The sequence below is a fragment of the Bufo gargarizans genome, chromosome 4, assembly GCF_014858855.1.
Source record: "Bufo gargarizans isolate SCDJY-AF-19 chromosome 4, ASM1485885v1, whole genome shotgun sequence".
Classification (NCBI taxonomy): domain Eukaryota; kingdom Metazoa; phylum Chordata; class Amphibia; order Anura; family Bufonidae; genus Bufo; species Bufo gargarizans.
In genome coordinates, this window is record NC_058083.1 from 28042229 (window position 1) to 28114317 (window position 72089).

At 45.9% G+C, this 72089-nt stretch overlaps 2 protein-coding genes across 2 annotated transcripts; one reads left to right on the forward strand and one right to left on the reverse strand.

Annotated features, from left to right (window-relative positions):
• Positions 1–16225: 16225 nt before the first annotated feature.
• LOC122934661 lies at positions 16226–32314 on the reverse strand. Its single transcript, XM_044290283.1, has 3 exons — positions 32275–32314; positions 19839–19992; positions 16226–16952 (listed from the first exon to the last, which is right to left on the reverse strand). The coding sequence occupies exons 2-3, from the start codon at positions 19850–19852 to the stop codon at positions 16277–16279; spliced, it is 690 nt and encodes a 229-aa protein (XP_044146218.1). The 5' UTR covers positions 19853–19992; positions 32275–32314; the 3' UTR covers positions 16226–16276.
• LOC122935138 (vomeronasal type-2 receptor 26-like) lies at positions 28029–44407 on the forward strand. Its single transcript, XM_044290902.1, has 4 exons — positions 28029–28038; positions 32518–32540; positions 33340–33463; positions 43224–44407. The coding sequence occupies exons 1-4, from the start codon at positions 28029–28031 to the stop codon at positions 44141–44143; spliced, it is 1077 nt and encodes a 358-aa protein (XP_044146837.1). The 3' UTR covers positions 44144–44407.
• The last annotated feature ends 27682 nt before the right edge of the window (positions 44408–72089 follow it).

Below are 72089 nucleotides of genomic sequence, written 5' to 3' on the forward strand. Positions count from 1 at the left end.
CTTTCAGATTTCACAGGCCATTTTTTACACATTTTGATTTCAAACTACTTACCACACATTAGGGCCCCTAGAATGCCAGGGCAGTATAACTACCCCACAAGTGACGCCATTTTGGAAAGAAGACACCCCAAGGTATTCCGTGAGGGGCATGGCGAGTTCCTAGAATTTTTTATTTTTGTCACAAGTTAGTGGAATATGAGACTTTGTAAGAAAAAAAAAAAAAAAATCATAATTTTCCGCTAACTTGTGACAAAAAATAAAAATCCTAGGAACTCGCCATGCCCCTCACGGAACACCTTGGGGTGTCTTCTTTCCAAAATGGGGTTACTTGTGGTGTAGTTATACTGCCCTGGCATTCTAGGGGCCCTTATGTGTGGTAAGTAGTTTAAAATAAAAATGTGTAAAAAATGGCCTGTGAAATCCGAAAGGTGCTCTTTGGAATGGGTGCCCCTTTGCCCACCTAGGCAGCAAAAAAGTGTCACACATCTGGTATCGCCGTACTCAGGAGAAGTTGGGGAATGTGTTTTAGGGTGTCATTTTACATATACCCATACTGGGTGAGAGAAATTTCTTGGCAAAAGACAACATTTCCCATTTTTTTATACAAAGTTGGCATTTGACCAAGATATTTATCTCACCCAGCATGGGTATATGTAAAATGACACCCAAAAACACATTCCCCAACTTCTCCTGAGTACGGCGATACCACATGTGTGACACTTTTTTGCACCCTAGATGCGCAAAGCGGCCCAAATTCCTTTTAGGAGGGCATTTTTAGACATTTGTATCCCAGACTTCTTCTCACGCTTTAGGGCCCCTAAAAAGCCAGGGCAGTATAAATACCCCACATGTGACCCCATTTTGGAAAGAAGACACCCCAAGGTATTCAATGAGGGGCACAAGTTAGCGGAAATTGATTTTATTTATTTTTTCTCACAAAGACTCCCTTTCCTCTAACTTGGGACAAAAATTTTAAACTTTCATGGACTCAATATGCCCCTCAGCGAATACCTTGGGGTGTCTTCTTTCCGAAATGGGGTCACATGTGGGGTATTTATACTGCCCTGGCATTTTAGGGGCCCTAAAGCGTGAGAAGAAGTCTGGAATATAAATGTCTAAAAAAATTTACGCATTTGGATTCCGTGAGGGTTATGCTGAGTTCATGTGAGATTTTATTTTTGGACACAAGTTAGTGGAATATGAGACTTTGTAAGAAAAAAATAAATAAAAAATTTCTGCTAACTTGGGCCAAAAAAATGTCTGAATGGAGCCTTACAGGGGGTGATCAATGACAGGGGGGTGATCAGGGAGTCTATATGGGGTGGTCATCCCCCTGTCATTGATCACCACCTGTAAGGCTCCATTCAGACGTCCATATGTGTTTTGCGGATCCGATCCATGTATCCGTGGATCCGTAAAAATCATACGGACGTCTGAATGGAGCCTTACAGGGGGGTGATCAATGACAGGGGGTGATCAATGACAGGGGGTGATCAGGGAGTCTATATGGGTGATCACCCCCCTGTCATTGATCACCCCCCTGTAAGGCTCCATTCAAACGTCCGTATGTGTTTTGCGGATCCGATCCATGTATTCGTGGATCCGTAAAAATCATACGGACGTCTGAATGGAGCCTTACAGGGGGGTGATCAATGACAGGGGGGTGATCAATGACGGGGGGGTGATCAATGATGGGGGGGGGGTGATCAGGGAGTCTATATGTAGTGATCAGGGGTTCATAAGGGGTTAAAGGGGTTAAAGGTGGTTGGTGCTACTTTACACAGCTACCTGTGTCCTCTGGTGGTCGATCCAAACAAAAGGGACCACCAGAGGACCAGGTAGCAGGTATATTAGACGCTGTTATCAAAACAGCGTCTAATATACCTGTTAGGGGTTAAAAAAATCGCATCTCCAGCCTGCCAGCGAACGATCGCCGCTGGCAGGCTGGAGATCCTGTCTCTTACCTTCCGATCCTGTGAACGCGCGTGCCTGTGTGCACGCGTTCACAGGAAGTCACGCATCTTGCGAGATGACGCGTAGATGCGTGACTCTGCGCAGGGCTGCCGCCTCCGGACCGCGATCCTGCGTTAGGCGGTCCGGAGGCGGTTAAAGGCCTTATGGCGGTGGCTGTCCCATAGTACGTCGTGCCCAGACGCCACTACTTTTCAAGGCGAGCCACCCCTTCCCTGCACAACCAAGTAGGGGACAAAATCAGGCGTGTACTGCGCAACTCCATCTGTGGCAAGGTGCAGCTGACTACGGATACGTGGACCATTAAGCACGGTCAGGGCCGTTATATCTCCATAACAGCACACTGGGTAAATGCAGTGGCGGCTGGTCTTGAGGCGGATAGCAGTTTGGTGCATGTCCTTCCACCACCGAGGATTGCAGGGCGCTTCAGTTTGCCTCCTGTTGCTTCCTCCTCCTACATCAGCTCCTCATTCGGACAGCGTAACACCTTCACCACCAACTTCAGCACAGCCAGGGGTAAACGGCAGCAGGCAGTTTTAAAACTTATCTGTTTGGGCAACAAACCCCACACCGCGCAGGAGCTGTAGACGGGCCTTGAACAACAGACCGATGAGTGGTTTGTGCCAGTCAGCCTCAAGCACGGCCTGGTGGTGTGAGATAATGGGCGAAATCTCGTAGCAGCTCTGGGACTAGCCGGTTTGACGCACATCCCTTGCCTGGCGCATGTGCTGAATTTGGTGGTGCAGAGATTCCTTAAAAATTACCCTGACATGTCAGAGCTGCTGCATTAAGTGTGGGCCGTCTGTGCGCACTTTTGGCGTTCTCACCCTGCTGCTGCTTGCCTGTCAGCGCTGCAGCGTAACTTCGGCCTTCCCGCTCACCGCCTCATATGCGACGTGCCCACAAGGTGAAGCTCCACCTTGCACATGCTGGACAGACTGTGCGAGCAGCAGCAGGCCATAGTGGAGTTTCAGCTGCAGCACGCACGGGTGAGTTGCTCGGCGGAAGAGCACCACTTCACCACCAATGACTGGGTCTCCATGTGAGACCTGTGTTCCTTGTTGTGCTGTTTCGAGTACTCCACCAACATGGCCAGTGCCGATAACGTTGTTCTCAGCGTAAGGCCTCATGCACACGACAGTATTTTTTAACGTCCCGCAAAACGTGGTTCCGTTGTACTGTGATCCTTGCCCGTTTTTTCTTCCGTTAAGCTTCCGTGTGTCCGTGTTCCCGTTTTTTTTTGCGGCCCGTCAGAAAACATGGAATGGTTAAAAAAATGTAATTTTAATATCTCCACCCAGGATACTGGTATAAATGAGGGTCACCTGAGTGTGCTTTTGTGGCCATTTTCTGTAGTCTTCACAGAGTACAGAGGTTCATTTGGCTGCTTCTCTTTCCTGTATCACCATGTCGGATTCAGAGGAAGAGGTCTTACTGCATTGGCTTGTTTCTCGGCATTGGGGATCACGCACTCCTTTGTTGAATGAGGAATCGAGTACAAGGCGACGATTTTGGGTCCATCCCACTGTTTCACAACGTTACCGGAAAGGACACTTTCATTCCCGCTACAAAGATCTGGGGCTGCATCCTGCGAAGTTCTTTTCCTTCTGTCGGATGTCAGTGCATACATTTGATCGCTTGCTGTCGTCTCTACGTACTGTCCTTACCTTCATGGACACCAATATGAGGCGCAGCATTTCTCCTGAGGAAAGGCTCATTGTCACGTTGAGGTAAGCAATATTTTACATTTTAAGTTTCACCAGTAATGTGCACTGCTTGTGTCAGGAGTAACATGTGCTTGAAAATGACAATTTTTTTTTGTGGTTGGTTTTTTATCCCGTTAATCCCTGGCACATAACATCCCAATATTGCATTTTTTTTTTATCTTTTGTGCAAGTTTCTAACTTGTGTTCAGCTAACGGCCTCCAGACACTCCATGAATCCTCAGCACTAGCCAGTAGTTTGTTAAAAATGTTGTTTTATTCAGTCAGTCAGCCATGTTACAGCAGGCTGTAACCTGCCTGTCTGAGTGAAAAATTTATTATTTTTCGTTAATTACTGGCGAGCGCAGGGGATTTTTGGAGTGTCTGGAAGAATTGGGTCCCTCTGTCAGGATCTCTATCTGCCAGCACCACCCTGTTTGAGGTCTATATACCAGTCTGTACCCTATTTCGTAGGATTGTGCTGCTGCCAACCCCTGAGATTTCCAGTTAACGTTCTCATCATGCCTAATGTTCACATAATTTTGAACTTGCACATCACTCTTTTAAAGGGGCTAAACACAGTTGATGTAACTTAGTTGTGGTAGTACTGCCCACACCCCAATAGCTGTTAGTGTTTTGCTCATATACGCGTTTTTTTTGTTTAATCAACCAAGGACATAGGGCAGTGATGGCGAGTAGAGTTGAGCGAACACCTGGATGTTCGGGTTCGAAAAGTTCGGCCGAACTTCCCGGAAATGTTCGTCCCGAACCCGAACCCCATTGAAGTCAATGGGGACCCGAACTTTTCGGTACTAAAAAGGCTGTAAAACAGCCCAGGAAAGGGCTAGAGGGCTGCAAAAGGCAGCAACATGTAGGTAAATCCCCTGCAAACAAATGTGGATAGGGAAATGAATTAAAATAAAAATTAAATAAATAAAAATTAACCAAAATCAATTGGAGAGAGGTCCCATAGCAGAGAATCTGGCTTCACGTCACCCACCACTGGAACAGTCCATTCTCAGATATTTAGGCCCCGGCACCCAGGCAGAGGAGAGATGTCCCGTAACAGAGAATCTGTCTTCATGTCAGCAGAGAATCAGTCTGCATGTCATAGCAGAGAATCAGGCTTCACGTCAGCCACCACTGCAACAGTCCATTGTCATAAATTTAGGCCCAGCACCCAGGCAGAGGAGAGAGGTCCCGTAACAGACAATCTGGCTTCATGTCAGCAGAGAATCAGTCTTCATATCATAGCAGAGAATCAGGCTTCACGTCACCCACCACTGTAAGAGTCCATTTTCATAAATTTAGGCCCAGCACCCAGGCAGAGGAGAGAGGTCCCGTAACAGACAATCTGGCTTCATGTCAGCAGAGAATCAGTCTTCATATCATAGCAGAGAATCAGGCTTCACGTCAGCCACCAATGCAACAGTCCATTGTCAGATATTTAGGCCCAGCACCCAGGCAGAGGAGAGAGGTCCCGTAACAGACAATCAGGCTTCACGTCAGCCACCAGTGCAACAGTCCATTGTCATAAATTTAGGCCCAGCACCCAGGCAGAGGAGAGAGGTCCCGTAACAGACAATCTGGCTTCATGTCAGCAGAGAATCAGTCTGCATGTCATAGCAGAGAATCAGGCTTCACGTCACCCACCACTGTAAGAGTCCATTTTCATAAATTTAGGCCCAGCACCCAGGCAGAGGAGAGAGGTCCCGTAACAGACAATCAGGCTTCACGTCAGCCACCAATGCAACAGTCCATTGTCAGATATTTAGGCCCAGCACCCAGGCAGAGGAGAGAGGTCCCGTAACAGACAATCTGGCTTCATGTCAGCAGAGTATCAGTCTGCATGTCATAGCAGAGAATCAGGCTTCACGTCAGCCACCACTGCAACAGTCCATTGTCATAAATTTAGGCCCATCACCCAGGCAGAGGAGAGAGGTCCCGTAACAGACAATCTGGCTTCATGTCAGCAGAGAATCAGTCTTCATATCATAGCAGAGAATCAGGCTTCACGTCACCCACCACTGTAAGAGTCCATTTTCATAAATTTAGGCCCAGCACCCAGGCAGAGGAGAGAGGTCCCGTAACAGACAATCAGGCTTCACGTCAGCCACCAGTGCAACAGTCCATTGGCATATATTTAGGCCCAGCACCCAGGCAGAGGAGAGAGGTCCTGTAACAGAGAATCTGGCTTCATGTCAGCAGAGAATCAGTCTGCATGTCATAGCAGAGAATCAGGCTTCACGTCAGCCACCAATGCAACAGTCCATTGTCAGATATTTAGGCCCAGCACCCAGGCAGAGGAGAGAGGTCCCGTAACAGACAATCTGGCTTCATGTCAGCAGAGAATCAGTCTGCATGTCATAGCAGAGAATCAGGCTTCACGTCAGCCACCAATGCAACAGTCCATTGTCAGATATTTAGGCCCAGCACCCAGGCAGAGGAGAAAGGTCCCGTAACAGACAATCAGGCTTCACGTCAGCCACCAGTGCAACAGTCCATTGGCATATATTTAGGCCCAGCACCCAGGCAGAGGAGAGAGGTCCCGTAACAGAGAATCTGTCTTCATGTCAGCAGAGAATCAGTCTGCATGTCATAGCAGAGAATCAGGCTTCACGTCAGCCACCACTGCAACAGTCCATTGTCATAAATTTAGGCCCAGCACCCAGGCAGAGGAGAGAGGTCCCGTAACAGACAATCTGGCTTCATGTCAGCAGAGAATCAGTCTTCATATCATAGCAGAGAATCAGGCTTCACGTCACCCACCACTGTAAGAGTCCATTTTCATAAATTTAGGCCCAGCACCCAGGCAGAGGAGAGAGGTCCCGTAACAGACAATCTGGCTTCATGTCAGCAGAGAATCAGTCTGCATGCCATAGCAGAGAATCAGGCTTCACGTCAGCCACCAATGCAACAGTCCATTGTCAGATATTTAGGCCCAGCACCCAGGCAGAGGAGAGAGGTCCCGTAACAGACAATCTGGCTTCATGTCAGCAGAGAATCAGTCTTCATATCATAGCAGAGAATCAGGCTTCACGTCAGCCACCAATGCAACAGTCCATTGTCAGATATTTAGGCCCAGCACACAGGCAGAGGAGAGAGGTCCCGTAACAGACAATCTGGCTTCATGTCAGCAGAGAATCAGTCTTCATATCATAGCAGAGAATCAGGCTTCACGTCAGCCACCAATGCAACAGTCCATTGTCAGATATTTAGGCCCAGCACCCAGGCAGAGGAGAGAGGTCCCGTAACAGACAATCAGGCTTCACGTCAGCCACCAGTGCAACAGTCCATTGGCATATATTTAGGCCCAGCACCCAGGCAGAGGAGAGAGGTCCCGTAACAGAGAATCTGTCTTCATGTCAGCAGAGAATCAGTCTGCATGTCATAGCAGAGAATCAGGCTTCACGTCAGCCACCACTGCAACAGTCCATTGTCATAAATTTAGGCCCAGCACCCAGGCAGAGGAGAGAGGTCCCGTAACAGACAATCTGGCTTCATGTCAGCAGAAAATCAGTCTTCATATCATAGCAGAGAATCAGGCTTCACGTCACCCACCACTGTAAGAGTCCATTTTCATAAATTTAGGCCCAGCACCCAGGCAGAGGAGAGAGGTCCCGTAACAGACAATCAGGCTTCACGTCAGCCACCAGTGCAACAGTCCATTGGCATATATTTAGGCCCAGCACCCAGGCAGAGGAGAGAGGTCCTGTAACAGAGAATCTGGCTTCATGTCAGCAGAGAATCAGTCTGAATGTCATAGCAGAGAATCAGGCTTCACGTCAGCCACCAATGCAACAGTCCATTGTCAGATATTTAGGCCCAGCACCCAGGCAGAGGAGAGAGGTCCCGTAACAGACAATCTGGCTTCATGTCAGCAGAGAATCAGTCTGCATGTCATAGCAGAGAATCAGGCTTCACGTCAGCCACCAATGCAACAGTCCATTGTCAGATATTTAGGCCCAGCACCCAGGCAGAGGAGAGAGGTCCCGTAACAGACAATCAGGCTTCACGTCAGCCACCAGTGCAACAGTCCATTGGGATATATTTAGGCCCAGCACCCAGGCAGAGGAGAGAGGTCCCGTAACAGAGAATCTGGCCTCATGTCAGCAGAGAATCAGTCTGCATGTCATAGCAGAGAATCAGGCTTCACGTCAGCCACCAATGCAACAGTCCATTGTCAGATATTTAGGCCCAGCACCCAGGCAGAGGAGAGAGGTCCCGTAACAGACAATCTGGCTTCATGTCAGCAGAGAATCAGTCTTCATATCATAGCAGAGAATCAGGCTTCACGTCAGCCACCAATGCAACAGTCCATTGTCAGATATTAAGGCCCAGCACCCAGGCAGAGGAGAGAGGTCCCGTAACAGACAATCTGGCTTCATATCAGCAGAGAGTCAGTGTTCATATCATAGCAGAGAATCAGGCTTCACGTCAGCCACCAATGCAACAGTCCATTGTCAGATATTTAGGCCCAGCACCCAGGCAGAGGAGAGAGGTCCCGTAACAGACAATCAGGCTTCACGTCAGCCACCAGTGCAACAGTCCATTGGCATATATTTAGGCCCAGCACCCAGGCAGAGGAGAGAGGTCCCGTAACAGAGAATCTGGCTTCATGTCAGCAGAGAATCAGTCTGCATGTCATAGCAGAGAATCAGGCTTCACGTCAGCCACCACTGCAACAGTCCATTGTCATAAATTTAGGCCCAGCACCCACGCAGAGGAAAGAGGTCCCGTAACAGACAATCTGGCTTCATGTCAGCAGATAATCAGTCTTCATATCATAGCAGAGAATCAGGCTTCACGTCACCCACCACTGTAAGAGTCCATTTTCATAAATTTAGGCCCAGCACCCAGGCAGAGGAGAGAGGTCCCTTAACAGACAATCTGGCTTCATGTCAGCAGAGAATCGGTCTTCATATCATAGCAGAGAATCAGGCTTCACGTCAGCCACCAATGCAACAGTCCATTGTCAGATATTTAGGCCCAGCACCCAGGCAGAGGAGAGAGGTCCCGTAACAGACAATCAGGCTTCACGTCAGCCACCAGTGCAACAGTCCATTGGCATATATTTAGGCCCATCACCCAGGCAGAGGAGAGAGGTCCCGTAACAGAGAATCTGGCTTCATGTCAGCAGAGAATTAGTCTGCATGTCATAGCAGAGAATCATGCTTCACGTCACCCAACATTGGAACAGTCCATTGGCATATATTTAGGCCCCGGCACCCAGACAGAGGAGAGGTTCATTCAAATTTGGGTAGCCTCGCAATATAATGGTAAAATGAAAATAAAAATAGGATTGAATGAGGAAGTGCCCTGGAGTACAATAATATATGGTTAAGGGGAGGTAGTTAATGTCTAATCTGGACAAGGGACGGACAGGTCCTGTGGGATCCATGCCTGGTTAATTTTTATGAACGTCAGCTTGTCCACATTGGCTGTAGACAGGCGGCTGCGTTTGTCTGTAATGACACCCCCTGCCGTGCTGAATACACGTTCAGACAAAACGCTGGCCGCCGGGCAGGCCAGCACCTCCAAGGCATAAAAGGCTAGCTCTGGCCACGTGGACAATTTAGAGACCCAGTAGTTGAATGGGGCCGAACCATCAGTCAGTACGTGGAGGGGTGTGCACACGTACTGTTCCACCATGTTAGTGAAATGTTGCCTCCTGCTAACACGTTGCGTATCAGGTGGTGGTGCAGTTAGCTGTGGCGTGTTGACAAAACTTTTCCACATCTCTGCCATGCTAACCCTGCCCTCAGAGGAGCTGGCCGTGACACAGCTGCCTTGGCGACCTCTTGCTCCTCCTCTGCCTTGGCCTTGGGCTTCCACTTGTTCCCCTGTGACATTTGGGAATTCTCTCAGTAGCGCGTCTACCAACGTGCGCTTGTACTCGCGCATCTTCCTATCACGCTCCAGTGCAGGAAGTAAGGTGGGCACATTGTCTTTGTAGCGTGGATCCAGCAGGGTGGCAACCCAGTAGTCCGCACACGTTAAAATGTGGGCAACTCTGCTGTCGTTGCGCAGGCACTGCAGCATGTAGTCGCTCATGTGTGCCAGGCTGCCCAGGGGTAAGGACAAGCTGTCCTCTGTGGGAGGCGTATCGTCATCGTCCTGCCTTTCCCCCCAGCCACGCACCAGTGATGGACCCGAGCTGCGTTGGGTGCCACCCCGCTGTGACCATGCTTCATCCTCATCCTCCTCCACCTCCTCCTCATCCTCGTCCTCCTCGTCCTCCAGTAGTGGGCCCTGGCTGGCCACATTTGTACCTGGCCTCTGCTGTTGCCAAAAACCTCCCTCTGAGTCACTTCGAAGAGACTGGCCTGAAAGTGCTAAAAATGACCCCTCTTCCTCCTCCTCCTCCTCCTCCTGGGCCACCTCCTCTTCCATCATCGCCCTAAGTGTTTTCTCAAGGAGACATAGAAGTGGTATTGTAACGCTGATAACGGCGTCATCGCCACTGGCCATGTTGGTGGAGTACTCGAAACAGCGCAACAGGGCACACAGGTCTCGCATGGAGGCCCAGTCATTGGTGGTGAAGTGGTGCTGTTCTGTAGTGCGACTGACCCGTGCGTGCTGCAGCTGAAACTCCACTATGGCCTGCTGCTGCTCGCACAGTCTGTCCAGCATGTGCAAGGTGGAGTTCCACCTGGTGGGCACGTCGCATATGAGGCGGTGAGCGGGAAGGCCGAAGTTACGCTGTAGCGCAGACAGGCGAGCAGCAGCAGGATGTGAACGCCGAAAGCGCGAACAGACGGCCCGCACTTTATGCAGCAGCTCTGACATGTCGGGGTAGTTGTGAATGAACTTCTGCACCACCAAATTCAGCACATGCGCCAAGCAAGGGATGTGCGTCAAACTGGCTAGTCCCAGAGCTGCAACGAGATTTCGCCCATTATCACACACCACCAGGCCGGGCTTGAGGCTCACCGGCAGCAACCACTCGTCGGTCTGTTGTTCTATACCCCGCCACAACTCCTGTGCGGTGTGGGGCCTGTCCCCCAAACATATGAGTTTCAGAATGGCCTGCTGACGTTTACCCCGGGCTGTGCTGAAGTTGGTGGTGAAGGTGTGTGGCTGACTAGATGAGCAGGTGGAAGAAGAGGAGGAGGAAGTCGAGTAGGAGGAGGTGGCAACAGGAGGCAAAGAATGTTGCCCTGTGATCCTTGGCGGCGGAAGGACGTGCGCCAAACAGCTCTCCGCCTGGGGCCCAGCTGCCACTACATTTACCCAGTGTGCAGTTAGGGAGATATAGCGTCCCTGGCCGTGCTTACTGGTCCACGTATCTGTGGTTAGGTGGACCTTGCCACAGATGGCGTTGTGCAGGGAAGGCATGGCTCTCTTGGAGAAGTAGTGCCGGCTGGGAACAACATACTGTGGGACAGCAAGCGACATGAGCTGTTTGAAGCTGTCTGTGTCCACCAGCCTAAATGACAGCATTTCATAGGCCAGTAGTTTAGCAATGCTGGCATTCAGGGCCAGGGATCGAGGGTGGCTAGGTGGGAATTTACGCTTTCTCTCAAATGTTTGTGAGATGGAGAGCTGAACGCTGCCGTGTGACATGGTTGAGATGCTTGGTGACGGAGGTGGTGGTGGTGGTACATCCCCTGTTTGCTGGGCGGCAGGTGCCAACGTTCCTCCAGAGGCGGAGGAAGAGGCCGAGGCGGCAGCAGCAGAAGAGGCCGAGGCGGCAGCAGCAGAAGAGGCCGAGGCGGCAGCAGCAGAAGAGGTAGCAGGGGGAGCCTGAGTGACTTCCTTGGTTTTAAGGTGTTTACTCCACTGCAGTTCATGCTTTGCATGCAGGTGCCTGGTCATGCAGGTTGTGCTAAGGTTCAGAACGTTAATGCCTCGCTTCAGGCTCTGATGGCACAGCGTGCAAACCACTCGGGTCTTGTCGTCAGCACATTGTTTGAAGAAGTGCCATGCCAGGGAACTCCTTGAAGCTGCCTTTGGGGTGCTCGGTCCAAGATGGCGGCGGTCAGTAGCAGGCGGAGTCTCTTGGCGGCGGGTGTTCTGCTTTTGCCCACTGCTCCCTCTTTTGCTACGCTGTTGGCTCGGTCTCACCACTGCCTCTTCCTCCGAACTGTGAAAGTCAGTGGCACGACCTTCATTCCATGTGGGGTCTAGGACCTCATCGTCCCCTGCATCGTCTTCCACCCAGTCTTGATCCCTGACCTCCTGTTCAGTCTGCACACTGCAGAAAGACGCAGCAGTTGGCACCTGTGTTTCGTCATCATCAGAGACATGCTGAGGTGGTATTCCCATGTCCTCATCATCAGGAAACATAAGTGGTTGTGCGTCAGTGCATTCTATGTCTTTCACCGCTGGGGAAGGGCTAGAGTGGATGCCCTTGGGAAACCCTGCCAGCGGAGTCTTCAAACAGCATAAGAGACTGCTGCATAACTTGAGGCTGAGACAGTTTCCCTGGTATGCATGGGGGTGATGTGACAGACTGATGGGGTTGGTTTTCAGGCGCCATCTGTGCGCTTTCTGCAGAAGACTGGGTGGGAGATAATGTGAACGTGCTGGATCCACTGTCGGCCACCCAATTGACTAATGCCTGTACCTGCTCAGGCCTTACCATCCTTAGAACGGCATTGGGCCCCACCATATATCGCTGTAAATTCTGGCGGCTACTGGGACCTGAGGTAGTTGGTACACTAGGACGTGTGGATGTGGCAGAACGGCCACGTCCTCTCCCAGCACCAGAGGGTCCACTAACACCACCACGACCATGTCCACGTCCGCGTCCCTTACTAGATGTTTTCCTCATTGTTATCGTTCACCACAACAACAAAAATATTATTTGGCCCAATGTATTGTATTAAAATTCAGCTGAATATAAATTTGAGGCCTAGTATTTAGGCGCTGGGTGACCGGTATAGATTTACTGACAGAATTAGACTTGGAAATGCACAGTAGCGTGTGTGTGAAGTTATTCTGAATGACCCTATGTGCACCTTGAATATTATATACCCTTTTAGGGATAGATTTCAAATAGCTCTGATACAGCAGAAACCACTAAATAATGAAATTGCTAAATTGTGAATTGTATTTCAACCCAGAACAAAAAATGTGCTTTGACGGACACTAAATAACTTGCCCAGCCAGAACAGTACAGCGGTAACAACAGATTTAGCGGGATATAAATTTGAGGCCTAGTATTTAGGCGCTGGGTGACCGGTATGGATTTACTGACAGAATTAAAATTGGAAATGCACTGTAGCGTGTGTGTGAAGTTATTCTGAATGACCCTATGTGCACCTTGAATATTATATACCCTTTTAGGGATAGATTTCAAATAGCTCTGATATAGCAGAAACCACTAAATTATGAAATTGCTAAATTGGGAATTGTATTTCAACCCAGAACAAAAAATGTGCTTTGACGGACACTAAATAACTTGCCCAGCCAGAACAGTACAGCGGTAACGACAGATTTTGCGGGATATAAATTTGAGGCCTAGTATTTAGGCGCTGGGTGACCAGTATGGATTTACTGACAGAATTAGACTGGGATATGGCCAAAAAATAACCACACTATTGCTGGTTAAATGCACTTGGTGTGACAGCTTGACCAACCACACTACTGAGGGTTAAATGCACTTGGTGACAGGCGCAGCTTGCCCCTGATGTAGTATATGGCCAAAAAATGAACAGACTATTGCTGGTTAAATGCACTTGGTGTGACAGCTTGACCAACCACACTACTGAGGGTTAAATGCACTTGGTGACGGGCGCAGCTTGCCCCTGATGTAGTATATGGCCAAAAAATGAACAGACTATTGCTGGTTAAATGCACTTGGTGTGACAGCTTGACCAACCACACTACTGAGGGTTAAATGCACTTGGTGACGGGCGCAGCTTGCCCCTGATGTAGTATATGGCAAAAAATGAACAGACTATTGCTGGTTAAATGCACTTGGTGTGACAGCTTGACCAACCACACTACTGAGGGTTAAATGCACTTGGTGGCGGGCGCAGCTTGCCCCTGATGTAGTATATGGCCAAAAAATGAACAGACTATTGCTGGTTAAATGCACTTGGTGTGACAGCTTGACCAACCACACTACTGAGGGTTAAATGCACTTGGTGACGGGCGCAGCTTGCCCCTGATGTAGTATATGGCCAAAAAATAAACAGACTATTGCTGGTTAAATGCACTTGGTGTGACAGCTTCACCCTGATGTAGGCTTTAGCCAAAAAACAACCACACCATTGAGGGTTAAATGCACTTGGTCGCAGCTTGTGCTGGCGCACCACAAGACACAAAATGGCCGCCGATCACCCCAGAAAAAAGTGACTGACAAACGGTCTGGGCAGCCTAAAAACAGTGAGCAATTGAGTATCAGCAGCTCAATGATGCACAGCTGCAGATCGATCAATAATCAAGTGCTTTGGAGGAGGTAATCTGCCTAATCTCGTCCTACTGTCGCAGCCGCAACCTCTCCCTACGCTGATCAGAGCAGAGTGACGGGCGGCGCTATGTGACTCCAGCTTAAATAGAGGCTGGGTCACATGGTGCTCTGACCAATCACAGCCATGCCAATAGTAGGCATGGCTGTGACGGCCTCTTGGGGCAAGTAGTATGACGCGTGTTGATTGGCTGCTTTGCAGCCTTTCAAAAAGCGCCAAGAAAGCGACGAACACCGAACCCGAACCCGGACTTTTACGAAAATGTCCGGGTTCGGGTCCGTGTCACGGACACCCCAAAATTCGGTACGAACCCGAACTATACAGTTCGAGTTCGCTCATCCCTAATGGCGAGCCGTTTTCAGACAGAGTTGCCAATGTTCAACCCAGATCGGTAGCTTTTATTGCAAAATGTCAACACGGCAATTTAGCATGAATACTGTAGTCCAATATCGTTTAGCGTCACTGCATTTTAGCATTTTTCTAATTGTCGTTTTCATAGTGTGCCCTGTGCTGATGAATGCTTTGTAAAGTCTAGGGTGTATATTTGTAAACCCTAGACTTTTCAGTGGGTGTGGGTGCCCACAGAGAGGGCCTTGAGTGCCGCCTCTGGCACCCGTCCCATACAGTAGGTTCCTCACCACTAGACATAGGGTGTTTACAATCATGTAGTGTATACAACATTATACTAGAATCATGAATCTGTTGTTCCCTTTGATTTGCTGTTTACTGATTTTTTATTTTTTTTTTCTCAACAGATTCCTTGCAACTGGGAACTCTTTTGCATCCCTGCATTTTGAGTTTCTTTTAGGAACCTCGGCGATCCCGAGAATTGTACGACACACTTGCCATGTCATCTGGCAGCAACTCCGAGAGACGGTGATGCCGCAGCCCAAGGCAGACGATTGGGTTCGGATTGCTGAGGGCTTCCTAAATTCAGCGCAGTTTCCAAACTGCATCGGGGCAATGGATGGCAAGCACATCCGTGTGAAGAAGCCGCCACACTCAGGGAGCCGTTACTTCAATTATAAACAATATTTTTCAGTAGTGCTGATGGCTGTTGCTGACAGTAACTACCGGTTTATAATGGTTGATATCGGGGCCTATGGAAGCAATGCGGATGCTCGCATCTTTAGTGCTTCTAGAATAGGTGAGCGGCTTCGTGCCAACCAGCTTGCCCTGCCCGAGTCCAGAAGACTGCCCGGATATGCAGGTCCGTCGGCTCCATTTGTCATTGTGGCGGATGAAGGGTTTGCATTGAAGGGTTTGCCATGACTCCACATGTTATGCGGCCCTTTCCAAAGCGTGGTTTGGATGTCAGGAGGCGTATATTCAACTACCGGTTGACTCGTGCCCGTCGGTATGTTGAGTGTGCTTTCGGGATACTCTCTAGCAAGTGGAGGGTGTTTTTGTCATCCATACAGATGGATCCGGACAATGCTACCCTGGTGATTAAAGCTTGTGTTGTTCTACACAACTTCACCAGGATTCACGAGGCTTCCTATACTGTTGACATGGAAGATCTTCCTACGTCTTCAGATTTGGGTTTCGAAAGGACCCTGCATAGACGACCTGGGACTGCAGGCATTGCAGTTCGGGAACTCTATGCAGACTATGTTTACAGCCCAGAGGGGTCTTTGCCATGGCAGAGGGACACTATTCGTGGCAGTTTTTGAAATTTTCTGGGCTCTTTAGTTTTTTTTTGTAGATAAATTACTAAACATTATTGTGGTAGTTGAGTGTAGGGACTCGCAAGATAATGAGGACCCTTGACGTGGGCTTGCGGGCTGAGATTTTTTGGACATCACATATTTTCATCTGCATATAAGTAAATATAAATGATGCTTTTGTCTAAATGTAAATTGACTTTAACATCTTTATATTTCTAATATCTGGTCCAAATTTTTTTCTAATACCTCATCATCACAGTATCCCAAAATAAAGATGTTGCTCATCAAAATAAAGTGTTGCTTTGTGAGCTACAGTGCGTGTGTTTTTTTTTTAAAATATTACATTTTTAAATCTAAACGTTTTGTGGAGTGTGCAAAAAATACAACAGTCAACTAGTTTTCGCCCAATCCAAATTTATGTTAAATATTGGGCTCAACTATATTAAATGTAAGCCAATGGTTGCAACATTATGAACAAAACAGATAAAGTGCTAAAAACAATTTCAAATAAAAAAAATTACAAATCAAGTAGGTCCTGAGTAAATGAACCCGGTGCAAAAGAGGACCGTGGCCTTACATGGGCCTGTTGAGGTGCCCCAGTTGGCAAACTGCCCTGGTAAAGGGGCTGACCCACATGTTGTATTGGGCCCTGGGGTAGGCCGTACTGGGGTTGTGGGGGGAAAGAAGGCCCTTGGGTGGGTTGGGGCGGAAACTGTAAGGGTCCTGGTCTTTGCTGATGGGCGGCATTCTCTAGATCTATTTTAATGGCATTTAATTTGCCCAGAATGTCGCCATAGTTTGGTATGGCAAACATTTTAATTACTACGGCTAATGAAGCCAGGCACTCGTGATGCTCGACAGGAGTGACCCGCTTCATTAGCGGCCCTAAGCCCCTTAACATCTCCTCCTCCAAGCCATCACTCCTCCTCTGGGCAAGAAAATCTATGACGCGTGCGTCAATCACCTCCCGACACTCTTGCCCAGCGGTAGAGGGAGGGACTTGGCGGCAACGTCTGGGCTGGGGCTGGACAATACGGGGTGGACTGGCCAGTGGTAGGGGGGCCTGGGCCAGTGTCAAGTCCTCTGGGTCCTCTGCCGGCATAGGTGCAGGACTGGTTGCGGGGGAGAAAACCGCAGGGGTTTCGCTCCCAGTCGTCTCCGAATCTTCGGAGGGATCCAGACTGTCCACAGTACTGTATTTGAAAGAAACTAAATAAAAAATTAGATCATTTGATTACAACATTACAAAAGTACATCATTTATATTAGGGGTAAACAGCTGTGTGTATACAATATATTTACGGAGTGACAGCATACATCAGATATTTGATTTTACACAATGAATAACAGCTTCTATGTGAATAGTGCAATTCCTAATTTATTTCCATTTTAAATTTAACGATGGGACAAGTCTTGTAAAGGCCTAATGTTACTGTAATGGGAAAACATTGTTTGCCGTTTGGAGCTGTCCAGCTTCAGAAGAGGATTCCTCATTCAAGGGCCAAAACCAGTGCTGATATTCAGGCCATCTCGTCTGTATGTGGCCTGCTTCCACCATCCAAACATACAGGATGTAATGTTATCTTAGTAGAACAATATTTACAGAGAAAGAACATGTACCAGGCCACACTTGAGCATGGTGAGAGTAGTAGTTTTAATCCTGCTGGTCAAGCGCAGTTGGAACATCATTATAATCCATTATCATAGGATTCGGTTATTGTCATTTTATATGAGCAATGTAAGGAATCCATGTTGTGGTTGGTGCTATACCATTTAAGCAATATAAACGACAATGCCAATACCTAATGGGGAACAATTTCAATAACATACAAAACTAAGATAATAGGTATCTATGGGGAAAATATTACGTCACCCTATAAAAAAAAAAAAAAATACACTATTCAGGACTCCCATAAAACCGGGAGGCTTTCGCAAAAAATTTTTAAATTCACACCTATCCTGAGGATAGGTACAAAAGAATATATTAGTGTGTGACCAACATCCGACCAACACGATGATCATCTGTATGAGGAGATAATGCGTGCAGTGCACACGTCTTGTTCCGATTGCAAATATCTATGTTCCAGGACCGTCAATAAATTGCTTCAACAGGAACAAAACAGAGAGGGGAGGCGCTATCTGCGCACTGCACGTGTCGTCTCATCATACAGCTCATCAGCGGTGGTGCCTGGTGTGACTCACCCACAGAAATGATGGAGACAACCAACACCAGGCATGTACAAACTGTTGCCCACCAGCTGATGCACAACTACAACTCCAAGCAGGACTGGTTAGCTTACAGCTATTCTGGCATGCTGGGAGTTTGAGTTTTAAAAGAGCTGGATGGAGTCAGTTATGACATGGCTAACCTTAAATAGTACAAACCGGATTCCAAAAAAGTTGGGACATTATACAAATCGTGAATAAAAACTGAATGCAATGATGTGGAGGTGCCAACTTCTAATATTTTATTCAGAATAGAACATAAATCACGGAACAAAAGTTTAAACTGAGAAAATGTACCATTTTAAGAAAAAAATATGTTGAATCAGAATTTTATGGTGTCAACAAATCCCAAAAAAGTTGGGACAAGGCCATTTTCACCACTGTGTGGAATCTCCCCTTCTTCTTACAACACTCAACAGACGTCTGGGGACCGAGGAGACCAGTTTCTCAAGTTTAGAAATAGGAATGCTCTCCCATTCTTGTCTAATACAGGCCTCTAACTGTTCAATCGTCTTGGGCCTTCTTTGTTGCACCTTCCTCTTTATGATGCGCCAAATGTTCTCTATAGGTCAAAGATCTGGACTCCAGACTGGCCATTTCAGTACCCGGATCCTTCTCCTACGCAGCCATGATGTTGTGATTGATGCAGAATTTGGTCTGGCATTATCTTGTTGAAAAATGCAGGGTCTTCCCTGAAAGAGATGACGTCTGGATGGGAGCATATGTTGTTCTAGAACCTGAATATATTTTTCTGCATTGATGGTGCCTTTCCAGACATGCAAGCTGCCCATGCCACACGCACTCATGCAACCCCATACCATCAGAGATGCAGGCTTCTGAACTGAGCGTTGATAACAACTTGGGTTGTCCTTATCCTCTTTGGTCCGGATGACATGGCGTCCCAGATTTCCAAAAAGAACTTCGAATCGTGACTCGTCTGACCACAGAACAGTTTTCCATTTTGCCACACTCCATTTTAAATGATCCCTGGCCCAGTGAAAACGCCTGAGCTTGTGGATCTTGCTTAGAAATGGCTTCTTCTTTGCACTGTAGAGTTTCAGCTGGCAACGGCGGATGGCACGGTGGATTGTGTTCACTGACAATGGTTTCTGGAAGTATTCCTGAGCCCATTCTGTGATTTCCTTTACAGTAGCATTCCTGTTTGTGGTGCAGTGTCGTTTAAGGGCCCGGAGATCACGGGCATCCAGTATGGTTTTACGGCCTTGACCCTTACGCACAGAGATTGTTCCAGATTCTCTGAATCTTAGGATGATGTTATGCACAGTTGATGATGATAGATGCAAAGTCTTTGCAATTTTTCGCTGGGTAACACCTTTCTGATATTGCTCCACTATCTTTCTGCGCAACATTGTGGGAATTGGTGATCCTCTACCCATCTTGGCTTCTGAGAGACACTGCCACTCTGAGAAGCTCTTTTTATACCCAATCATGTTGCCAATTGACCTAATTAGTGTTAATTGGTCTTCCAGCTCTTCGTTATGCTCAAATTTACTTTTTCCAGCCTCTTATTGCTACTTGTCCCAACTTTTTGGGGATTTGTTGACACCGTGAAAATTTGAATCAACGTATTTTTCCTTTAAAATGATACATTTACTCGGATTAAACGTTTGATCTGTCATCTACGTTCTATTACAAATAAAATATTGACATTTGCCATCTCCACATCATTGCATTCAGTTTTTATTCACAATTTTTTAGTGTCCCAACTTTTTGGGAATCCGGTTTGTACAACACAACTCAACCCATTACTTTCTTGTACACTTTAGCTCGCCAAGATACAAAAGTAAGTTTTAACAACATTTGAAATGAGAAAAAAACATTAAAAATACCTACGGCCTCAAATCCATGACCGGTCTTAAAAACTGCAACTGGACAGTATAGATGTAGGGCCGTTTCCTGGAGGTTCCCTCCCCACTCCGGCCTTTGCTTGTCACCTCCCTCCGGAATTGGTCCCGGCAACTGGCCCAGCGGGTTTTAGTTTGTTTTACTGTTAGGAAATGACATAATAGACAATTGTGAGTAAAAAAATTCAAATCAGAAAATACATACAAATAGTATTATTTGAAAAAAATATAAAAGAGGACAAAGCACAAAATTCTCCAAATTGGACAGATGAAACAGCACATGGTATAGTCCTGCAGGTGTGTGGATACTAATGAAGAAGTACAAGATGGAGGAGACTAGTGTCGCAACCAGACAGCTGAGAAGCTCTGACAGAGGCCTTTCAGAACCTCCTCCTTGAGTTTCTGTGTTGTGGTATTCAGTTCCTCCTCTCGTTAGCCTCTCTCAGCTGTCATGTGTTGGACTAATTGCTTCCCTTTAAATTCCTCCCCAGAATGCTTTTCTGGGCGGCTTATACTACTTCCTGGAGTGTGTGCATGCTGACTTTGTTCTCCTGTTTGCTTCAAAGCTAAGTGTTGTACCTTTATCTGTTATTTTCTGTTTGCTGGATCCCAGGTGACCCTGACTCCCTCCGTATCTTGTGTAGGGAGCCGGTGGTCGTGTCCCCTCACTATTGTAGGGTGCTCAGGGCTTTATAGTCAAGGTTCGTGGATATGCAAACCTCCACCATTAGGATCTTTGCATAGGCTGAGCAGCCAGGGAAAGTGCCAGGTCTTCTGCAGGGGTCTCCCTTGGTTCCTTAGCTTTTGGATCCAGCGAGTCATTTATACATGTTGCTTTGCCTTGTTTCCTGTACACCGTCCGTGACATTATAAGCCGCCATAACCGTCTCAAGCATGGATCCGGTTTCACTTTTGGCTGAACGCTTCCAGGGTCTTTCATTGGAGGTAGCTGATCTCCGTAAGACTTTTTCTCAGCTTCAAGTGACCGGTTCAGCTTGCGTTCATGGAGTTTGTTCTGAGCCTAAGATCTCGCTCCCGGATACGTTCTCCGGGGGTAGTGAGAATTTTGTGCGTTTTAGAGAGGCTTGCAAACTCCATTTTCGCCTTCTTCCCCACTCCTCTGGTGATGAGGAACGGAGGGTGGGGATCATTATATCGCTGCTCAGAGGTAACGCTCAGTCCTGGGCCTTTTCGCTGCCGGAGGGGGCACGGCCTCTCCGTTCAGTGGATGAATTCTTTTTAGCCCTGGGTCAGATATATGATGATCCGGATCGTATTGCTCTGGCTGAGTCTAAACTACGTCTATTATGCCAGGGTAAACAATCCGCAGAAATATACTGCTCAGAATTTCGGAGATGGGCAGTTGATACTGGTTGGAATGATGCTGCACTCCGAAGTCAATTTTGCCATGGTCTTTCAGAGGGATTGAAAGATGCATTTGCCTTTCATGAGAGGCCTATTTCTTTGGACTCTGCTATGTCTCAGGCCGTTCGTATTGACAGGCGTCTTAGAGAGAGAGGAGAGATGTCCCCTTCCTGTCATACTCAGTCCCAGGACAGTGCAGCGGTCCCATTCTGTGCGCAGGGGTCTCAGTCGCCGTCAGCCCCTTCTGAGCAGGAGCCCATGCAGCTGGGGTTGATTGCTTCTGACAATAGAAGATTCAGCTCGCATGGGAGGGTTTGTTTTTGTTGTGGAGGTATAAATCATTTGGCAAATATTTGTCCCTCTAGGAGATTCAGGCAGTTTTCTGGGAGTAATAAAGAAACAAACAGGAAAAAATCTTTTAAAAATGTTCCGTCTGTTACTATTGGCAGGGTTGAGGCGGAAATTGAAGGTTTTCCATTTGCTTGTAGTTCCCGTTTTGTCCTGCCGGCTAGGGTGGCGCTAGAGAGCAAGAACATTTTTTGTGAGATTTTTGTGGATAGTGGAGCAGCGGTCAATCTCATTGATAATCAATTTGCGATAACTCATGGTTTCCAGGTGCGCACTTTGGGAAAGGATATTCCTGTTTTTGCTATCGATTCCGCTCCACTTTCTCAAAAATCATTAAAGGGCATAGTTCACAATATCCGTTTAATTGTGAGTGATGCTCATGTTGAGGATGTGTCATGTTTCGTCCTTAGCGGTTTACCTACCCCTCTGGTGTTGGGGCTGCCCTGGCTCACTAAGCATAACCCCACCATTGATTGGCAAGCGAGGCAAATAAATGGTTGGAGTGACTTTTGCAGAGAGAATTGCCTCATGACATCTGTTTCTGAGGTTGCTACTAAGACTGTACCATCTTTTCTCTCTGAATTTTCGGATGTCTTCTCTGAGAGTGGAGTTCAGGATTTGCCCCCGCACAGGGAGTACGATTGCCCTATTAATCTCATCCCAGACGCCAAGCTGCCTAAATCTCGTTTATACAATCTTTCCCAACCTGAGAGGATCGCTATGCGTGCTTATATCTCTGAGAGTCTGAGAAAGGGACACATACGACCCTCGAAGTCACCTGTTGCCGCTGGTTTTTTCTTTGTTAAGAAAAAAGATGGTTCTTTAAGACCTTGTCTGGATTTCAGGGAGCTGAACAATATCACAATTCGTGACCCTTATCCGCTTCCTCTGATCCCGGACCTGTTTAACCAGGTTGTTGGGGCTAAAGTCTTTTCCAAATTAGATCTAAGAGGGGCATACAACCTGGTCAGGGTCAGAGAAGGGGACGAATGGAAGACGGCCTTCAATACCCCTGAGGGCCATTTTGAAAATTTGGTTATGCCTTTTGGTTTGATGAATGCCCCAGCCGTTTTTCAGCATTTCGTGAACAGCATTTTTTATCATTTGATGGGAAAATTTGTATTGGTGTATTTGGATGACATTTTGATTTTTTCTCCCGATTTCAAAACTCATAAGGAACATTTACGTCAGGTCTTGCTCATCCTGCGGGAGAATAAATTATATGCGAAACTGGAAAAATGTGTGTTTGCGGTTCCAGAAATTCAATTTCTGGGGTTTCTTCTCTCCGCTTCTGGTTTTCGCATGGACCCCGAGAAGGTCCGCGCTGTGCTTGAGTGGGAGCTTCCTGAGAATCAGAAGGCGCTGATGCGTTTTTTGGGCTTTGCCAATTATTACAGGAAGTTCATTTTGAATTATTCTTCTATTGTTAAACCACTCACTGATATGACCAGAAAGGGGGTAGATTTTTCTTCTTGGTCAGTAGAGGCGCGTAAGGCTTTTTCTGATATCAAGGAGAGTTTTGCTTCCGCTCCCATCTTGGTGCAACCTGATGTTTCTTTACCCTTCATAGTTGAGGTTGATGCTTCTGAGGTGGGTGTGGGGGCGGTCTTGTCTCAGGGTTCCTCTCCTGCCAATTGGCGACCGTGTGCCTTTTTCTCAAGAAAACTCTCCTCCGCAGAGAGAAATTACGATGTGGGAGATAGGGAATTGTTGGCCATCAAGTTGGCTTTTGAGGAATGGCGCCATTGGCTAGAGGGAGCCAGACACCCTATTACCGTATTTACTGACCATAAAAATCTGGCCTACTTGGAGTCAGCCAAGCGTCTGAACCCGAGACAGGCCAGATGGTCTTTGTTCTTTTCTAGGTTTAATTTTGTTGTCACGTTCCGCCCTGGAGTTAAGAATGTGAAGGCAGATGCCCTGTCACGTTGTTTTCCGGGAGGCGGGAATTTTGAAGACCCGGGTCCCATTTTGGCTGAAGGTGTGGTGGTCTCTGCTCTTTTTCCTGAATTGGAGGCAGAGGTGCAGGCAGCCCAGTCAGAGGCTCCTGATCTTTGTCCTCCTGGGAGGTTGTTTGTGCCTCTCGCTTTAAGACACAAGATTTTTAAAGAACACCACGATACGGTCCTTGCTGGGCACCCGGGGGTAAGAGCCACACTGGATCTCATCGCTCGGAGATTCTGGTGGCCTGCGCTTCGTAAGTCGGTTGAGGGTTTTGTGGCAGCCTGCGAGACTTGCGCTCGTGCCAAAGTCCCTCATTCACGGCCATCAGGTCCTCTCCTTCCCTTACCCATTCCTTCCCGTCCTTGGACACATCTGTCCATGGACTTCATAACGGACCTGCCTCGTTCCTCGGGGAAGACCTGTGATTCTGGTGGTGGTGGACCGTTTTAGCAAAATGGTGCATTTCATCCCTTTTCCTGGTTTGCCCAATGCTAAGACGCTGGCGCAGGCATTTATTGATCACATTGTCAAATTGCACGGTATTCCTTCAGACATAGTCTCTGATAGGGGCACGCAGTTTGTTTCCAGATTCTGGAAGGCTTTCTGTTCTCGCTTGGGGGTTCGGTTGTCATTCTCTTCTGCTTTCCACCCGCAGTCGAATGGCCAGACAGAGCGCGTCAATCAGAATCTGGAGACATATCTGCGCTGTTTTGTGGCGGAGAATCAAGAGGATTGGTGTTCTTTTTTGTCCCTTGCTGAGTTTGCTTTAAATAACCGTCGTCAGGAGTCCTCTGATAAGTCACCATTTTTTGGTGCATATGGGTTTCATCCGCAGTTTGGGACTTTCTCGGGAGAGGGGTCTTCTGGTTTACCTGATGAGGACAGATTCTCCTCGTCTTTGTCATCTATTTGGCAAAAGATTCAGGATAATCTAAAGAGCATGAGTGAGAGATATAAGCGTGTGGCAGATAAGAGACGTGTGCTTGGTCCGGACCTGAATGTTGGTGATCTGGTGTGGTTGTCTACCAAGAATATCAAATTGAAGGTTCCCTCCTGGAAGTTGGGTCCTAGGTTTATTGGGCCTTACAAAATCCTGTCTGTCATCAATCCTGTTGCATACCGTCTTGATCTTCCTCAGACTTGGAAGATCCATAATGTTTTTCATAAGTCCTTATTGAAACCTTATGTTCAACCCATTGTACCCTCGCCTTTGCCTCCTCCTCCGATTATGGTTGATGGGAATCTTGAATTTCAGGTCTCTAGGATTGTGGATTCTCGTCTTGTCCGCGGTTCTCTTCAGTACCTTGTTCATTGGGAGGGGTATGGTCCTGAGGAGAGGATGTGGGTCCCAGTGACGGACATTAAGGCCTCTCGTCTCATCAGGGCTTTCCATAGGTCCCATCCTGAGAAGGTGGGTTCTGAGTGTCCGGAGTCCACTCGTAGAGGGAGGGGTACTGTCACAACCAGACAGCTGAGAAGCTCTGACAGAGGCCTTTCAGAACCTCCTCCTTGAGTTTCTGTGTTGTGGTATTCAGTTCCTCCTCTCGTTAGCCTCTCTCAGCTGTCATGTGTTGGACTAATTGCTTCCCTTTAAATTCCTCCCCAGAATGCTTTTCTGGGCGGCTTATACTACTTCCTGGAGTGTGTGTGCATGCTGACTTTGTTCTCCTGTTTGCCTACAAAGCTAAGTGTTGTACCTTTATCTGTTATTTTCTGTTTGCTGGATCCCAGGTGACCCTGACTCCCTCCGTATCTTGTGTAGGGAGCCGGTGGTCGTGTCCCCTCACTATTGTAGGGTGCTCAGGGCTTTATAGTCAAGGTTCGTGGATATGCAAACCTCCACCATTAGGATCTTTGCATAGGCTGAGCAGCCAGGGAAAGTGCCAGGTCTTCTGCAGGGGTCTCCCTTGGTTCCTTAGCTTTTGGATCCAGCGAGTCATTTATACATGTTGCTTTGCCTTGTTTCCTGTACACCGTCCGTGACAACTAGTCGTGCAAGCCATTAGGACTAAAATACTTTACAATATGTGAAGGTGACAACTGTAAGATGCTCAATTACAAGGACACATGTGTCACCCAAAAAAAAGTGCACAGACCTGTGATTATACATGAATACTGTATGCTGTAGCAAAGGTAGGGACAGCCATTTAAAGTTAGAAATGGTGTGGTATGGTATTTATTATACGTCACTTTTATAAACCATGTACAGGCTTTTATGCAAAATGAAGCTGGACCACAAAATAAACCCAATTGTGACCTCAGGGAATTTAAAACTACATCTTTTTGGCACACAGAGGGCAGGAACAGCATAGAAACATAGAATGTGTCGGCAGATAAGAACCATTTGGCCCATCTAGTCTGCCCAATATATCTGAATCCTATGAATAGCCGCTGGCCCTATCTTATATGAAGGATAGCCTTATGCTTATCCCATGCATGCTTAAACTCTTCCACTGTATTTGCAGCTACCACTTCTGCAGGAAGGCTATTCCATGCATCCACTACTCTCTCAGTAAAGTAATACTTCCTGATATTACTTTTAAACCTTTGCCCCTCTAATTTAAATCTATGTCCTCCTGTAGCAGTTTTTCTTCTTTTAAATATTCTTTCCCTTTTACCTTGTTGATTTCCTTTATGTATTTAGCAGTTTCTATCATATCCCCTCTGTCTCGTCTTTCTTCCAAGCTATACATGTTAAGGTCCTTTAATCTTTCCTGGTAAGTTTTATCCTGCAATCCATGTACCAGATTAGTAGCTCTTCTCTAAACTCTCTCCAAAGTATCAATATCCTTCTGGAGATATGGTCTCCAGTACAGAGCACAATACTCCAAATGAGGTCTCACTAGTGCTCTGTAGAGCGGCATGAGCACCTCCCTCTTTCTACTGGTAATGCCTCTCCCTATACACACAAGCATTCTGCTAGCATTTCCTGCTGCTCTATGACATTGTCTGCCTACCTTTAAGTCTTCTGAAATAATAATCCCTAAATCCCTTTCCTCAGATACTGAGGTTAGGACTGTATCACTGATTTTATATTCTGCTCTTGGGTTTTCACGCCCCAGGTGCATTATCTTGCACTTATCAACATTAAATTTTAGTTGCCAGATTTTTGACCATTCCTCTAGTTTTCCTAAATCCGTTTCCATTTGGTGTATCCCTCCAGGAACATCAACCCTGTTACAAATCTTTGTGTCATCAGCAAAAAGACACACCTTACCATCGAGGCCTTCTGCAATTTCGCTGATAAAGATATTAAACAATATGGGTCCCAGAACAGATCCCTGAGGTACCCCACTGGTAACAAGACCATGGTCTGAATATACTCCATTGACTACAACCCTCTGTTGTCTGTCCCTCAGCCACTGCCTAATCCATTCAACAATATGGGAGTCCAAGCCCAAAGACTGTCACAGGGCCAGCTACATTGCTACAACTACAGCACAACTACATTGCTATCACTTACCTAATTCGGCCCGGCCTTGGCTATCTGCTTTGGCCCATTCACTTTTACGCATGCTCCGGGCCACTTGCTCCCATGCAGCATCCTTTTTGCCTCTGTCCAAATATGCATTTGCTCTGGTATCCCAGAGCTCTGGCCTCTCCTGTACCAGGGTGATAAGCTTCTCCACGTTCCAACGAGGCATGGTGTCAGAAAAATATCTATAATGGCTGCCTCACCACACAGAAGCTTGCAGGCACAGGTGGCTAGAAATTTGCATAACCTGTGACCTTAAACTTCCTGTACATATTTTTTTATAATTTTATTGCCACAAGTTTTGCCAGACAATTTGCCCATGGCAAAAGTAAGAAATAAAACGGGCGTGGACGCGGATGTCATTCGGGTGTGCAACCGCGTTTTTCACGGCCCCATTGACTTGAATGGGGCCGCAAACCGTTAGCCGTGAAAAAAATAGGACAGGTTATATTTTTTTGACGGGCAGGAAACACGGGTCACGGGCGCGGGTGACAAGACGGTGCAGTAGCCGAGTTTTCAACTGACCCATTGAAAGTCAATGGGACCGCACAAAATCACGTTAAACGGGACAACGGTCACGGGTGCACACAACGGTTGTGTGCATGAGGCCTTAGGCTGAGTTCATAGTTATTTGGTCAATTTTGGCCCTGTGACTGCCTAAATAAGTGACGTGTGCAGTGATTCTAAGAGCGACGCCTGTCATCTGCATGTCATACTGACTCACAGTATTATTTCACTACCACAGCAGACTCCCTATGTGTGTTACTGCAAGGCACAGTGTTCTATACTACAATAAAGGCTCTCTGCAGCCCAGAAATAGCTGTTTTTTAAGTTGATTTGCCGCAAATAAATTCGGATCGAGCCACATTTTTTTGAAACACAGTAATAAACACAGGCGCAAATAAACGCTCCCTTCTACGAACAAACTTTACATTGGTAGTGACACACTGAAATGTGCTGAATTGTGCAATTATAAATGGTAACAAAACTGAATATTTGTTTTTAATTCACACAAACTCAATTAAAACAGGCTCTTTTATGAGCACAATGCACACTGGTATTGACGCACCAAAGATGCGTTACATTTCTCATGTATAAATGGTATTAAAATCGCAATTGTTTTTTTTTGTTTTTGTAATTAACAGACAATCAAACAAACCTTTCTACAAACACACTGCACACTGAATTGTGCAAGTATTAACGGTTCCAAAATTGGATTTGCTTTTTTTTGTAATTAACATAGGGTCAATATAATGTGCCATTCTACATACACTCTACACATTCTACACAACCTCAATTTAACTTGCCCTTCTATGGACACTCTGCACACTGGTACTGATGCACTAAAAGGTAATGAATTGTGTAATTGTAATCAGTAGCAAAGTTGTAACAGTTTTATTGTAGTTAATAGAGGCATAATTAAACGTCAGTTTCTACGAACACACTGCACATTGGAATTGACGTGCTAAAATACACTGAATTGTGCAATTATAAATAGTAGAAAAATGTAACAGATTTTTTTTTGTAATTAATAGTGTTGAGCGTGAATATTCAAATCGCGAATTTTAATCGCGAATATCGCCACTTTGAGAATTCACAAATATTTTGAATTTAGTGCTATATATTCGTATTCACGAATATTCTAATCACAAATTTATTGCGAATATCGGAACTCAGCAACATCCCTAGCAACCAATAGCAAAGTTTGCCTATAGGAGTAGCGTTGATCGCAAATTTTCGGATGGCAAATTTTATCGCAAATTGTCCAATTGGCGATTTTCACAATCAAGAAAATTATGACGAGATCACAAATTCTCGACTATATGACGAATATTCACCCAAATACTTGCAAAATATCACTAATTCGAATATTGCCCCTGCCGCTCATCACTGGTAATTAACTGGCTAAAATAAACATGCTCTTCTATAAACACAATGCATACTGATATTGACGCACTAAAATGCACTGAATTGTGCAATTTTTTAATATTATCCAAATTGGAGATGTTTTTTGGAAAAGAAAAAGGCGACATTTTGCAGTGTATGCTACAAAACATATATGCTGATGGTGGTTCTCAGAATATGTCTGTAAAACACTTATTAATTGTAGCAGCTTTCTAACAGATTGTTGGAAAAAAAGGCTGACTCATGCACAGAAAATAGGAGTACTGTTGTCACGGTCCCTCCCATAACAGAGGTTAGAAGCTCTAAGAGACTTGCGGCACGTGAGGTTATCTGACAGTCTCTCTGTTTCCACTTGTTGCAGTGTTGTTGTTAGTAATGGCCACACCTCTTATCCCAGGTGTAGCTTGTGGTCATTACTGATCTCTATTTAGTCTGGACTCACACTTCTTACCATGCGGTTGATATTATCTGCCTGGAGTTGGAAGAGCTGGTGTGAGTCCCTCATCTGTGTTCCTGCTCATCCATTTTCTATTGAAGATAAGTGTACTTCTCTTTGTATTTTGTTGTTCCCATTTGCTCGTTGTTTACTAGGCCTCAGGGAGACGCTGGTTCGTTCATCTGGGAAGGAACCAGTGGTCTCAGACCCAGTCACTACTCCTAGAGCTTTCCAGGGTTTCTAAGGCCTAGGTTTCTGGTGTATGAATATTCCCACCTTCAGGGTCTATTCATTCTGACAGGGGTCAGGGCTAGGTTTAGGGTTTTCTAGATGGTGACCTCTACCCTTTCCCTAGCCGTGAGGCCTAGTTTCTGGTCTTTTTCCTTCTGTTGTCATTCTGGTGTTCCTCCCCTCCCCCTACCTTGTGACAACTGTCTCTTTGAATGATCTTAGTGCAGGGTCCTTGTGTTTGCAGTGCCAGCCATGAACAGCGCCCCCCCCCCCCCCCGTAAGACATCCAGTCCCAGTACACTAACTGTCCCTATGCACTCCCTATTGATTTAACCTGACTTTCTACCTAGTAGTTCAATCTACCTAACTCAACTTCACTGTCCCTGCAATAACCTAAGATGACTGGCTTGTGTCTGCAATCATTGTCTGGCAAACACATCTCACATCAGTGGCTGAGCTTCACAGCTAGCACAGAGCCTAATAGACCAGCAAATATTCTGCCTCCTGATTGGCTGTCAGGCTGCCTGTAAAGATAACATGACCTGTCTGAGTCATGTGATCTTTCACCTTATACTCCTTGTCCTATTTCCCTCTTTATTGTACTTCATTTTGAAAGTAAAATGATCAGCGCTTATTTAGGCAATTATGATTCATTTGGAAGAAGAATTTTGTGAAATTCAGTTAGAATCCCGTTAGTGTAAAAAGATTTCCTCATCTCATGACCCAAATCAAATTTTATGACCGATTTAAAGAAATTTGCTCATCTCTGTTTTTTACTATTTTGAGGTATCTCATGCTACAGCACTTCAGACCAAGACTGGTGTTAGAGATGCCTGGCTTGGTAAATCTCCTTATGTTGTCCGTGTGTACTGAGTCTCTGCTGTTTCTTCATTTTATTATATAAATGTTACAGTTTAGGAACATGCATAATATTCGTCATTTACAGGTATTTCTAAATTGTGAACATTTTTTCTGGGGTACTTAGCATTCCATGACCAATTCCTTCTGCATTTACTTTATTTTGCTTCCATCTGCAAGACATAGTTTCCTTGTTATTTAAGGCCCACCGCCGGATTTCCTTCCACATCGAATCCTGGACCACAAAGCACACATGGTCATGTGCATGAGGACTAAGTCAAGAACTTAGAATACCTGCTGCATACTGTACATTTTGTAGTCTAGGCCTCTTGCACATCTCCTTTACCAGTGTCCGGCAGGCTGATCCGGCAGAAAACAGATTGACAGTCCCATTAACTACAATGGTGTTCAATGGAGATCTGGCTGCTCCCCAGCACATATACACGCAGTGTTTGTCCAGCCGAATCTCCGCATATTTGCCAGGTAGTGCCTGGATCTCCGCTGGATCCCATCATAGTAAATGGGGTCAGCAGGCATTGCAGTAACATCTGAGTATGCCCAGGGGTGGACTGACAACTCATGGGGCCCCCTGGTAACAGAAGATTATGGGGCCCCTGTGTCCCCACCCTCTCTCAAGCCACACCCACACATAGCCCCACCCACATATCGTGCAGCTGCGTCAAGACATAGGAACACTGTGGGCATGGTGATGGTGACACACACACAGGGACAGACACACATACAGGGACAGACACACACATACACAAGGACAGACACACACACACGTACACACATACACACGGGGACAGACATACACACGGGGACAGACACACACACAGGGACAGACACACACATACACATTGACAGACACACACACACACAGGGACAGACACACAGCTAGGCCTCACCACACTCCAGCCAGGCTCCTCTCCGTACAGGAACACACAGGGTCACTAGTGGAGGGGAGCAGGGTTACTAGTGGGGTGACAGGAGGAGGGGGGAGCAGGGTCACTAGTGGGGTGACAGGAGGAGGGGAGGAGTAGGGTCACTAGTGGTGTGACCGGAGGAGGTGGAGCAGGGTCACTAGTGGGGTGACCGGAGGAGGGGAAGAAGGGGGGAGCAGGGTTAATAGTGGGGGGACCTGAGGAGGGGGAGCAGGGTCACTAGGGGGGGACAGGAGGAGGTCAGAGCAGGGTCACTAGTGGGGACACAGGAGGAGGGGGAAGCAGGGTCACTAGTGGGGTGACAATAGGGGGGAGCAGGGTTACTAGTGGGGTAATAATGCCCATTGTGTTTACTCCGCAGAAGCAATGCTCTCTGTGCCCCTTTGTAGTAGTAATGCCCATTGTGCCCCCTTCATAGTAGTAGTGTCCATTGTGCCCCAGTCACATTAATAATGCCCACTCTGTGCCCCATAACAGTTATGCCCACCTCCTTCACATGAGTAATGCCCTCTGTGAACCTTTGCAATAGTAACGCCCATTGTGCCCCTTTTATAGTAGTAATGCCCTCTGTGCCCCATTCATAGTAATAATGCCCATTGTGTCCCCTCCACAGAAGTAATGCTCTCTTTGCCCCTTTGTAGTAGTAGTAGTAATGCACATTGGGCCCCCTTCATAGTAGTAATGCCCTCTGTGCCCCCTTTGTAGAAGTAAAGCCCTCTGTGCCCCTCCATAGTAGCAATGACCTCTGTGTCCCCTCAGTGCCATTCATAGTGTTTTACAGCTGATGATATCCACTGCTGTTTCCAGACTGTGATCCCTATAGCAGCTCCTACTACAAGCCTCTTATATCCATCCAGGTTCTATCAGCACCTGCAATGTCTCCACATCACAGCATGTACCACACTCGCCCGTCACTTACCCGTCCTGTATCAAAAAGCAGCTAAGCACATTTCCAGCTATCGGCCATTACTTTGACGGGAAATGCATCTTGGGAAATGTAGTTTCAGTGACGACCAGTAGTGCGCGCGTCTTACTTGAAAAGACTACATTGTCCAAAATGCAAAGTTACAGAGGCGTCTGAGAGAGCGCAGTGATTAGGTCGCCGCTCTGTAGATGCTGTGCGGTGGTGCGTAAGTTGTATGTGAGGTGTGGCAGGCATGAGATATATGGCGCTGTCTATGCCAAGTAAGTTCACTGCCTGGAGTGCGGCTGCACCCCCTGTAACTTATAGCTGACACCCGGGGCGGACCACCCCCCGTTAGGCATGCCACTGATTGCGACCTCTGGCTGCAGGAGTGAGAGGGCCCCTAGTGGCTGTGGTCCCTCGGTCCATTCCGAGTGCCCGAATGGTCAGTCTACCCCTGGGTATGCCGAATCCAGAGAACTCCATTAGGCTGTTCTCTGCTGGAACAGCCTAGTGGAGAATGGAAATGGTAGTGTGAAATTAGCCTAGGACATGTCCTGCTTATCCAGCCCTACTCCTAGATTGGCTAGCACTGCTCCCATGAGCAAAATATCACACCTTAAAGGCATTTCCAGTTTTTTATGTAACTCACAGAAATTGGGACCTGCTTAGAAATCTATACTTATCTAGTCCCCATTGCTCGGTTCTGACTCCCTCACTCCAGGGCTCTTCATTGGACTTCTGGTCTCTATATGTCAACTTCCTGCATGGACAGGGTCACTTTATCCTCTGTTTCCACTGAGTGGCCTCAAAGGTGACATATCTCCAAGCAGTACATCACCCAGCAGTGATGTGCCACTTTGGGACACATCACTGTTGAGACCAGTCATTGGCTGGGACCAGAAGTGCCGTGCAGACAGCTTGGATGTCAGAGGGCCATAATTGAGTAGCAGGGACTGGATGAGTATGGATTCCTCTACAGGTCCCAATATCTGGGGTTTATATATTAAAAAAGGGAGAGCACCTTTATGTCTCAAAAGGCAAGCATTAAATACGTATATGTGTATATGACTTTTCCAGACACCGCGCTCCACCTGTAGTGAGAGTTGCCTCCATGGATACCGGAAAGTCCTACTGGAAGGAAAACAGAAATGCTGCTACTACTGTGCGCCCTGTGCAGAAGGCGAGATCTCCAACCAGACTGGTGAGTAGGGACAATTTCACATGAAAGTACAAATCTACAAGATGGGCATTAGCACCGATCAGACCACATTCATTTTGAGCTCTATTGCAAGAAAAAGGAGCGTTCAGATGTAGCCAACATTATCCTGGCTCCAGGCATGCCGGGAGGGTCACTGTAACAAGATCACTGTAATATCATTTTGTTGCATTAATGCGTTAAGCCAGTCAAGATAACATTGGCTACATCTGTATGTCGGGTAGATCAGTCATATTTTGGAAGGGGCCATTTTGCTAGTTTCCATTCCTCCAGGTGTTTAATATGAATATCATATAGAGGAATCCATATTTTTATTATTCTCCAGAGAAGGTTTTTTGTATAAGGGATAAAAGTAGTAAAGATGGAATCGATTGTAAATTATTCAGATTCAATATAAATTTCACAAAAATTCTTCTGCCAAACAAATCCGTAGTTTAGGCAATTTGCTTTTTAGGAATTGCCAAAACAATGATTGCCATTTTACTGTTAAAATGCAAGAGAAATAGAGCGGGGAAGATGGGGAAGACAGATCACATGACTGGGAGAAGCCCTGGCTGGCGGGCTTTGCAGACAGCCTATCATGTGGCTGGATAGATATTGTCCCATCAGGCTCTGTGGTATGTCTGAAGCACAGATGCCATTGGGAACTTGTGTCACATGAGTCTGTCTGACTCGGCAGACCCCAATTACAAACTCAAGCAGCCATCTTAGGGTATTGCAGGGATAGTATAGGGACATACTTAGTTTGGTAGATTGAACTAATAGGTAGAAATGTCAGGGTTTTATCAGTAGAGAAGGAGAGTGTCACGGATGAACCGTGAGGAGAAAAAAAGAGACAATGCAGCAGCACTCTGCAAATCAGATAAAGTACAACAATGCTAACAAAAATTATGGTGCTAATACTACGCTTATTTATAAAAGCGAGATGCTTGGACAATGCATTTTGTACAAAACCATCGAAGCCCGTCTGCCGAACGTCAAGGCGATCTCTGTTAGACGGGTCCTAACACTAAATACTACCTGTTATGCGCCATAATGACCGCCATAAAATTCAGGGAGTGTTGGACCCACATGCATGTTGGATCCACTCTGCCTTTTTCCATTTTTTGTGCCAAAATGGCCTCCATTACAAGGGATGCAGGTACCAACATGCATGCCGAGCCCACGCTATACACCTTTCCTTGTGCCAGACAGCTTCCAATGAATGTAGTGAGAGCAGGCTACAGCTTTACACTGAAAATAATTAAAATCAGCCTATGGGGCAGACAGGCTAATCAGGAGTGCATGACTCGCTGGAGTGCCACATCTCCAGCATTGTAAATATGCAAAAAAAATTGTTAGCATTGTTGTACTTTATCTGATTTGCAGGGTACTGCTGCATTGTCTCTTTTTTCCTCTAGGTCTTTGCCATGGCAGCATGCACCTGCGCACTGGGAGGTGCTGACTAACCCCCTTTTTTTGCAGATTTACAATGCTGGAGATGTGGCACTCCCGCGAGTCGTGCACTCCTGATTAGCCTGTCTGCCCCATAGGCTGATTTTAATTAGTTTCAGTATAAAGCTGTAGCCTGCTCTCACTACATTCATTGGAAGCTGTCTGGCACAATGAGAGGTATAGAGTGGGCTCAGCATGCATGTTGGTACCTGCATCCCTTGTAATGGAGGCCATTTTGGCACAAAAAATGGAAAAAGGCAGAGTGGAGCCAGCATGCATGTGGATCCAACACTCCCTGAATTTTATGGTGGCCATTATGGCGCATAACAGGTAGTATTTAGTGTTAGGACCCGTCTAACAGAGATCGCCTTGACGTTCGGCAGACGGGCTCAAAGGGTTTTGTACAAAATGCATTGTCCAAGCATCTCGCTTTTATAAATAAGCGTAGTATTAGCACTATAATTTTTGTTAGCATTGTTGTACTTTATCTGATTTGCAGAGTGCTGCTGCATTGTCTCTTTTTTTCCTCTAGGTCTTTGCCATGGCGGCGTGCACCTGAACCGTGAGGAACCACAATCGATTCGGAAATAAAACGCAATCAATTGATTTTCTGATTGTCACGTTTGGGAATTGCTGAGGCCATTCTCAGGGGTCCAGCAGGTAACACATTCTATTCCCGTGATTGCAGGTGTTTTCTTTAGCTACATCAAAGGGGCTTCCCATCTGCAGAGATCTCCCAGTTAGGTGTGAAAACTACGACCTGAAAAGAGACCATTTGGTCTGTCACTGCCATGGAGGGCTTGTAACACAGCATGATTGAGACATGTCGGCACCATGGTCCCAGATTGAAAATGAATGTGTCGTATGATTATTATTTGTGTGCGGCGGACATGCTCTGAAATATGAAAATGTCATATCTTTGGGACTTGAGTTTCCCACCAAAATAAAAGCACACCCAAACCCCCTCCCAGGGGCTGAGTCTGAGATCCCGCCCTAAAAGCTGGATCATTCATATGGCAATGACTGAAATCTGGTAGAAGTCCTCCCTTGTGTAACATCACCTAAACAGAAGCCAGCCAGAGGACCACGTGGTTGGAAGCCTGTTTGCCAGACTTTTATTCTGGAACAAAGGACTTTCTTGGATCTTCCACAAAGGACATATTTCTTCTGAAATTAAGTATTTCCTTCCATTGGTTTCCCTTTTACTTTACACTGGTCTATTCTTCCCTATAATTGTTACTTTTAATAATTTTCTGTATATGCTAACTATTTGTATTGCATTTATAATAAATAATGTTAAAGTAATTTCCTTCAGCTTCATACCTGCTCTGTGCACCGCAGAACGAATTCTATCCTTCTGAAGAGTTGCTACCCTGAAAGTTGTCTTGTTTAGTCAGAACGGGTTTCCCTTTTCCCGGTTAAAAGGGATGGAGGTAGTCCGATACCTAAATATTGCATAGTGTGGGTTCCCGTAGTTTACACGCTCCCTTCTAGCCTGTCTGCTGCCCAAAGTCCGGTGGTTTCAGCTCACCGATTGCATCCACGACGCTGGACGGTCTGTGGGCTGAAACGGACTGGAAGGCATTGAGCGGTCTGGCCACTAGGGGGCGTGTGACAGAGAGCATAGGGAAATTTTTCTGTGTGTTTACCTTACAATGCAGAGAATCCAAAAATATATTTTTATTCTGTGCATGAGTAGCTAGCCTTTTTATCTTTTTTCATAAAACCTCAACATTCAATAGTTAGTGTTTTATAGGCATATGCACAGTACCTCCAGCAGCACACGTTTTGCAGGATATTCTGTGTAGTTGCACTTATTTCTCTTTACAAACCAGTTGCAATTTTTCTCCTGTTCAGCACATTTCAGTGCATCAATATCAGTGTGTTTATAGAAAGGCCTTCTCCCCACCCACCCAAGGCTTCTTCTCCTGCATCACTGTGATGTCGGGGGAGGCAGCCTTGGGAAGTTAGGGGAATAGCAGACAGCGGGGAAATGTGGCGGACTTAGGCACTTTCAGCAAAGCCTGCCCAATGGGAACTTGGAAGCTGTTTTTCATAGGAATAAAAGTGCTTTTCCTGGACATGGAAAAACATCCAGATGACATAAAGGTATGGCTATAATGTTTTTGCAATGTTCTGATGGCCATTCCTGGTAGCTATATTAGTAAAATTTACATGACAGACTCCATTAGTAGGTGGGGACAAACATGGAAAGTCAGCCCTTAGGCTAGAACCCAGCCCGCTGTCCCTACCTACCTGCAGTAGAATCCCTATATAGCTAGACCGCAACGGGTCGACAGTCCCTACGCTATTTAAGTGCAGAGATGCACTAACAAACAAGACAGACAAACAAAATACCAGAGTCGTACATACATGGGTCAGAACCAAACAAGCTATGGAGTACCAAACGAGATACAGAGAGTGGTCAGAGGACAAGCTGAGATGAAAACCAGATGAACAACACAATACAAACCAGAGAGACAGAGAGTGGTCAGAAGACAAGCCAGGGTCAGAGGAACGAGCAACCCAATAAACACAGAAACAAGGAACCAGGAACACAGCTAGTGAGTCAGAGACTATCACTGGCACTGGTGTATGGCCAGGAACAGGTTTAAATAGAGCACCAAGTCCCTGGAGCAGAACCTGATAGGTCCATTACTCGGAGCTCCATTAGTCAGAAACACTAGCGCCCAGTAATAGAGCAGCTGAGCATTCAGCCCATTGCTAATATCCCCCAGCACACGGCAGCTGCAAGAAGAAACAGAGTATTGCATTAGTGTTGCTAAGAATGCTGTCGTGTCACCAGGTGGCGTGGCTCCAGCACCTCTGAAACCCGGACAGGTAAGTTTCTTATAGACTCCCTTTAAATTTATCTCCTTTTCAAAATGACTGTGTCCTTTCTGTGGACTTCTGGGAGGCAGATTGGAACAGTGGCTGGAAATGGCCCAGTGTGCTATCATTGTACCAGATCTGGTCCAGCCTCCAGTATACTGTTATAACGGGTATTCAGTGAGGCAAGTGGCGCCACCACCCAAATGTAATTCTGCTACATGACAATAATACTTCTGGTCGGCTTTCTGTATAAAACTGTCCTCTTCTCAAACAGGTTGCACAGTTGTGTGATTTGTTTAATTTGTTATTGTCCTTTATGGCAGCAGTATTTCTTCTCAGCTCTCTGTAATTTGTCATTTTGAAAATGTTGCCCAGTTCTGCACCTTCACCCCAATTAAATTTTTCTCTATGGCATTGGTACTTTTGGCCATTTGTCTGTAAAAACTGTTTCATTTTCAAAATGTTGCACAGTTCCACGTCTTTACTAGTGATGAGCGAGTATGCTCGGCCAAATACCTGTTCGGTTCAAGCATTGCTATGCTCGGCACATGGCAGTACTCGGCCGAGTACCACATGTGCTCGAGCGGCATGCTTGAGGCTCCTCCCCGCACGTTTTGCAGCTGCTAAGCAGCCAATCAACGTCCAGGTAAGTACTGCCATTACTGTAATGCCAGTAGCCATGTTGGCTGCTGGCATTATAGTGATTGGATGGCCGGAACGCGTCATCAGGTGCTATATAGCACCCGATGACGCGGTTTCGGCTCATTGCGAGTCAGGTAGAGATGCGTTTAGCAAGGGACAGATAGTGTAAGGAGATTGTGATCACAATATATTTCAGTGAATAACGTTTCAAAGACCCAAATGTCCTTTTAAGGAATATTGTGTGTGGTGGCAGCAATTTAATTGTGCCAAGTTGTACTCGATTTTTTGTTTATACTTTGCGAAATAGCGATTCTTTTGCTATATAGATGGTGTCTGCAGTGACTTGTGACATCTGTGCAGCAATACCTTCTGTGTGTCAGGGGCAGAGATAGGAAGAATATTAGTGAAAACAATCATTTTTTTCCAATTTTTCCCATTTTTTGCTGTTAACGGTGTAATCCGAGAATTGTATGATCTGCGCTTCAACACCTTGTGTGGTTGTCAGGCCCAGATATAGGGAAAAATATAAATATAAACTACATCAGAAAACAGTGTCTCTACCACAGATTCCAATAATCTGGGCCTAATCTAGTGTCCATATTCTGTGTGTTTCTAGTAACATAGTACATAATAGTAACATAGTACATAAGGCCGAAAAAAGACATTTGTCCATCCAGTTCGGCCTGTCATCCTGCAAGTTGATCCAGATGAAGGAAAAAAAAAAACTGTGAGGTAGAAACCAATTTTCCTCACTTTAGGGGAATAAAAATTCCTTCCCGACTCCAATCAGGCAATCAGAATAAATCCCTGGATCAACGACCCCTCTCTAGTAGCTATAGCCTGTAATAATATTACACTCCAGAAATACATCCAGGCCCCTCTTGAATTCCTTTATTGTACTCACCATCACCACCTCCTCAGGCAGAGAGCTCCATAGTCTCACTGCTCTTACTGTAAAGAATCCTGAGACATATACTGTCCTGCATCTGAAAACTGTTTCTTTAGGGCAAATTCCATTAATCTGGGCCTAATATAGTGTCCATATTCTGTGTGTTTCTTGTGGTTCACAATTAGGAAACAAAAGGGGCAAGGCAATAGTGATGAGCGGCAGGGGTCATATTCGAATTTGCGATATTTCGCAAATATTTCGCTGAATATTTGTCGAATATTCGCAAATTTGAATATTCATTATATTCGACTTTTTTTACTCTAAAAATAGGCAAGGTAATGATCGCGTAATATGCAAATATTCGAGAATTTGCAAATATTTAGAATTTAGTGATATATATTGATAATTTCGAATATTCGAGATTTTTTTTTAATCAGTACACATGATCCCTTCCTGCTTCTAGCTTGTGGGCCAATGAGAAGGAGTAGTGTTGATTGTGAATTTTCGTAATGCAAATTTTTGTAATGAGAATCAATGAGATTGTGAAAACTCAGATCCGATGGTATAATCTAACCCCCAGAATATATAGCAATATAGCGAATATAAAAAAAAACCATGTAGAACAATTCGCTATATTGATGAGTTTTCACAATCTCATTGATTCTCATTACGAACATTTTAATTACGTAAATTCTTATTAAGAAAATTTGCAATCAACACTACTCCTAAAGTCAAAGATATTGCAGCCTTCTCATTGGCCCAGAATCTAGAAGCAGGGAGGGATCATATGTACTGAATAATAAAAAAATATAGAATTTTAAAAATTACGAATATATCACTATATTCTAAATATTCGCGAATTCTCGAAGTGCCGATATCGCGACAAAAATTTGCAATTCGAATATTTGTGATCAACACTAAAAGGCAACAACAGCCAATCAGATTTCAGCCATTGACCTCCCTTGGATGTGGTATCCCTTTCTCAAGCTCCCTCTCCGGCGTGGAACCCCGATTCCCCGTTACCCGTGATCACCATGGTAGGCGCAGAAAAGAACATTGAAAGTTGATAGGGCAGACATCCAAATGGATCGTCGCCGTCACAGGGACGTGCAATCGCCCAGAGGTTATCTAGAGTCACTAATGTAGCAGCAGGCCCTCGCCCCTAAGGTTATAGATGGTCAGATCAGCAGGCCCTTGCTCCAAATGTTTTTGAGGGTCACCAGCAGGCCATCAATCATCATTTCTCAAGGGTGTGTATGATGCCCTCCTTTATGTGTAACAAAGGGTGTATTGCAGCGCCGGTTCCTTGTAATTTTTGGCAGCCCTTTCACTTAGTGCATAGGCTTTATGAGTGTAGGAGTCCCACTACCTGAACAATTTTACCACAATGTGAATAAGGCCCTACTTTATGTGATATACAGGCTGTTTCGGAATGCCTCTTTGCTTGTAATTTTTTACAGCACTTGCACTTTATATACAATTAAATATACAGGAAAGAATGTTTCCTAACAATTTTTCCTGTAAAATTGATTTCTTTTAATGATGCTATATGATAATCACACTTGGTTGAACTTGATGGACTTATGTATTTTTGCAACCATAGTAACTATGTAACTTCTAGCCATCTGTACATTTTTATGTACATTAAAATTGTCTCGTTGTCTACATGACTGAGTGTGCCCTTCCTCCAGCACATACTCTGTTAACATACAGTGGGTGTGGATCCATTTTACCAATGAACCAGTTTGGTTAGAAGTAACACTAAGGGCATGATCCTGTTAGTCCTGTGGTATTCGCTCTTTACCCCCTGGATCCGGACTTTGCTGAGGAGGAGCCACCAAACCACTACTAATTCAGATAGTTCTAGTGCATTTGGTGGCTGACCAACAGGGTCGGACACACCAGTGAAAAGCACTGAAGGATCAGGTAATAAGTGTAGTCAGGAGATGGGCCGAGGTTAGAGCAGGCAGCATACAAGGCTAAGGTCAGGACAGGTGGCAGTAGGGTAATCCAAGAAACAGTTTTAGGTCAGGGAAGGCAATGAGAAGTCAGAGTCGATAGTGAGGCTGGAGTAAGGTAAATGGATAGTCAGACAGAAAATACACTTTTGCGTTTTTACTAGAGACTAGAAAACCTAAAACTCATTCTCACTTTCAGAGGGGAGGGCAACTTAAATACCTAGGGACAATCACCCATTGGGTGGGAAAGGATTTGGATGTGCACATGCTGACCTTTCAAGTGGCTGAGAGTAAGCATGCATGTGCACTATAGAGCAGACCTGGAAGCCTTTAAAGTAGGATTGGCTCACAGAAGACCATGGCGAGTGGAACCAGAGCTGTGGAAGGAAGAGGAGTGGGGCCACTGTGAGTAGTGCAGTGCCTGTGCCTACAGGAAGGAGTGAGGCAGCGGTGGGCAAAGGATATCAGTACAACACTATTTCCTGACCCCATGGACTTCTGGGGAGGAAAATTGAAACAGTGACTAGAAGTAGCCCACTTTGCTATTGCTGAATTGTCTTGTCAATACTTCACTGTAATTTCAGAGAGCGTTTTCAGCTCGGCAGGTGCCGTTATTACACACAAATAGGCAACATTGTCCTGCACCATTGTAAAAAACATTACCTTTATCAAAATGAAGCAGACACATGGATGCATGAGGATTTTCACACATTTTACCATGATGACAATGAATAGATCTGCTATTGTTGACAGTAGATGTTTATCACCAACCTAATGAAGCAACTGATGATAAATGTCTATGTATCCTAAGATGAATGTGAGTAAATGGGCCAGTTGTTCTAACACCATAACATGTCAGTATAAAAACTGGCCATGAAATACAAAGAAATTGTAATCAAGGGAATGTTATGGCAGTTGGTGTGGAAACACTGTACCAACCAACCGGTTTGACTTTGAGCTAGATCTAAGGGTGTTATCCAGCCAGTCCACAAGTATTCACCCTTTATCCCCAAACAGGGATTTAGACTTCACTGCAGGGAACCACCAGGCCGCTACCTTCTGGAATAGTCCCAATGTGGTTGAGCAGCTGACTTTTGGGATTCAGAGACACTGGTGCAGGGCACCGAGAGATCAATCAAACTCATAGTCAGTGACAGGCCAAGGTCAGGACAGGCAGAATACATGGAAATCTGAGAACCATAACCAAGGTCACAGCAAGCGGCACTGGATCAATATAAAAAAATCATGCACAGGTCAGGTTAGGCAACAGAGAACCAATCAAGAAACAGGCAGAGGTAGGCACACCTACCAGGGAAGGTGCCTTAAATATCTACTGGTTGCTAGTCATTGGTTGGTGAAGATTAGGATGTAAAGCAGCAGCAGTGAGCTTGAGCCGCCCGTGTAACAGGGGAATTATCATATAATTAGGTTTGGTAAAAATTATGTATAGCTATTGAAGGTCTGCAGTGCAGTGTCCAGATGTCCTCTCCAAATATCCCAACAACCGATTACATACTATCAGAACACTTGTATATTTCATTATAGTCATAAAATAAGTATCACAATTAAAATTTCCTTTTGAGATAAATAAATAAATACATGTAATGAAAGGATATGTAATCCAGCTCAGCACCATGGGAAAGTTCATCTAATCCTATTAAAAATCAAAACCTCATGAAGCTTTATAAGGGTAAAGGTTCAAAGAATCTGGGAGCCCCAATGCAAAGAGGCAAAATGAGAAAACCTGGCTACATCCTCAAAGGATACAAAATGTGGGTCATTAAAGGGGTTCTGTAGCTTTTTATTACTGGGCATGTATCCTTTGCAGAGATCATCAGCATCTGATCGGTGGGGGTCCGACACCCGGGAATTCTGCCGATCAGCTGCCTTCTTGCTGTTTCCCGCAGGCCAGTGATGTCATGACTACTACTATAAATTTACATTTCCGCCAAATTTACAATGGTAAAATATAATAATTTCTTGATTGCAGACATGGGAACATGCTTAGTGTGTCCTAACGATCACTGGTCAAATGGAAGAAGAGATTCCTGCGTTCCAAGACCGATTGAATTCCTGTCTTATGGAGACACACTGGGGTCATCTCTAATTATTATAAATCTTACATTTTGCCTTGTTACTATAGTTGTATTTGGGATATTTATAAATAATAAAGATTCTCCGATTGTGAAAGCCAATAACCAGAATCTCAGTTTCACACTTCTCCTCTCACTGATCTTCTCATTTTTATGTCCTCTCTTATTCATTGGACGTCCCTCAGATATATCATGTCTCCTCCGACAAGTGGCTTTTGGAATCATTTTTAGCCTTGCCGTTTCTTCAGTCTTAGCTAAAACAGTGACTGTAGTCTTGGCTTTTCAAGCCATTAAACCAGGCAGGACACTGAGGCAGTGGATGAAGAGACACCTCTCCAAATCCTTACTTGTTATAGGTTCATCTGGAGAAGTTTTGATCTGTGTCCTCTGGTTGTTTTATTCTCCACCATTCCCAGATTATAACACTGGAATAGAGGTTGGAAAGATAATATTACAATGTGTTGAGGGATCTGCCATTGCTTTCTACTTGTCCATCGGCTACATTGGATTTCTGGCAATGATGAGCTTTATTGTAGCTTTCTTGGCCAGAAGACTTCCAGACACCTTCAATGAGGCTCAGTACATCACGTTCAGCATGCTGGTGTTCTGCAGTGTGTGGATCTCCTTCATCCCGGCCTACCTCAGCACCAAGGGGAAGTACATGGTGGCTGTGGAAGTTTTTGCCATCTCATGTTCCAGTGCTGGACTTCTGGGCTGTATCTTCATTCCCAAATGTTACATTATCCTACTGAGACCAGAACTCAACACAAAGTCCAATATAAGGGTCATAAGAAGACATTGTACAGGAGAATTTTGATTTGTGTTTCAATGTACAGTTGTAGCCGAGCTAAACTTGACTCTGATAACACATGGCACAGTCTTATCTTGGTTGGTTTTCTCGTGACAAATGCCATTGAAATCCATTGAAAAGTTAGTTACCTTTTCTTCCTATTCTTTACTTAATGCGTTAACCATCAAGTTTAGCTCGGCTGCATCTGTATTTATTACTCTTTTATATTTGTATTATTTAGTTATATATCTACTCTCGTATCGGTCTGGATCTTCCTCAATCTGTTTTTAATTAAAGGGGTTATCCGAGTTAAATCAATATATGTTAAGGTGGCTTAAAACATTATTAAAAATACATTTCTAATGTACATTCATTATTTATTCTGCTGTGTTTCCACACGCCCGATTCGGGTCACGTGACCCCTGGCGTCACTCACCAGGCTCCGGCGGTGACATCTCGTTTACAGGCTTCTCCCTGCTTGAGGTAGGGGCCCGGCTCTGTAAAGGAAACGTCAGAGCCTTTGGTGACCGCCCCCCATTTCTCTGTATCTGGCTGCCGCGGCTCCTGTGAGGGATCGCTCATGCGCAATCCTTATCAGTGCCGGCAGCCATGAAGAAAGATTCCATGGATTCCACACATCCTGCATACTGCCCTACTAACATCACCTAGTGACCTCAAAATATTCCCACACTGCCGAGTATAGTATTTTCTCTCCACCACTGCGTGATGCCTGCCTGCCGCTGCTTTTATAAACCCATGCACCCAGACAGGCTCCGGCGGTGACGTCTCGTTTACAGGCTTATCCTTGCTTGAGGTAGGGGCCCGGCTCTGTAAAGGAAACGTCAGAGCCTTTGGTGCCCGCCCCCTGTCTCTCTGTATCTCGCTGCCACGGCTCCTGTGAAGGATCGCTCATGCGCGATCCTCATCAGTGCCGGCAGCCGTGAAGAAAGATTCCATGGATTCCAAAGATCCCTCCCACCGGTCCACCAGTGTGCCCGCTGCCCTGCGTCTGGCGATCTGTACTAGCCCCAGCTGGTAGCTCACAAACCACCCCCAGGAACATCACAGAGGAAATCATTGTCCATAATATAGATATTGCTGTGATATAGCTTAGATACATATAGCAGTCATATAGCTTAGATACATATAGGTGTAATACAGCTTAGATACATATAGCAGTCATATAGCTTAGATACATATAGGTGCCATATAGCTTAGATACATATAAGTGTCATATTGCTTAGATCTTAGATCGTCTGCCTGTCTGGGCTCGGAAATGATCATGTGTAGGGATGAGCGAACTCGAACTGTATAGTTCGGGTTCGTACCGAATTTTGGGGTGTCCGTGACACGGACCCGAACCCGGACATTTTCGTAAAAGTCTGGGTTCGGGTTCGGTGTTCGTCGCTTTCTTGGCGCTTTTGTGACGCTTTCTTGGCGCTTTTTGAAAGGCTGCAAAGCAGCCAATCAACAAGCGTCATACTACTTGCCCCAAGAGGCCGTCACAGCCATGCCTACTATTGGCATGGCTGTGATTGGCCAGAGCACCATGTGACCCAGCCTCTATTTAAGCTGGAGTCACATAGCGCCGCCCGTCACTCTGCTCTGATTAGCGTAGGGAGAGGTTGCGGATGCGACAGTAGGGCGAGATTAGGCAGATTAACTCCTCCAAAGGACTTCACTTGATGTCACCAAGTGCATTTAACCCTCAGTAGTGTGGTTCGTCAAGCTGTGACACCAAGTGCATTTAACCAGCAATAGTCTGTTCATTTTTTGGCCATATACTACATCAGGGGCAAGCTGCGCCCGTCACCAAGTGCATTTAACCAGCAATAGTGTGGTTATTTTTTGGCCATATCCCAGTCTAATTCTGTCACTAAATCCATACCGGTCACCCAGCGCCTAAATACTAGGCCTCAAATTTATATCCCGCTAAATCTCTCGTTACCGCTGTCCTGTTGTGGCTGGGAAAGTTATTTAGTGTCCGTCAAAGCACATTTTTTGTTCTGGGTTGAAGTACAATTCCCAATTTAGCAATTTCATAATTTAGTGGTTCCTGCTATATCAGAGCTATTTGAAATCTATCCCTAAAAGGGTATATAATATTCAAGGTGCACATTGGGTCATTCAGAATAACTTCACACACACGCTACTGTGCATTTCCAAGTCTAATTCTGTCGCTAAATCCATACCGGTCACCCAGCGCCTAAATACTAGGCCTCAAATTTATATCCCGCTAAATCTCTCATTACCGCTGTCCTGTTGTGGCTGGGAAAGTTATTTAGTGTCCGTCAAAGCAAATTTTTTGTTCTGGGTTGAAGTACAATTCCCAATTTAGCAATTTCATAATTTAGTGGTTCCTGCTGTATCAGAGCTATTTGAAATCTATCCCTAAAAGGGTATATAATATTCAAGGTGCACATAGGGTCATTCAGAATAACTTCACACACACCCGCTACTGTGCATTTCCAAGTCTAATTCTGTCACTAAACCCATACCTGTCACCCAGCGCCTAAATACTAGGCCTCAATTTGATATCCCGCTAAATCTCTCGTTACCGCTGTCCTGTTGTGGCTGGGAAAGTTATTTAGTGTCCGTCAAAGCACATTTCTTGTTCTGGGTTGAAATACAATTCCCAATTTAGCAATTTAAAAATTTAGTGGTTTCTGCTGTATCAGAGCTATTTGAAATCTAGCCCTAAAAGGGTAGATCATATTGAAGGTGCACATAGGGTCATTCAGAATAACTTCACACACCCGCTACTGTGCATTTCCAAGTCTAATTCTGTCACTAAACCCATACCTGTCACCCAGCGCCTAAATACTAGGCCTCAAATTTATATCCAGCTGAATTTGAATACAATACATTGGGCCAAATAATATTTTTGTTGTGGTGAACGATAACAATGAGGAAAACATCTAGTAAGGGACGCGGACGTGGACATGGTCGTGGTGGTGTTAGTGGATCCTCTGGTGCTGGGAGAGGACGTGGCCGTTCTGCCACATCCACACGTCCTAGTGTACCAACTACCTCAGGTCCCAGTAGCCGCCAGAATTTACAGCGATATATGGTGGGGCCCAATGCCGTTCTAAGGATGGTAAGGCCTGAGCAGGTACAGGCATTAGTCAATTGGGTGGCCGACAGTGGATCCAGCACGTTCACATTATCTCCCACCCAGTCTTCTGCAGAAAGCGCACAGATGGCGCCTGAAAACCAACCCCATCAGTCTGTCACATCACCCCAATGCATACCAGGGAAACTGTCTCAGCCTCAAGTTATGCAGCAGTCTCTTATGCTGTTTGAAGACTCCGCTGGCAGGGTTTCCCAAGGGCATCCACCTAGCCCTTCCCCAGCGGTGAAAGACATAGAATGCACTGACGCACAACCACTTATGTTTCCTGATGATGAGGACATGGGAATACCACCTCAGCATGTCTCTGATGATGACGAAACACAGGTGCCAACTGCTGCGTCTTTCTGCAGTGTGCAGACTGAACAGGAGGTCAGGGATCAAGACTGGGTGGAAGACGATGCAGGGGACGATGAGGTCCTAGACCCCACATGGAATGAAGGTCGTGCCACTGACTTTCACAGTTCGGAGGAAGAGGCAGTGGTGAGACCGAGCCAACAGCGTAGCAAAAGAGGGAGCAGTGGGCAAAAGCAGAACACCCGCCGCCAAGAGACTCCGCCTGCTACTGACCGCCGCCATCTGGGACCGAGCACCCCAAAGGCAGCTTCAAGGAGTTCCCTGGCATGGCACTTCTTCAAACAATGTGCTGACGACAAGACCCGAGTGGTTTGCACGCTGTGCCATCAGAGCCTGAAGCAAGGCATTAACGTTCTGAACCTGAGCACAACCTGCATGACCAGGCACCTGCATGCAAAGCATGAACTGCAGTGGAGTAAACACCTTAAAACCAAGGAAGTCACTCAGGCTCACCCTGCTACCTCTTCTGCTGCTGCCGCCTCGGCCTCTTCTGCTGCTGCCGCCTCGGCCTCTTCCTCCGCCTCTGGAGGAACGTTGGCACCTGCCGCCCAGCAAACAGGGGATGTACCACCAACACCACCACCACCACCTCCGTCACCAAGCGTCTCAACCATGTCACACGGCAGCGTTCAGCTCTCCATCTCACAAACATTTGAGAGAAAGCGTAAATTCCCACCTAGCCACCCTCGATCCCTGGCCCTGAATGCCAGCATTTCTAAACTACTGGCCTATGAAATGCTGTCATTTAGGCTGGTGGACACAGACAGCTTCAAACAGCTCATGTCGCTTGCTGTCCCACAGTATGTTGTTCCCAGCCGCCACTACTTCTCCAAGAGAGCCGTGCCTTCCCTGCACAACCAAGTATCCGATAAAATCAAGTGTGCACTGCGCAACGCCATCTGTGGCAAGGTCCACCTAACCACAGATACGTGGACCAGTAAGCACGGCCAGGGACGCTATATCTCCCTAACTGCACACTGGGTAAATGTAGTGGCAGCTGGGCCCCAGGCGGAGAGCTGTTTGGCGCACGTCCTTCCGCCGCCAAGGATCGCAGGGCAACATTCTTTGCCTCCTGTTGCCACCTCCTCCTTCTCGGCTTCCTCCTCCTCTTCTTCCACCTGCTCATCCAGTCAGCCACACACCTTCACCACCAACTTCAGCACAGTCCGGGGTAAACGTCAGCAGGCCATTCTGAAACTCATATGTTTGGGGGACAGGCCCCACACCGCACAGGAGTTGTGGCGGGGTATAGAACAACAGACCGACGAGTGGTTGCTGCCGGTGAGCCTCAAGCCCGGCCTGGTGGTGTGCTGATAATGGGCGAAATCTCGTTGCAGCTCTGGGACTAGCCAATTTGACGCACATCCCTTGCTTGGCGCATGTGCTGAATTTGGTGGTGCAGAAGTTCATTCACAACTACCCCGACATGTCAGAGCTGCTGCATAAAGTGCGGACCGTCTGTTCGCGCTTCCGGCGTTCACATCCTGCTGCTGCTCGCCTGTCTGCGCTACAGCGTAACTTCGGCCTTCCCGCTCACCGCCTCATATGCGACGTGCCCACCAGGTGGAACTCCACCTTGCACATGCTGGACAGACTGTGCGAGCAGCAGCAGGCCATAGTGGAGTTTCAGCTGCAGCACGCACGGGTCAGTCGCACTACAGAACAGCACCACTTCACCACCAATGACTGGGCCTCCATGCGAGACCTGTGTGCCCTGTTGCGCTGTTTCGAGTACTCCACCAACATGGCCAGTGGCGATGACGCCGTTATCAGCGTTACAATACCACTTCTATGTCTCCTTGAGAAAACACTTAGGGCGATGATGCAAGAGGAGATGGCCCAGGAGGAGGAGGAGGAGGAGGAGGAAGAGGGGTCATTTTTAGCACTTTCAGGCCAGTCTCTTCGAAGTGACTCAGAGGGAGGTTTTTGGCAACAGCAGAGGCCAGGTACAAATGTGGCCAGACAGGGCCCACTACTGGAGGACGAGGATGAGGAGGAGGTGGAGGAGGATGAGGATGAAGCATGGTCACAGCGGGGTGGCACCCAACGCAGCTCGGGTCCATCACTGGTGCGTGGCTGGGGGGAAAGGCAGGACGATGACGATACGCCTCCCACAGAGGACAGCTTGTCCTTACCCCTGGGCAGCCTGGCACACATGAGCGACTACATGCTGCAGTGCCTGCGCAACGACAGCAGAGTTGCCCACATTTTAACCTGTGCGGACTACTGGGTTGCCACCCTGCTGGATCCACGCTACAAAGACAATGTGCCCACCTTACTTCCTGCACTGGAGCGTGATAGGAAGATGCGCGAGTACAAGCGCACGTTGGTAGACGCGCTACTGAGAGCATTCCCAAATGTCACAGGGGAACAAGTGGAAGCCCAAGGCCAAGGCAGAGGAGGAGCAAGAGGTCGCCAAGGCAGCTGTGTCACGGCCAGCTCCTTTGAGGGCAGGGTTAGCATGGCAGAGATGTGGAAAACTTTTGTCAACACGCCACAGCTAACTGCACCACCACCTGATACGCAACGTGTTAGCAGGAGGCAACATTTCACTAACATGGTGGAACAGTACGTGTGCACACCCCTCCACGTACTGACTGATGGTTCGGCCCCATTCAACTTCTGGGTCTCTAAATTGTCCACGTGGCCAGAGCTAGCCTTTTATGCCTTGGAGGTGCTGGCCTGCCCGGCGGCCAGCGTTTTGTCTGAACGTGTATTCAGCACGGCAGGGGGCGTCATTACAGACAAACGCAGCCGCCTGTCTACAGCCAATGTGGACAAGCTGACGTTCATAAAAATGAACCAGGCATGGATCCCACAGGATCTGTCCGTCCCTTGTCCAGATTAGACATTAACTACCTCCCCTTAACCATATATTATTGTACTCCAGGGCACTTCCTCATTCAATCCTATTTTTATTTTCATTTTACCATTATATTGCGAGGCTACCCAAAGTTGAATGAACCTCTCCTGTGTCTGGGTGCCGGGGCCTAAATATATGCCAATGGACTGTTCCAATGTTGGGTGACGTGAAGCCTGATTCTCTGCTATGACATGCAGAATGATTCTCTGCTGACATGAAGCCAGATTGTCTGTTACGGGACCTCTCTCCTCTGCCTGTGTGTGCTGGGCCTAAATATATGCCAATGGACTTTTGCAGTGGTGGCTGACGTGAAGCCTCATTCTCTGCTATGACATGCAGACTGATTCTCTGCTGACATGAAGCCAGATTCTCTGTTACGGGACCTCTCTCCTCTGCCTGGGTGCTGGGCCTAAATATATGCCAATGGACTGTTGCAGTGGTGGCTGACGTGAAGCCTCATTCTCTGCTATGACATGCAGACTGATTCTCTGCTGACATGAAGCCAGATTCTCTGTTACGGGACCTCTCTCCTCTGCCTGTGTGTGCTGGGCCTAAATATATGCCAATGGACTGTTGCAGTGGTGGCTGACGTGAAGCCTCATTCTCTGCTATGACATGCAGACTGATTCTCTGCTGACATGAAGCCAGATTCTCTGTTACGGGACCTCTCTCCTCTGCCTGGGTGCTGGGCCTAAATATATGCCAATGGACTGTTGCAGTGGTGGCTGACGTGAAGCCTCATTCTCTGCTATGACATGCAGACTGAATTCTCTGCTGACATGAAGACAGATTCTCTGTTACGGGACCTCTCTCCTCTGCCTGGGTGCTGGGCCTAAATATATGCCAATGGACTGTTGCAGTGGTGGCTGACGTGAAGCCTCATTCTCTGCTATGACATGCAGACTGATTCTCTGCTGACATGAAGCCAGATTCTCTGTTACGGGACCTCTCCTCCTCTGCCTGGGTGCTGGGCCTAAATATATGCCAATGGACTGTTGCAGTGGTGGCTGACGTGAAGCCTCATTCTCTGCTATGACATGCAGACTAATTCTCTGCTGACATGAAGCCAGATTCTCTGTTACGGGACCTCTCTCCTCTGCCTGTGTGTGCTGGGCCTAAATATATGCCAATGGACTGTTGCAGTGGTGGCTGACGTGAAGCCTCATTCTCTGCTATGACATGCAGACTAATTCTCTGCTGACATGAAGCCAGATTCTCTGTTACGGGACCTCTCTCCTCTGCCTGTGTGTGCTGGGCCTAAATATATGCCAATGGACTGTTGCAGTGGTGGCTGACGTGAAGCCTCATTCTCTGCTATGACATGCAGACTAATTCTCTGCTGACATGAAGACAGATTCTCTGTTACGGGACCTCTCTCCTCTGCCTGTGTGTGCTGGGCCTAAATATATGCCAATGGACTGTTGCAGTGGTGGCTGACGTGAAGCCTCATTCTCTGCTATGACATGCAGACTAATTCTCTGCTGACATGAAGACAGATTCTCTGTTACGGGACCTCTCCTCCTCTGCCTGGGTGCTGGGCCTAAATATATGCCAATGGACTGTTGCAGTGGTGGCTGACGTGAAGCCTCATTCTCTGCTATGACATGCAGACTAATTCTCTGCTGACATGAAGCCAGATTGTCTGTTACGGGACCTCTCTCCTCTGCCTGGTGTGCTGGGCCTAAATATATGCCAATGGACTGTTGCAGTGGTGGCTGACGTGAAGCCTCATTCTCTGCTATGACATGCAGACTGATTCTCTGCTGACATGAAGCCAGATTGTCTGTTACGGGACCTCTCTCCTCTGCCTGTGTGCTGGGCCTAAATATATGCCAATGGACTGTTGCAGTGGTGGCTGACGTGAAGCCTCATTCTCTGCTATGACATGCAGACTGATTCTCTGCTGACATGAAGCCAGATTGTCTGTTACGGGACCTCTCTCCTCTGCCTGGGTGCTGGGCCTAAATATATGCCAATGGACTGTTGCAGTGGTGGCTGACGTGAAGCCTCATTCTCTGCTATGACATGCAGACTGATTCTCTGCTGACATGAAGCCAGATTCTCTGTTACGGGACCTCTCTCCTCTGCCTGGGTGCTGGGCCTAAATATATGCCAATGGACTGTTGCAGTGGTGGCTGACGTGAAGCCTCATTCTCTGCTATGACATGCAGACTAATTCTCTGCTGACATGAAGACAGATTCTCTGTTACGGGACCTCTCTCCTCTGCCTGTGTGTGCTGGGCCTAAATATATGCCAATGGACTGTTGCAGTGGTGGCTGACGTGAAGCCTCATTCTCTGCTATGACATGCAGACTGATTCTCTGCTGACATGAAGCCAGATTCTCTGTTACGGGACCTCTCTCCTCTGCCTGTGTGCTGGGCCTAAATATATGCCAATGGACTGTTGCAGTGGTGGCTGACGTGAAGCCTCATTCTCTGCTATGACATGCAGACTAATTCTCTGCTGACATGAAGCCAGATTCTCTGTTACGGGACCTCTCTCCTCTGCCTGTGTGTGTGCTGGGCCTAAATATATGCCAATGGACTGTTGCAGTGGTGGCTGACGTGAAGCCTCATTCTCTGCTATGACATGCAGACTGATTCTCTGCTGACATGAAGCCAGATTCTCTGTTACGGGACCTCCCTCCTCTGCCTGGGTGCTGGGCCTAAATATATGCCAATGGACTGTTGCAGTGGTGGCTGACGTGAAGCCTCATTCTCTGCTATGACATGCAGACTAATTCTCTGCTGACATGAAGCCAGATTCTCTGTTACGGGACCTCTCTCCTCTGCCTGTGTGTGCTGGGCCTAAATATATGCCAATGGACTGTTGCAGTGGTGGCTGACGTGAAGCCTCATTCTCTGCTATGACATGCAGACTGATTCTCTGCTGACATGAAGCCAGATTCTCTGTTACGGGACCTCTCTCCTCTGCCTGTGTGTGTGCTGGGCCTAAATATATGCCAATGGACTGTTGCAGTGGTGGCTGACGTGAAGCCTCATTCTCTGCTATGACATGCAGACTATTCTCTGCTGACATGAAGACAGATTCTCTGTTACGGGACCTCTCTCCTCTGCCTGTGTGTGTGCTGGGCCTAAATATATGCCAATGGACTGTTGCAGTGGTGGCTGACGTGAAGCCTCATTCTCTGCTATGACATGCAGACTGATTCTCTGCTGACATGAAGCCAGATTCTCTGTTACGGGACCTCCCTCCTCTGCCTGGGTGCTGGGCCTAAATATATGCCAATGGACTGTTGCAGTGGTGGCTGACGTGAAGCCTCATTCTCTGCTATGACATGCAGACTAATTCTCTGCTGACATGAAGACAGATTCTCTGTTACGGGACCTCTCTCCTCTGCCTGTGTGTGTGCTGGGCCTAAATATATGCCAATGGACTGTTGCAGTGGTGGCTGACGTGAAGCCTCATTCTCTGCTATGACATGCAGACTAATTCTCTGCTGACATGAAGACAGATTCTCTGTTACGGGACCTCCCTCCTCTGCCTGGGTGCTGGGCCTAAATATATGCCAATGGACTGTTGCAGTGGTGGCTGACGTGAAGCCTCATTCTCTGCTATGACATGCAGACTGATTCTCTGCTGACATGAAGCCAGATTCTCTGTTACGGGACCTCCCTCCTCTGCCTGGGTGCTGGGCCTAAATATATGCCAATGGACTGTTGCAGTGGTGGCTGACGTGAAGCCTCATTCTCTGCTATGACATGCAGACTAATTCTCTGCTGACATGAAGCCAGATTCTCTGTTACGGGACCTCTCTCCTCTGCCTGGGTGCTGGGCCTAAATTATGAAAATGGACTCTTACAGTGGTGGGTGACGTGAAGCCAGATTCTCTGCTATGGGACCTCTCTCCAATTGATTTTGGTTAATTTTTATTTATTTAATTTTTATTTTAATTCATTTCCCTATCCACATTTGTTTGCAGGGGATTTACCTACATGTTGCTGCCTTTTGCAGCCCTCTAGCTCTTTCCTGGGCTGTTTTACAGCCTTTTTAGTGCCGAAAAGTTCGGGTCCCCATTGACTTCAATGGGGTTCGGGTTCGGGACGAAGTTCGGATCGGGTTCGGATTCCGAACCCGAACATTTCCGGGATGTTCGGCCGAACTTTTCGAACCCGAACATCCAGGTGTTCGCTCAACTCTAATCATGTGCAGTTAGGATGTGCAGAGAGGGGGGCGGGGAATGGCAGATTGTTCACGCCCACAAATATTTATGAGGGAGGGCTCAGGCATTGTTGTTACACGCCCCCTCAGCATGTCATTCAGCATGTAAACACAGCAATAACACAACCAGGAAAATATGTAAGTATGGGGGCTTTCTCTTAAGAAATCAAGCTTAAGTAATGTATATGTAAGTCCTGATTAGTTTTATATTTTTTTTCCCCCATAACTCGGATAACCCCTTTAACTGTTTGTAAAACTATCCAATATAAACAACATATTTTCTCCATGATAGCGGAGTTTGCAAGGTTTTAATAAAAAAAACTGAAACTTTACATTGCTTCAAATTTTCCATTTTTAATCTTGGAATTATGAACTTTACCTGTTTGCATTAAACTTGTGTCCTATTGTGGTCTTATCTGAAGAAATGTTCACCTACAGGAGTTGATTTTATTTTATGGCTTTGTAGATTAATCTTAGATGATAGTTTCTCGAGCGCTGATTCTTTCAGGTCGCCTTGTACGCCGTAACGTTATAGTCCAATAAATGCCGCACAGCAATAACTTATTTCAATGCACAGTGAGAGTAAAATCATGACTCACGAGCACGAGGAACGTCACAGTCCTGTCTTTTTCTTTATCTGGTTTTGGTAATTTCCTATATTCAGTCTTTAGTTACATACAGCATACAGAGAACGCCAGGTTTCCTGCCCCATCCTCACGACCAGAGATGAGCGAAGTTATGAAAAATTTGATTCGGCTGCTTTGACGAATTTCCCATAGAAATTCAATTTGTGACAAATTACTTCTTCTTCGTTAATTCATCGCTGTTCGCAGCATCTGAGATTAAAATGAAGATCTTTCAGGGGCTAATACAGTTAAAAAAGAAAAAACATTCACCTCATCCATTTGATCGTGGAGAGGCCGTCACAGCCACCTTACATGATGATGTCACCGCACACGGCCAGCGCAGTGACGTACAAATCACCCCACTCAAGATTGTGCATGGTTTCTGCAATCAAGATGCCCACGATGGCCACTTCACACACAGGTGGATAAGAGGACTATGTTGTTATTGTTTTTTTTTTACTGCCATTTTAGCAAAAATTGTTTTGCTACAAAGCGCAAAAAATTTAGCTTGCCGGAGAATAACATTTTTCCTGAAATTTGTAGAGAAGTCCACTTTTGATACATTGATTCGCTCAACACTACTTGCGATGTTTTGGAGGTCAAGCTCCCTTAATTTTGAGTGATGATGGGAATATGCCCAGGAAGGTGGAGAAATTATAAAAAAAATATAGAATCCTTTAACCCCTTCCTGACATTTGACGTACCACCATGTCACAGCGGAAATTGACTTCCCGCAAATTAACTTACTAGTACGTCATGATGATTCAGCAGACACCGTAGCTGTGCACACCCGATCAATGCAGGGGTCTGGTGTGAGTGACAGCAGGGACCCTTGCTGCATCTGCCAGCATCACTGTAAATGCTGATTCTGCCAGATTAACCCTTCTATGCCACGATCAGCACTGACCGGGCATATAAGAGGACCGCAGTGGGAGGGGGCTCCCTCTGTCTGTCCATCAGTCCCTCATACTGCTGTGATAGGGGGCCGATCGCTGCCATGGCAACCACAGGCCACGCAAAGGTCTCATGGTCTGCCATGTTTGGAAGCCTGTGAGGCCCAGCCCCAAGGCTGGGTCTCACAGGCACTCTGTCAGTGTATTACACTGACAGTCAATGTATGTATTATACTACGTTGAAACAGGAATCAGACCCTGAAATGTTGAAGTCTCTGTACTGGGACAAAAATACAAAAAAGTAAAAAATAAATAAAATAAGTGTTTTATAAACTAAATAAAAACATAGATATTAGATATTTACACAACCCCATAAAAATATCACATGACCTACCCACTCAGGTGACCTCTAACCCTTGCATCCTGAAACTACATATGAAGAGTACCTCGAGGCGCAGCAGGTGACCGGCAGTTAGATCCAACGATCCAATAAAAGAGGAGAGAAAAATAGTAATGGAGCATTCCCGGAGTGACACAAGAAGAAAGCCCCTCCACTAGTAGTGATTCCCTCGCCTAGTAGTGAACCTACTTCTCCAAAACTCACCGCTCTCTGCCCTACAGTTTGAAGAGTGCTTATTCTGCCATCTGCTTTTCCTCCTTTTTCACATCATCTAATACAGATGACAATGTCTTCAGGAATATCCAGCTCCTCCTCTCTCTGCATCTTGCTGACTTTTCTTGGACATGGAGACGAAGGATAATTTATAAAAGTAATGCCAGAAAAAGATAAAGATGGTCAACCCTATGGGGTGCCAAAAAATAAAAAATAATTTGCATATTCTACTACATACTACATCCATAGTCAACTGCATGGAAATGGAGGACTGTAGTACCAGCAACTTGGCCAGGAGCACGTTCAGCTTCTCGAAGTGGCGATATTCGCGATAAAAATTTGCTATTCGAATATTCGTTCTCAACACTAGTGTTGATGCAGGGCCATCGTGCCAACATTAGCACCATGGCCTCACCTCACTTTCTGCCCACACATCCTGCATACTGCCCTACTAACATCGCCTAGTGACTGCAAAATATTCCCACACTGCCGAGTATAGTATTTTCTCTCCACCACTGCGTGATGCCTGCCTGCCGCTGCTTTTATAAACCCATGCACTGCTAGTATATTCCTCACAGGTAGTCTCCCTAGTAGCAGACGGTGTTCCCCTCCTGCATTGGCTTCAGATCTGCCACTGCTTCCACCCAGCTGTCTCATGGGCACACTTAAAACCCTGCTTTCTCTCGGGCATGCTTCTGCCCTGCTATCTCTCAGGCACTCTTCCACCCTACTGTCTTATGGGCACGCTGCCATCCTCGCCCACTGATCACGGCAAAGCCCTCTCTTCATCTGGCTCCCACGTGTGATCAGCTACATCATCATCTACATATGTTTGCAAGTCACTTGTGTCATGTGGCAGCAGTATTTTTCTTTGTGAAAGGGTTTCGGTCACCTGAAAAATTGGTATTAACCACTTGCCATCTGGGCCATTTGCCCCCTTCCTGACCAGGCCTAATTTTGCAAAACTGACATATCTCATTTTATGTGGTAATAACTTTGAAACGCCTTTACTTATCCAAGTCATTCAGAGATTGTTTTCTCGTGACACATTGTACTTCATGATAGTCATAAATTTGAGTAATATATTTCACCTTTATTTATGAAAAAATCTAAAATTTACCAAACATTTTGAAAAATTAGCAATTTTCTAAATTTCAATTTCTCTGCTTTTAAAACAGAAAGTGATACCTCATAAAATATTTATTACTTAACATTCCCCATATGTCTACTTTATGTTGGCATCATTTTGGAAATGTCATTTTATTTTTTTAGGACGTTAGAAGGCTTAGAAGTTTAGAAGCAATTCTTAAAATTTTTAAGAAAATTGCCAAAACCCACTTTTTAAGGACCAGTTCAGGTCTGAAGTCACTTTGTGGGGCCTACATAGTGGATACCCCCATAAATGACCCCATTGTAGAAACTACACCCCTCAAGTTACTTAAAACCGATTTGACAAACTTTGTTAACCCTTTAGGCGTTCCATAAGAATTTAAGGAAAATGGAGATCAAATTTTTTTAATTTCACTTTTTGGGCAGATTTTCCATTTTAATCCATTTTTTCTTTAACACATCGATGGTTAACAGCCAAACAAAACACAATATTTATTACCCAGATTCTGCGGTTTACAGAAACACCCCACATGTGGTCATAAACTGCTGTATGGGCACACGGCAGGGCGCAGAGGAAAAGGAACTCCACATGGTTTTTAGATGCCATGTCCCATTTGAAGCCCCCTGATGCACCCTTACAGGAGAAACTCCCAAGAAGTGATCCCATTTTGGAAATAAGGATAAGGTGCCAGTTTAATTGCTACTATTTTTGGGTACATATGATTTTTTTATCATTCATTATAACACTTTATGGGGCAAGGTGACCAAAAAATGGGTTGTTTTAGCACAGTTTCTATTTATTTATTTTTACAGCATTCACCTGAGGGGTTCAGTCAAGTGACATTTTTATAGAGCAGATTGTTACGGACGTGGCGATACCCGATATATATACTTTTTCTTATTTATTAAAGTTTTACACAATAATAGCATTTTTGAAACAAAAAAATTATGTTTTAATGTGTCCATGTTCTGAGAGCTATAGTTTTTTAATTTTTTTAGAGATTTTCTTATGTAGGGGCTCATTTTTTGCGGGATGAGGTGACAGTTTTATTGGTACCATTTAGTGGGACATACACATTTTTGATCACTTGGTGTTGCAGTTTTTGTGATGTAAGGTGACAAAAATTGCTTGTTTTGACACAGTTTTTTTTTTTTTTTTACGGCGTTCACCCGAGGGGTTAGGTCATGTGATATTTTTATAGAGCTGGTTTTTACGGACGCGGCAATACCAAATATGTCAATTTTATTTTATTTTTTCTATTTTTAACATTTTTTTTTATTCCTTACTTTTTACATGTGAAACCTTTTTTTAATTTTATTTTTTCAACACTTTATTTCTTTATTTTACACTTTTCGTCCCCCATAAGGTCATACAAGACCTCTGGGGGACATTTACTTCACTTTTTCTATTTTTTTTCACTGTTGATTTCTCCTGTAACTGGGGCTGACATAGTAGCCCCAGTTACAGCAGAAATACACCCCCCAGAGAGGCTGTACAGCGCAATACAGCGCTGTACAGCCTCAGTGCAGGGCTGATCGAGGTCTGTGAAAGACCTCACACAGCTCCTGCACTCTCCGGTCCCGGCGGTCACATGACCGCCGGGCCGGAACAGAAAGCGCATAGCGCCTCCTGCTCTGTACACACACTCGGCGAGCGCTGTGTATGCAGCGATCTAGAAGGCAGAGACACCTGAGCACTGTCCCTGCCTTCTCTTAGGGTTGCCCTGCTGTCACTGACAGCGGGCAACCCGATCAGCAGCTGCACGATTAGCGTGCAGCTGCAGTTTCTGAACGGAAGTTTTAAAACGTCCATTCAGAAATAGAGATCCACCTCCCGGACGTTTATATCCTATGGGCGGACGGGAGGTGGTTAAGCTGGCTGACATCTACAGTGTATATCTTCAGCAGCCACCGAGCTACCTTCCCTCACTGCGCCTGCGCCGAATACTGAACAGCTCAAAATTTATACTGCAGACACTGCCGGAGGTAGGAGAGCAATGCTGCCCTGGCCCTGTCAATAAAGAGAAGGGCACGAAAAAAGGGTGGGAAAACAGAGCCTCTAGGAGCAGCCCCCTGCTCCTAGAGGCTAATTAGCATATTATAAAAGTTTATTTTTCTCAATAAAGGCTTTAGGCAGTGAGATGGCACTAATATAGTTATGTTCAGCTGACATTAGCACATCGCTAATGTCAGCCAGCTTAATACCCATTTTTCAGGTGCAGGGCTCCAGACTAAAAAAAATATCAAGGAGCCATTGGCTCCTAACCTCAAAAATTCAGGAGCCAAACAAAAATTTTTAGTCGCCAAACTTAAAATACATATAATTACGGTATAATAAAAAATAAAAAAAACACATGGCTTACCTAGGGTTGTCACGATACCCAAATTTTGACTCTATTTCGATACCATAAAAAAGTATTGCGATACTCGATACCACGTGAAAAAAAATAAAACACCAAAAAAGCCGCGTGCATTGCAGATTTTATTGAACGTCTGGACCATAATAGAACAGTCCTAACCTAATTTTTTTTTTCTGTTACGGCGTTTACCGCATAGGAGATATTTTTAAATATTTTAATAGTTCACACTTTTTCGGGCGTGGCGATATGTAATATGTAATTTTTTTTTATTGTTTCTATATTTTATATGTAGAATTGGGCAAGGGGGTGATTTAAACTTAATATTTTGGTGTTAGTTTTTTTTTAAACTTTTTATTTAATACCTATTTACCCCCTTAGGGGCTAGAACCCTTGTCCTATTCACCCTGATAGAGTTCTATCAGGGTGAATAGGACTTTACTCTCTCCCTGCTGCTCTGTGCCCTGTGCACACAGCAGCATGGAGCCGACTATGGCAGCCAGGACTTCAATAGCGTCCTGGCTGCCATGGTAACCTATCGGAGCCCCAGGATTACACTGCTGGGGCTCCGATCGGAAGCTGCCACCAATGATAATACTTGGGGGATGGGGGTTGGCGGCGCACTGCTGCACCTGAGGGGTTAATAGCTGTGGATTGCAGCGTGCAGTCATAGAGGCTGGGTATCGGATATGTCCGGCACCCGCAGCCTGTGTTTGTATTAACCCCTTAAGGACACAGGGCATACAGGTATGCCCTTGTGCCCTGGTACTTAAGGACACAGGGCGTACATGTACGCCCTGTGTATTTTCGATCACCGCCGTGCGGCGGGCGGTGATCGGAACCACATGCCTGCTCAAATCATTGAGCAGGCACTTGGGGCAAATGCGTCGGGGGGTCCGGTGACCCCCCCATGTATGCGATCGCAGAAAACCGCAGGTCAATTCAGGTTTTCTGCGTTTCCGGGTTATTCGGGTCTCTGAAGACCCAATAACCCGGAACAGGATGGTGATGGTGGTGTGATTTCACCCCACCAATCACCATCCAGCGATCCTGAGTGGTGATGGTGACATCACCACTCAGGATCGCTTTCTGATTGGTCTGTGGGCGGTCCGGCGCGATATTCAAAAGAGGCAGGCGCTCCTCTCCTCCTCCTTTTGTGTTCCGGAGCCGGAGGAGAGAGGAGCTGCCTGCACGTGTCTGCCACCGCTGCCAGCGCCCCGATCTGTGCCCCCAGGACCCGATCTCTGCCCCCAGCACCCCATCAGGTACATAGGGACAGCATAGGAAAGTTTGGGTTAGGCAGGGAAAAAAAAGGGAAAGGTAGTTTTTTGAACTTTGATTGCATCACCCCACGTTAGGGTGTCTGGGGTCCACAGCACAGCTGTGTGACCCTAGACCCCCCAGGGGTGCTGCCACTTGCCCACCTCCCCCCGCCACTTGCCCCCTCCCACCTTTTTTGGGGTGTTTTTTTTTTTGTGTACGCTGACTGTGGCCGGCACTTAGTGTCCGGCCACTGTTAGCGCATCGCACACCCCACCGCTGATCAACTTCGGACGGTTGATCAATGGTTTTGAATTTTTTTTCTCAAATTTTTTGCCCTTTTTTTAGTTAGTTAATTTTTTTTTTCTGTTAGTTTTAGGGTGAGTTCGTGAACACCCATGCCCCCACACACACGCACACCAAATAAAGAGTTACACACACGCACATATACACGCAGACACACACTCCCCTATGGCTCGCCGGACGTTCTCGGCCAAGGAGGCATACGCCCAGCTCGCCTCCGACTCCGAGAGTCCCAGTGAGGATGAGGATGACCCCACATTCCTGTTGTCATCCGCATCCTCCTCATCATCTAGCAATGATGATGAGCCCCCAAGGCGGCGGAGACGCCGCCAGGCGGAGCAAGGGGACCGCCATATTAGGGACCCTGTGGCCCACACTAGTACGAGCAGCTCTGGGGCTCGTACTGGTTTCCCGGCCCACCAGTTAAATCCACCGGAGCACCCTGCCGGTGAACTAGTCTGGTGTAGCCCAGAGCGATACGAGTCCGTGATTCCTGATTTTGTAGGCCAATCAGGAATCCAGATTTCTACAGTGGGCTACACTGAATATGACTTTTTTTGTCATTTTTTCAGTGACTCATTGGTAAATCTGATGGTGGAGCAGACAAATCTGTACGCCCAACAGTTCGTCGCTCAACACCCGGGCTCCTTTTTGGCCAGGCCCGGTGGCTGGACGCCGGTCAGTGCAGCCGAAATGAGGACATTTTGGGGCCTCGTGCTGCATATGGGCCTGGTCAAGAAACCCAGTGCCAGGCTGTACTGGAGTGGGCGACGTCCTATACCAGACCCCACTTTACAGTACGGCCATGACACGCTCCGGGTTTGAGGCCATCCGGAAATGTCTGCATTATTCCGATAATGCAGCATGTCCCCCCCGAGATGATCCTGCCCATGACCGTCTGTATAAGATACGGCCGGTCATCGATCACTTTGGGGCCAAATTCATGGAGGCCTATGTACCTGGAAGGGAGGTCGTGGTTGATGAGTCTCTCATTGCGTTCAAGGGGAGACTCATTTTCCGCCAGTATGTGCCTTCCAAGCGGGCGAGGTATGGCGTGAAGCTATACAAAATTTGTGAGAGTACCTCAGGGTACACTTACAAATTTAGTGTATACGAGGGCCGAGATTCCCGGATTCAACCCCCAGAATGTCCCCCCACTCTGGGTGTTACAGGGAAACTTGTGTGGGACCTTATGCACCCACTGCTGGATAAGGGTTACCACCTTTTCGGACCGGGAAAGAGCAGGCCGGAGTACCTCGGGAACTGTAGGCGCCCGGATCGTCCCTGGCCAACACTTTCCAGGTGTGGTCCCCCATACTGGAAAGAAGGGACGAACCCCAAAAAAGTGCAGAGTGTGTCGCAGGAGGGGGATACGGAAGGACACGACTACTCAGTGCGACACGTGCCCCGATCATCCGGGCCACTGCATTGACGGTTGCTTCCCCATGACCTAACCCCCCAGATTAACACGGTCCAGAAAAAAAAAAAAAAAAAGTGCAAAAAAAGTTATTTTTTTGTCACCTTACATAACAAAAAGTTTAATAGCAAGCGATCAAAAAGTCATATAGCCCCCAAAATAGTGATACAAAAAAAAGTTTGGGTATCAAAAAGGATAATATAGTCTAAAACCTAAATAATTGTAAAAAAAACCAAAAACTTATTAGGTATTAGGTATCGCCGCGTCCGTAAGAATCTGCTCTATAAAAATACCCCATGACCCAACCCCCCAGATTAACACAGTCCAAAAAAAATAATAGGTGCAAAAAAATAATGTTTTTGTCACCTTACATAACAAAAAGTTTAATAGCAAGCGATCAAAAAGTCATATAGCCCCCAAAATAGTGCCAATAAAACCATCCGCTTATCCTGCAAAAAATGAGCCCCCACATAAGATAATTGGATAAAAGAAAATAAAAAAATGACACTTTAGAGATACCCCCAAAAAAAGTTTGTAGCAAAAAAGATAATATAAAACCTAAATAATTGTAAAAAAAAGTTGACTTATTAGGTATTGCCGCGTCCGTAAGAATCTCCTCTATAAAAATATCCCATGACCTAACTCCCCAGATTAACACGGTTAAAAAAAAATAAAAAATGCCAAAACCGCTATTTTTGGCACTTTTCCATTTCAATCAGTTTTTTCCGGTAACAAAACAAGGGTTAACAACCAAACAAAAGTTAAAATTTATTACCCTGATACTGCAGTTTACAGAAACGCCACATTTGTGGTCATAAACTGCTGTATCAGTAAAAGGGAGGCCGCAAAAGGAAAGGACCGACATGGTTTCTGGAAGGCCGATTTTGATGGCCTTTTTTATTGACACCATATCCCTTTTGAAGCCCCCCTGATGCCCCCCTAGAGTAAAAACTCCCTAAAAGTGACCCCATCTAAGAAACTACACCCCTCAAGGTATTAAAAACTGATTATACACACTTTATTAACCCTTTAGGTGTTCCTCAACAGTTAATGGCAAATGGAGATGAAATATCAGAATTTCAATTTCTGGTAACCTTGCCTCACAAAAATGTAATATAGAGCAACCAAAAATCATATTTACCCTAAAAATACTCCCCAAAAAAATGCCACCTTATCCCATAGTTTCCAAAATGGGGTCACTTTTAGGGAGTTTCGACTCCAGGGGTGCATCAGGGGGGTTGAAACAGGACACGGTGTAAATAAACCGGTCCATAAAAATCAGCCCTCCAAAAACCAAACGGCGCACCTTTCACTCTACGCCCCGCTGTGTGGCCGTACAGTAGTGTATGGCCACATATTGGGTGTTTCTGTAAACGGCAGAGTCAGGGCAATAAAGACACAGTCTTGTTTGGCTGTTAACCCTTGCTTTGTTCGTGGAAAACATGGGTTAAAATGGAAAATAAGGCAAAAAAATGAAATTTTCTAATTTCATTCCCATTTGCCAATAACTCTTGTGCAACACCTAAAGGGTTAACGACGTATGTAAAATCAGTTTCGAATACCTTGAGGGGTGTAGTTTCTTAGATGGGGTCACTTTTAGGGAGTTTCTACTCCAGGGGTGCATCAGGGGGGTTGAAACAGGACACGGTGTAAATAAACCTGTCCATAAAAATCAGCCCTCCAAAAACCAAACGGCGCACCTTTCACTCTACGCCCCGCTGTGTGGCCGTACAGTAGTTTACGGCCACATATTGGGTGTTTCTGTAAACGGCAGAGTCAGGGCAATAAAGATACAGTCTTGTTTGGCTGTTAACCCTTGGTTTGTTAGTGGAAAAAATGGGTTAAAATGAAATATTAGACAAAAAAAATGAAATTCTCAAATTTCATCCCCATTTGCCAATAACTCTTGTGCAACGTATGTAAAAATCAGTTTTGAATACCTTGAGGGGTGTAGTTTCTTAGATGGGGTCATTTTTGGGTGGTTTCTATTGCGACTTCAGACCTAAACTGGTCCCTAAAAATTTAGTTTTTGTAAATTTCTGAAAAATTCCAAGATTTGCTTCTAAACTTCTAAGCCTTATAACATCCCCAAAAAATAAAATATCATTCCCAAAATAATTCAAACATGAAGTAGACATATGGGGAATGTAAAGTCATCTACATTTTTGGGGGTATTACTATGTATTACAGAAGTAGAGAAACTGAAACTTTGAAATTTGCAAATTTTTCCAAATTTTTGTTAAATTAGGTATTAAAATATTTTTTTTCACTTCATTTTACCCGTGTCATGAAGTACAATATGTGACGAAAAAACAATGTCAGAACGGCCTGGATAAGTCAAAGCGTTTTAAAGTTATCAGCACTTAAAGTGACACTGGTCAGATTTGCAAAAAATGGCCTGGTCCTAAGGTGTAATAAGGCTGTGTCCTTAAGGGGTTAAAGAGGATCTTTCATTACAATAAAAAATCTAAACTAACTATGGTGACATGGAGAGCGGCGCCCCCAGGGATCTCCCTGCACTTACTATTATCCCTGGGCGCCGCTCCGTTCTCTTGGTATAGGCTCCGGTATCTTCAGATTTTCGGCTCAACTGGGAGGAGCCTGCTCTTGTTCTCCTGGGCGTCTCCTTCTCCCAGGCTGTAGCACTGGCCAATCGCAGTGCTCAGCTCATAGCCTGAGAGACGCCCAGGAGAAAAAGAGCAGGCTCCTCCCAGTTGAGCCAAAAATCAGAAGATACCGGAGCCTATACCGGGAGAACGGAGCGGCGCCCAGGGATAATAGTAAGTGTAGGGAGATCCCTGGGCACCGCTCTCCATGTCACCATAGTTAGTTTAGATTTTTTATTGTAATGAAAGGTCCTCAAACGATATTCATTGGTGGCGCAGTGGCCATAGCCCCTCCCCTCCTCCTCCCTGCTATCAGTCCATTGGTGGCAGCGGCAGCAACGGTGCAGGGGGGTGGGACTGCCTCCTTCTCCCTTGTGCTGTTGAGAACATGCCACACGCTGAGAGCAGCGCATGCCATGTAAGTAATGTGAAAGCGGAGGAGGTCTAGGCGCAAGTCTTGTCGCCATTTAGCAATTCTAGGTCGCATTTGCGACCATTTTGGTTGCCATCTGGAGCCCTGAGGTGACAGAAACCCTTTAAACAAAGAAAAACCCTGCTGCCACTGGAGATTTGGAAGGTCTTATGTGTCCTTTAGCCATTACTCTCTGTAATATACTCTCTCATGGCCATTCTTTCAGGTCCAGAAAGGTTATACAACTTAGATTTGGGCAACTTAGCTCCGGGAATAAGGTTGATGGAACAATCATATTCCCGATGCAGAGCTAAATCCTGGCATCCACTTTCAGAAAATACATTGGCAAAATCAGATATAAAAGAGGTTAATGTCTTAGTGGTTAAAGCAGAAAAAGATGTATTCAGACAATTGTCAACGCAATAATCACCTCCAGAATCTGTCTAGCTTGCCAATCCATGGTTGGATTGTGCCTGATTAACCATGGTAAACCCAGAACCAATGGAGCAGGGAGACCCTCCAACACAAAACATGAAATAAATTCCTGATGAAAGTCACCCACTCTTAATCGGATGTCATGCACCATCTGAGATAAACACTTCTGAGTTAGAGGTGCAGAATCAATAGCAAAAATGGAAATGTTTTTCTCTAATGCACTTGGAGACAACCCAGGCATATGGACGAACTGAGCATCAATCAGGTTCACCCCTGCCCCACTGTTGATAAACACCTCAATCCCAACAGTCTTGGACTCTAGCGCCACCTCAGCAGTCAGGAGAAATTACCAGTCAAAGACAAATTCACATTTTCTGACTCTTCATGGGTTCGTCCCCAGACATAAGCCCTAGAGTACCTTCACCCAAAGTGTAGGAGGAAGACGATACGTTATGTGATAGTACATCCTAAGAGTGGGGCCCCCTAGATCTCTCAGGCGTCTATCAATGCGTACTGCAAGAGACATAGCGGCTTCCAGAGATTCAGATTCTCATGAAAGGCCAAAGCATCCTTCAGTCTCTCTGCTAATCCCTGACAAAACTGACTATGGAGAGCTGGATCGTCCCACTCAGTATCCGTAGCCCACCTCCTTATATCTCAGCAGAACGCTCTCCCTGATGAAGGCCGCGTAACTTGCTCTCTGTCATTACTGACATGGCACGTGCTGCTCTCAACAACGATGAAACAGCCTATAGGAAAGAGGTTGAGAACCTAGAGAGATGGAGTAAGAACAACAACCTCATACTCAATACCAAAAAAACAAAAGGAGCTAATTCTGGATTTTAGGAAAAAGAAACAAAATGGACACCATCCCATTAGCATTAATGGTGGAAATGTGGAGATAGTTCAAAGTTTCAGATTCTTGGGAGTTCATATTAGTCAGGACCTGTCATGGATAAAAAACACAACAGAAATTACCAAAAAAGGCCTTCAGAGGCTTTATTTTCTGAGGAGTCTGAAGAAAGCACAACTCCCAAAACAGCTACTAGTCAATTTTTACAGGTGCACCATAGAATCTGTTATCACATACTGCATTACAGTGTGGTACTCCGGCTGCTCTTCTGAGGACAAGAAGACCCTCAAGCGCATCATCAGAATGGCTGGCAGAATCACTGGTACTCAGTTACTATCACTGGATGACATCTTATCTGCGAGGATCCAACTCACCCTGCCCACAGCCTTTTCATTCCCCTACCCTCTGGTAGGCGTCTTAGATCCCTACATGCCCGCACCACTAGGCTGAAGAACAGCTTATTTTTTTTGTTATAAAGTTTTTATTATTTTTATAAGTAGACATAAACCATGACTACCATAACAAGGTAACTTGGTACAGGTTGAGACGACGTTGTACATATTTCAGCATCATAGGGTATCCACAATATGTCAAGACAAATTGTATTACAAAAGGTAAGAAGTAAAGGGCAAGTTATATAGATCCTAGAAGGAACATATATATCAAGGAGTTGTAGCATAGGGAACAAGAATATTAGCATACATAGCATATGTACAAGAAATGGAGTAATCTAACTCTTAATCCCGGGCAAAGATGGCAATCATTGAGAAGTCACTTTGTACGTATAACACAATTTTGCAAATATTAATACAGGACACATGGAAGTAGTATTTGAGAAAGACATAAAGATACAACTAGTTATATAATGTGAGAAAGGAGAGTTATCTCACCATTTAGGCTAGACCCAAATGTGGAGTTGCAAACCTGTGGACGATCCATAGGTACCATTTGTCTCTAAATGTGCATGGTTCCCAGATTCCTAAGAGGAAATCTCCTCAAAACGGTATAACTGATCAACCTTCTGCTTCCATTGTGCAATAGATGGAAGAGAGGTTTGCAGCCAAAATTTGGGTATAAGAAGCCTTGCGGCTATCAATAGTTGTTTAAAAAGGAAAGCGGAGAAGGGTGGGTCCTTTCCATCAAACCAGGCAAGTAGGGCCTTACAGGGAGAGGCCTGTACATCTGTGTGACAGATCTCGTTACTGATTTCAAATATGGTTCTCCACCAATCTTGTATTAAGGGGCAGTCCCACCAAATGTGGAAAAAGTTGCCCCTGTTCCTCTCACACCGCCAACAGATATCTGAAGAATTTTCTGAGAATAAGCTGGATTTCTCTGGGGTTATATACCATCTAGATATCAATTTGTAACCATTTTCCTGAATCCGAACACACCTAGAAGATTTGGTGGTGGACGTGAACAGTTTGGGGAGCATGTTTAGGGGAAAGTCTCTGTTTAGGTCTTTCTCCCAGTATCGGATGAAAGATGGTTTAACTAATAAGGGAGTTGCCCTGAGCCTGTTGTGAATTTGAGATATAAGCTTTTTAGGCTGTTTCGGAGAGTTAATAATGGACTCCATCCAAACCAAGGGCCTGAGCAGTTCACCCTCATGTGTGTTGAGGGATATGAACTGTCTAACGAATGTAATCAGTGTTAGACCAGCGGGTTGAGGTTTTAAGATCTCAATAATTTCGTTAGTGCTTATTATTTCACCCGTTGGCTCCAGAAAGGATGTAATAAGGATAAGTGACCCTCTTAGTTCCCTGGGTGTAGATGACAATCTGTCTGGGGAGATTGTTCCAATCACATCTCCATCTTGTAGGAGAGGAGAGGGGAACGGTATAGAACAGTGAGTGGAAAGTAACCATTTCCACGCATTAAGTATTGCTTTTAATATTGGGTAAGAAAAGAGGGTTGTAAAAGTTGGGTTTTGGCTACCTAGGAGAAGTGAGCGAAAGGATCTGCCCATCAAGTGTTCTTCCAGAGAAACCCATGATTTATCAGATATATTCCTTAACCACTCAATTACCCTAGAGAGCAGTATTGCATTACCATAAATCTCAGGGTCAGGAAGGCCTATACCACCCAGGGCCACCGGTTTTGAAAGCTGGGAGTAAGCTAACATCGATATCTTACCATTCCATATAAAGGACCTGAATTTTTTCCTCATCTGTTCTTAGAATGACTTAGGTATAGGGATGGGCAGAACTTGTTGGAGGTATGTAAGACGAGGTATAATCAAGGATGTCAGGAGGTTCTTACGCCCAAACCAAGACAGATAAGGGGTACGGTGGTTGAAATCATCTATAGCCTTAAACATAGATTGGAGCAAGGGAGGATAGTTAAGCAAGAAGAGGTCTGGGGTGGATGGACTTATCCTAACTCCCAGGTAGGTCAGGAAAGGGCAAGACCAGTCAAAGGGTGAGTCCGTTTTTAGGGTCTGTTTATTTTGAAATTAGAGACTGTGCTATAGTTTTGTAAATGTTTTTGAATGACAGTGAAGGAGGTCATGGGGTTAGTGGTCATAATCATGACATCATCCGTAAAGGACGCTAATTTGTGCTCTTGGTCACCCAGTTTAATACCACTAATGAGTGAATCGCTTCTCCCTAAAACCAGTAGGGGTTCTAATGCTAAAACAAAGAGTAGATGCGAAAGGGGGCAGCCCTGTCTAGTGCCGTTACAGATATTGAAGTGGGCAGAGAGGGTGCCATTGATCATAACCTTGGCGGTAGCTGATGAGTACATTGCAAAAACAGCTTGTACATAGAGATCAGGGAGGCCAAAGCGCGACAGAGTTTCTCTAAGGTATAGCCAATTAACCCTATCAAACGCTTTTTCTGCGTCAGTACTCAGAAAAAGTTAAGGTTTTGAGAGTGCTGATGCATGACATAGCATGTTGATGACTCTAGATGTATTATCCCTGCCTTCCCTGTTACGAACAAACCCCTCCTGGTCCCTATGAATCAAAAGGGGGAGGAAGTTGGCTAAACGGTTGGCTAACATTTTTGGCAACAGTTTTAAATCTATGTTGAGAAGAGAAATTGGCCTGTAGCTGGCGCATTGTTTTGGGTCTTCCCCTTCTTTAGCAATCAGAGTAATGTGTGCAACCGTCATGTCCCTAGACAGGATGCCCCCCTTTAGCGTGAGGTTGCAGACATCTAGGAGGTGGGGTAGTAGTTGGCTCTGGAAAGTTTTATAATATGAGGCCGGTAGACCGTCTGGGCCAGGACATTTACCTGCTGGGATCTGGAGTAGGGCAGTTGTTAATTCGTCTAGAGTAAAGCGGAGATCAGGGCCTTCTTTTGTGAATCTGTCAAAGAAGGGAGGGTGACTGAGTCTAAAAAGGAGGATATTAGGGATTTGTGGGCATCAGGGTCTTTTGAGGGAGATAAATTATAAAGGGCTTCGTAGAAATCTCGAAACTGGACTGCAATTTGGGAGGTAGCGAATATTGGTTCTCCCAGCGGTGAGGTTAGCTGATGTATAAAGTTATTGGCTCTCCTTTTTTTTATTTTGTGCATCATGAATTTGGAGGCCCTGTCTCCATGTGCAAAGTATTTGTGTTGGGAATTAAAATAAAATTTGGCTACCTTAGTTTGTAAAAGTGCTTTCATTTCAGCCCTAAGTTTTGATAATTCCTCTAGTTGGAGGTCTGAAAAAGAGCGTCTTATGGAGCGTCTCAAGGGCTTTGATTTTTAGTTGGATGGAATCAATTTTTTCTCCTCTAACTTTCTTCAGGAATGTACCTATGCTAATGAAGTGTCCCCTAATGTAAGGTTTGTGGGCGTCCCAGAGAGATTGAGGTGAAGTAGAAGGTTGTTTGTTTAGGAGAAAATATTCCATTAGAAGGGCCTCAATTTTGCTCCTAGAGTCCGCGTCTCCCAGTAGGGATTCGTTGAGACGCCAACTGAAGGTTCTCGGAGGGTGTGAAGGCCCAACAATGGAGAGAAAGACTGGGGCATGATCAGATAAGTGGATGGATCCAATGCTAGCCTCTGAGCACATCTGAAGGTGTTCTTTAGACACAAAAATTTAATCTAGGCGAAGGTAGGTGTTATGGGGATGCGAGAAAAAAGTGAAATCTGTGGAATCGGGATGGAAGGCACACCAGGAATCTACTAGATGCAGGTTCCACAAACCTTCCCTCATAGTACGTAAGGAGCATAAGGAAAGGGCTGATTTTTGCAAGGAAGCATCTATTTGAGGATTCAGGGTTGAATTAAGATACCCCCCCAGGACCACTCAATCCTTCCTTGAAGGATTCAACAATTGGGATAATTGAAGATAGCCATTGTGGTTGTTTAACATTTGGAGCGTATAAATTGATGAAAGTGTATATCTGAGAGCCATTGTGGCCTTTGACTAAAATATACCTTCCTTCCGGGTCTTGAAGGTGACTAATATATTTAAAGGGTAATCCTCTCTGAAATCCTATGCTTACCCCACCCGAGGCAGCAGAAACCCTTCCACAATGGAACCATTGAGGAAAGTAGGAAAATGTCAGATTGGGGTAATGGTTAAACCTGAAGTGAGTCTCCTGGGGAAAGAGGA

What these genes read in the sequence shown, in the direction of transcription:
- LOC122935138 (XM_044290902.1), top strand. An exon ending in TATGGCGCTGTCTATGCCAA is followed by an intron (nt 32,541 to 33,339) that starts GTAAGTTCACTG and finishes TGACTTTTCCAG; the next exon opens with ACACCGCGCTCCACCTGTAG. An exon ending in CGAGATCTCCAACCAGACTG is followed by an intron (nt 33,464 to 43,223) that starts GTGAGTAGGGAC and finishes TCTTGATTGCAG; the next exon opens with ACATGGGAACATGCTTAGTG.